This window comes from Alosa alosa, chromosome 1 (genome assembly GCF_017589495.1).
Source record: "Alosa alosa isolate M-15738 ecotype Scorff River chromosome 1, AALO_Geno_1.1, whole genome shotgun sequence".
In the NCBI taxonomy this organism is placed as follows: Eukaryota; Metazoa; Chordata; class Actinopteri; order Clupeiformes; family Clupeidae; genus Alosa; species Alosa alosa.
In genome coordinates, this window is record NC_063189.1 from 31,482,577 (window position 1) to 31,554,665 (window position 72,089).

Sequence of the window (72,089 nt, forward strand, 5' to 3'; positions counted from 1 at the left end):
TGAAGCAATACTTTATTGTCTGTCCTGGTGGTGTGCTGTGACCACACTTTGCATAGAAAGCAGGCTGGAGTGAGTGATTGCACAGATATGGCGGTCAGGAGGAAGCAAGAATACACATTCCGTCACTTCTTTCCTTTTTTACTCCTTTCAAAGAGCCTGTCAAAAAGCTGTGCTTTTTCAAAGATGGCAGGGGCCCATTGTGAATTTAACGTATGCATGAAAGGCAATGAGTCTTATTAATGCTTGTCACACCAGTATTCATGCTCTGTTGAAGCTATGTATTTTGCTTTGCATTCTAGTGGACAAGAAGCCAACTATTTGCAATTCCATCTAACTGCCCCTATCTCTGGTTTTCCACTACTGTGCATCAATTTGTAACTGCGGAGGCCAGATTCTGATTGTCATTTTGACGTGCAGTGGGATTATGCATTGTGTGTTTGACATAATAATCATAATCATTTTTATTCCATTTTTCTTCTTTTGTTGTACTTTTCAATGACTTCTACTTCTCCTTTCAATTCAAGGAATGCAGGGCTAATTTGAGATGGTTTTTTTTTAAGGTCCCCAATTTCTAAGAAATCTTAAGAAGAGCAGTTTCCATGTGAACACGAGTGACTGAGAGGTGATTCAGACAGAGCATGATGTCAGCTATAGGGCAAGGACTCTGTTACCATCCTCTACTACCCCCATCGGTAACCATGGAAAACCCTTTGTGTGTTGAGAGTCCTTTTTGGATTCTCTATGATTCTTCACTATGTGGTGGGCTAAGTATGTGTGTGTGTGTGTGTGTGTGTGTATGTGTTCATATATACTGTGTATGGGAGTGAGGGACTGTGTATGCACGTATGCACATGTGTGTGTGTGTGTGTGTCTGTTATGTGACTGTGTGTGTGTGTTTGTTCATATATACTGTGTATGGGAGTGAGTGACTGTGTGGGTGCACACATGTGTGTGTGTGTATGCACGCATGCACGTGTGTGTGTATGTGTGTGTGGGTGTGCATGGGTGTGCGTGCATGTGTGTGTATGTGCATGTTTGTGTGTGTGTGTGAAGGGGGAGAGGTGTTCTTGTCTTCTGCTCAAGCTTTTTTAATGCTGCTGACCCCACTGTCCATGCTCTCGCTCTCTGTCCTTAAGGCATTTCTCAGTCCAGCTTCCCCGTCAGCCAGCGTCAGTCCGACACTCTGTTCACACCAGTCTATCCCGGTCCCCTGCGTCGGTTACTCCCCTGGTCTCAGATGTTCTTCATTCATCAGCGCTGTCCAATTCCAAATGGTGGGGCTATTATCTGAAGTATCCCTTCTGGCCAGGAAATGTAGAAACTGTGTACTCATGTTATTATATGGGGGTGTTTATAAGACAGATCCATTTAGACAACATGGTGAGACAACCTTGCATAGTTGCCGCCTACACAGACAGTCCATAACGAGCCATAACAGACCATGACCTCACCAGGTCATTACAATAACCAGCAGATGTGTCATCAAGTCCTTCCCATCTCTCCTCCACAAGCCCTCAGAAAAGAGGAGATATCATTATCCTGACCTGTCACATGATCACGGTGTGAGCAGGGAATCTGGAGGTAACCTTTAACTAACAATGCTCAACAAACACTGAGAAAGGTATCTGGATGCTAACTGATTATACTCAACATACACTGAGAAAGGTATCTGGATGCTAACTGATTATACTCAACATACACTGAGAAAGGTATCTGGATGCTAACTAACAATGCTAAACATACACTGAGAAAGGTATCTGGAGGCTAACTAACAATGCTAAACATACACTAAGGAAATATGGTATCCCATGGCTATTTTCACCTTGTAGTAATGGTGAGAGCAGGGAATCTGGGAATACCCATGCTTATAATTTTTGTTTTTCACTGCCAATTAACGGCGTGTGATCCCCTTCACGAAGTGTCCTTCACTTTAGTTTTCCCATCCCGATTGACAGATGGTGTTCGCAACACACAAGAGGTTGCAGCTGGAGTATAGTGTGGCCTGGGTTTTGGCATTTCATAGGGTCAACAAGAAAATTCAATGAGAGAGCTCAAAAGAATGGAATCAGCATCACTGCTAAATCAATGCTGCTCAGCTTGAAGAATTAACCAAATTCACCTTGCTTTCGATTCTTTGATCAAACAACTGCTTGATCTTCTCCCTGTGTCAGGAGATGAGTAGAACAGGCAGTCACTTGTGATGTTGGAAACTGCAGAGGGAGGATGCTATGAAAAACTGCCTCTTAGTCTCACAGTCAAGCACTTCTCCGCCTGTGAAAACCTGCCATGTAACAAACCAAGACACATTTACTTGCTTTGCTGAAAAAATCAATGGCTAACGGCACCACTGGACCTAATTAGCTCATTTGTAAGGACAACTAAAATTAGCAAGAGAGTTTCACCAATCTAATGGTGTCATAGCATGCCATGTACCAAATGTACCAGATATAGTGTTTAATTGGGAAGTCAATTATGGGAGATTACATGTCATGCTTTGGGGTTATCAGCAAAGAAATAAGACTAAGACCTGTCGGAGCACGCCTCCGCTCTCTCTGGTGTTAGAGAGGAGGACAGCTCATCAGATCAGCCGCAGAGCTCTCTCTGGCGTTAGAGAGGAGGACAGCTCATCAGATCAGCCGTAGAGCTGAACTCGGACAGTGGACTGCAGCTTTGTTTGCACATGTGTGATCGCCACATGAGGTGACCAGTCAAACAGTCTTTGTTTGCTCCAGCTGCCGTCATATTCAAATGTACACAGTGCAGTCACACCTTCTAGCTCCATAAATGCCAAACATGTATGTACATCCAGACACATGGAGGAATATTGAGGAACTAAATGAATATAAATGAAGCATACACATACAGGCCCTTTAGGAGTGATGTAAATGTCATGGATGGAATTACATCCAGTGTTTGCATTTGACTTAATTTCATTCTGCAACTAAATCTGCAAACAGCTATCAGTTTTAGAAAGCACTTAGCCTGACATGACAAATCATGGCAGCGCAATTACGGTAATGTCATGGAACACTATGGATTCTGGGGTTTACATGGGCAAAGGGCTCATGTATTCATCATGAAAATATCATTGCACTTAAATCACTATGCACGCTAGAAACCTCTGGCTAATGACATACTAAATGCTTAAAGTTTGCCTTAAGGCTAACTAACGATGCTATGAGATTTTCAACTCATGTAGTATGCTGTATTAAAAACAAGATTCTAACACCTGCTGGGAAGGATTCCCACCATTGTTGGAAACAGAGAACCAGATGTGTTCGGACTGGAGCTCAGTAAAATACAGCGTCTATCCTGTGACTCATTTCCTGTGGACAGACACAGGAACATGCAGCGGTGGCTGTCTTCCTGCTGAACCTGCCAGGTCCTCATCGGAAATCGAAGGAGACGCACCAATTGTTCTCAGGGTAAAATATCAATCATGTTTAACGACTCAAAGATTCACAGGCAAACAATGAACTACACGCACACACACACACACACTGGAGTGCTGCTAGAAAATGTGGGCCCTATGACAGACAATAATTCTGAACCCCCTCATAATAATATTCTATATGCTCCCTGGGGGCCCCCTGTCAGTCCTGGGCCCTTAGAATCGTACTAACCCCCACCCCCCCTCCCCATCGGCACCCCCGAACACACATACATACAGTACACGACAGCCTGATGATGTGCATTGGGCCAGGAGACTTAGCGAGAGGAAATGCATTGGTCAGATTGATTACCAATGTTTGTGAGGTTTCTATAAGGCTCATCATGAAGAGAAAGACCAACAAGACAAAGCAGATGTATAGACAGCACATATTCAATAACTTCATGATAACCAATGAACAGTGAGAAATGTTTTATTGAAATAAATTAAGTGGTTGATGGTTGATTGATGGACAAATGTTACAAATGTAAGACATTGTGTAAAATGTGAATAGAAACAAAATGTAATAATCTGCAAATCTTGTAAACTCATATTTACCTGTAAAAAAAGGCACCGACAACATATCAAATGTTGAAAATTACAAATTTGACTATTTCATCGGAAATATATGTTCATTTTCAATACTAGCAACACATTTAAAAAAAAGTTGGGACGGGGGCAACAAAATGCTGGAAAAGTTGTGTAATGATAAAGACAACAAAAGGAGGAATATTTCACAATTAATTAGGCAACATGATTGGGTATGAAAAAGAGCATCCCAGAGAGGCAGACTTAGATGTAAAGATGCAGGGGTATTCATCACTCTGTGTAAACTTGTGTGGACAAATGATCAAACAATGTAATTTTAATGCGTCTTAACATGAAATTATACAGTATTTAGGGAGTTCATCATCTAGTGTCTACAGTACATAATATCATTCAAATATTCAAAGAATCCATAGAAATATTTGCAAGTGTCTACAGCATGGGCAACTTGCACATCTGGCAAGGCACAATCAATTCTGAATGATGTATACAGGTTTTGAGCAACATATACTGTACTGCCATCCAGGCAATGTCTTTTCCAGGGAAAACCTTCAATATTTCAGGAAAACAATGTCAAAATGAATTCTGCACATATTTAACTAGTATTTCTCCATAATAGAGGAATAGTCCAGGTGCTAAAATGGCCTGTCTGCACTCCAGACCTGTCAAATTAGGTGCATCATGGAAATAAGAATACCCCATACTGTTGAGCAACAGACATCCTATAGGCTTATTTGCAAATACCGCCGTGGCCATATTGTTGATATGACATTCCAGTTCTATAGGCTAGTCTATGTGACAATCGTCTACAGCGCGTAGAATTAAGCTGAGCAGAGCACAGTAGCCTAACGGCTTCATCTCGTCAATGTACAATTAGCAGTGTATACTATTCGTACCCTGGTGCAATTAGAAGTGAATTCTATTAGTACCCCGGTGCACACAGCAATGTGTTCTATTAATACCCCGTCTGGTACAAATATCAGTGTATGCTATTTGCACCCCTGTGCATTTATTCTGGCATATTGATCACACAATGTAATAATAATAATAAAAACAAGCAACATGTTTTTTTGTTGTTACATAACAGGGTGTGAATAGCTCAGCTGTGACACTCTGAATAAAGTATGCTGTTTGCATCAATGTATAGTTAGAAGTGAATGCTATTCGTACCTTGGTGTATATAGTAATGTATGCTATTTACACCCTGGTGCATGAACTAGCTAATTGTTGCAATCAAAACTTCCGCTTGAGAACCGATTTCTTGCACACTCACTCTGCCAAAATGCATCATGCAGGAATTGAACCCCAGTCTCCCACATACTAAACCATGTCTTTGGTGACCACTGCACTATCTTCTTCCACAACTAGATGGTGTTTGCAGGTAAACGTATAGTTTATAGGCCTGAATGTCATATTCACGAAATTACTGTTAACTAACAAACTGACAGTTGTATGTGTTCACTGAACCAAGATTATGAAAATAACACACAACTTTTCAATCTAAAACTTAATTTGAACAGATATTATTACCGAAACCTTTCAGAATTCTTCCCTTTCTGCTGATGAAAAAACGAATGTCCGCCATGTTTTTTGTGCACGTGAGCAACGTCTTTTTGTTATGTCACTGTCAGCCATGTGGCCAAGGCTATTCGTACCAGGGGTGTAAATAGACACTCCGTAAACTTAATCGTTGTAGACCCATATCTAATAGACTCAATAGCATTAAAGGACCTCTAAGCTATGTCATACGTTTTTTTGGCTAAAACATTTTATGTCACTTACTACAAACACCACCTTGCACACCACAACACTTTTTGTTCAAAGTGACTTACAAATAACAATAAACATTACACTAGCATTATAATGAGTTGTTTAAAGTAAAGTCAAATAAATAAAAATAGGCAAATAATAAAAATATCAAGTCTTCATAAAAACAACAGCAATAAACATAGACAATAAAAAGGAAGGGATCACCGAAGTACACAGATGTTTAAGTTGCTTATTTTAGAACGGTGCAGCAAATGACTAACGTTTTGTTGTTACATCTTCATTAGAGCCCCATGATAAAGATGTACATAGACAAACCATAGGTGCGTTCAAATTTGCATAGGTTGCAAAACATAGGTTGAGTTTTTGGTGAACGTTTGCAAATACTCGCAAACAGTCTGAGGAGGTAGTTCTTCGCTAACATACAGTTACTAGAAACATATGAAATGTAGTAACTGTCAGACAGCAAGGTATAGAAACCTGAGCATGTGTAAGCCATGCAGTCTTACGGCAAAAAAGGTTCAAGTAAAATGTTATACTATCTCCTCTAATAACACCTGACAGCAGCCATATCCCACAGTGGCATTTCAAATCTTAATTTCTACCTGACCTACTAGCCACTGGTCTGTGGGAAAGCAACATAACAGGCCATCATCAGTGGTTTGTTTCCGAGCAGTACTCCCATCACAAAGTGAGTTAGCATGACTATTCAGAAGGTTCAGTATGGCTCCCCAGAGGCACCTACCTACCTGCACCTCGGCCAGCGTTTAAAGCAGGAAGCGTTTAAAGCTTATCTGTTCACGCATATTAATGAACTCTCTTTACAGAGTCATGAGATACGTTCAAATTCGGCAAACATTGGTGAACATTTGTGCAACATTGGTGAACATTTGTGGCGAACGTGTTTTCTCTAAACAGTTGAGTTTGAACGATTTGGTGTTGTAACGGTAATTGCATTGTTGCCTTCGTCAAGCTCATGTCCAGCTGCACTTTTGTTTCTGTCACCAAATGGCTATAGCTGATTATTATGACCGCCGCGCAGCGAAGCGGCGGTCATATAGGTTTAGTCAGATTTTTGGCTATAGCTGATTATTTTAATATGACTCAGTTACTGTATATTACTTGACATTGTTCATTGTGAAAGTATACTGGATGTAGACTTGTGTGTTAGGTGTTTTGAATAACTTGATTATACTCAAGGCATTCATATCCAATGGAGTGACATTCTCTGCGTCAGTCTGGACGTCAGTCCAATCTCACTGCATGTTTCAAGGATGGCTATTGTGTTTGACCACTTACTTTTATTCCATCTCAACCTTAAATGTTTGTGGTGGGAGTGAGAGACAGAGAGAGAGAGAGAGAGCATTGACATTGCCTTCATGCTGTCAAAGACAATACCTTTATTTATTTATATATATCCAGGCTGTTTCCATAGCAAAACTGACACAACATGTCCAGATTTTGGAATATGTATTGTTCTGTCACAAATGCCTGACCTTGTCAACGCAGGCTACTCATGGCAGGAAAATGGACAGAAGACACAATTTAGAAAAAAATCAGATTTTCAGGTTAAATGAATTAAATGCTTTGTTAAATGAAAGAAATCTTTCACTGCAATACAACATAATCTTTAAGATAATAATTGTATGCCTTTCTATAAGTGACAGAAGTGTATATCATTAATACACATGGAAAAGTTATATATTTATAATATATTATAGCATTTGGCATACAGACATATAAGGACAAATGGGCAAGAAGGCAAATGTAATGTGTCTGTTATAATAACAGTGGGGCTGAAATAACAAAAGGCTCTTTTATCACCATTTGTCTTCCTCATTTTGTATCTGTTTGATGTACTGTTGGGTCTCTCTCTCTCTCTCTCCCATATCCCAGCGCAAAAGGGCAGCAAGGGCAGCCGTGGCCTACTGGTTAGCGCTTCGGACTTGTAACTGGAGGGTTGCCGGTTCAAACCCCGACCAGTAGGCTTGAGCAAGGCACCTAACCCCTTACTGCTCCCTGAGCGCTGCTGTTGTTGCAGGCAGCTCACTGCGCCGGGATTAGTGTGTGCTTCACCTCACTGTGTGTTCACTGTGTGTTTCACTAGTGTGTTTCACTAATTCACGGATTGGGATAAATGCAGAGACCAAATTTCCCTCACAGGATCAAAAGAGTATATATACTTATATACTTACTTACTTAAGAGAAGCACAACCAGAGAGGAGAAGGGAGAGAATTAAAATGGAGCAATCCCAATAGAGAAGAGAAAATATGAGAAAGAAGGATGTGTAGGGAGCCAGGATTCAGCACTGGAAGCAGCAGAGCATGAAGAAATAACCCATGTGGGCATCAGGTAAATAAGACATAAAATCCTGAGCTGTTCATAAGCAGGAAAAGTCTGTCCACAAGTATTGCTCTAGGGGATGGATTTCATATCCAATAGGCACAGTCTCTATGCCCACAAGATGGAAAAGATAACACATGTAACCCCAACACTATGAAACACTCTCACCGTCACTGTTGAGTAATAACTTGGATACATTTGTGATTGATGTTGCATTAGAAGGAAAAGATGAGGAATCCTTTGAGACACAACTCCACGGAAGGGGGGCGAGCATTATCACTAAATGAGGTCATATATATGTGTGAGCTTGTGCCTTTGGGCTCACTGAAACCTAATCCAGGGTCTCCCTCAGTGTCTGGTCAGCATAGTGGCGGACTGAAGCAATAACTCACTCATCGACAGTAATATATGGACAATCCCTTTCAGGTGCTGAACCGCAATGTTAAATGGAAAATACTAAATGGAAAATAAGACCTAGAGATTTCTTTCTCTTTTTTGTTTGAATAAATCAATTATAGTGCAATCTCCTAGACATGATTGGCAAAGTAAAGGAGGTTTTATCTCCAGGCTTGAGAGGGTGGGGATAGGAGACTAAAATGGGATAAGATAAGAAGCTGTCTTCATGTTTAACAGAGGAACTGGGGGCGGTGAGGCTTTTTTACTTGAGGAACAGCAAGTTGCAGAGCAACATTAAGGTCTTAACTCACATCTGAGGTAATTTAAAAGTTTCAATGGTTCAAAGTTAGTGTAGTCATAACATTGCATGCATCTCTCATGTATGAGGTTTAGTTGCAGCCTCTGCAAAAATGAACCCCCCAGAATTGGGATACATTTATTTATACTGAGAAGTTAATGTTTGTGCTGTATGTCTATTGTTCAACAGCCACTCCTCTAAAGTAAGAGCCCTCATTGCTATATCTGAATTATGCTGAATTATGTTGTTTGTGAACTCAAGGCAGTTAAAGTAGACTGTGCCCCAGATTGCATCCCTTGGTTTCAGACATGACTGGAAACTTGTCCATGGATGCCCCTGCCTAGTGGGCTGCTTGATTACACCGATTTACTGTGTTTTATTGTCTGACATTTACATTCTTTGTTTATGTTCCATTTGTTTTGTGACAAAGCACAGCCAACAAAAGACCATAAACAAAAGTTGTTAAACAGCGTTCTGTTTATTTAAAAAACACTGGCCTTTTTAGTTACTGTTGACAAATGAATGTAAATTATCGACTTCAAATTTAAATTTGCATGTGTTCCGCAGTGACTAAGTCTCAGCACACCCCGAGGAAGCAGGGGACTGTGTGTTCCATATCTAATTTCTCTCAAGCAAGCCAGCCTGTCATGATCCATTCTCCTCAAATCTATCAGGAAGTCATGACTTTAAGACAATCTCACACGAAACGGGGTCATGCCAAGTTGACTGAAAAAGTCATATTGCATGTGTATGGCCACTGTGTGTGTGGGTGATCCTTCCATTATCATCACAAAACACTGCACTGGGTGGTTATATCAAGATATGCCCTCATCCTCATATCAAGCAGGAGAAATGGTTAGTCATCAGACACTCAATATTCTGCATTTAAATGATACAAATATAGAATCACCATGCTTATGTGTACCATGAACATACAGAGGGAATTTTGAATTTGTAATGAGTTATCCACATAGATGATCTCAGCCCACTCTTACTCACTGAAGATGAAAGGATGAGTAATTGACTTTAGTGAACCACATTAGCATCACATGAGAATACAGGGAAAGCTACTGAGTGCAAACAAAACTGCATGTTTTTTGGTCTTTCCCCACCTCTGCAGCAATGTGAAGGCCTTTCTGAGTGTTTCATAGGAACAATGTTTTTATGAGGCCCTTCATTTTCAACAGAACTTTCTTTTTGAACCGTACTGAAATACTGTGGCACCCTTTGGAGCCCTCCTTATGCATATAATAAAAAATAAAGTAAAAAAAAGTCTTCTTGTGTAGCTGAAAGTCAGACATCTGAATAGTCTATTCTTTAGAGGAGCCATGTAAGAGCGGTGACCCTCTTATGTGTCAAATTAAACAACTCTTAGCTGAGAATTGATATGTCTAAATCAGACGGAGACTGTCTCGGGTCCACAGCAGGGTTTCACAGGTGAGTTAGAGAGAAATGAAGATGGAGAGAAACATTACTCTAAAGGATACATCCAACAAACCATTTCATTTTATGTAATGAAATAACAACAAAATCATCACATGCCGAATTCACAGGGGACCAAAGCATTCCAATTTCACCTCCAGGCAATGTCAAGGGCCAGTGCCTAAGCATGCTGCTAGGTATTCCCCCAAAGACAGACAACACTGCTTTGCCCTACACCAGCTCCTGCCTGGTTTGGGTTTTAATTGCTTACGAAAATCATTATTCAATGTCAGAACATAACTTAGCTGAAGAGATATGTATGGAAACATTTTAGATAGAGCTGTTCTAGGTTCTAGGTCTGCTGGTATGCCGCCACCCCCCCCCACACACACACACACACACACACACACACACACACACACACACACACACACTGTGAAATGACATGCATCAAAGCTTTGCATCATTTTATTTACTTTATTTGGGAATGTCCTCAACAGCTTAAAATAGCCACTTTTTTAAGTGGAGGTCAGTAAAATGTAGTAAAATGACATGACTCAACAACGGATCTGGGATCTGGAGTTTGTTCAAAATCACTCCCTGTGGCAGAAAACGCTAGAGGCCTAACTCAGTGCTCTCTGTGTGTAACCACGCAACCACAAATTTGTTTTCAACTCTGCAGTAAACATATGAAGTGATACTGACCCGTTTGACCATTTCTTCTCTTGCTTTTGTTCTGTGTTTGTGTGCTTAGGGGTTGGACAAAGCTGAGCCGAACATGAGCAGATTCTTTCAAAAGCAAAATAAATGAAACTTTAAAGAAATGTACAACATCAGCATGTAAGCAAGTAAGGGTAGAGAAAACATCAAGTCCTCAGGTCAATAATGGTGTCATTATCCACACCAGAACACCAGTAAAATCTGTATAAATATATGTATATACATGAGACAAGAGCCATATGATATATCTTAGAGGCCTGCAGTAGGATAAAAACAATTTTCATCATCGATAGATGAATAAATAATAATAATTCTATATAAATATCATATATATATACTATATATTTAGATTGTTTTACTTATTTCAATGGCATCACACATAAAGACAAAGAGCGAGTCAGAGAGTCAGTGAGAGGATGCTGTTGCAAGACGGATCAGAAACACTGAGCCAAGGATCAGTCTTGGATTCCTGTTTTGTCAGAAATAAAATCCCACAGGAGCATTAAGTGATCCGCTGTCACAGCTGGGAGAAGTCGACAGAATACATTTACCATTTAGGGTCGAAACAAGAGTTTGTGGAGATCATTTTGTTCTCGCTCTCTCTTTCTCAAGGTTACCTGATGTGTCCATTTTGTCTTACTGAGGACAGGAAAGAATATTAAAGTGTCTGCTCTTTTTTTCTCCAGATCTGAATTATCTGTCAGGTCGTTGTAACACAGAGACACAAGGATGACACTAAAGACATATGTGCAAAGTCATCATAAAAACAGTTTCCTGATACTGAACAGTGCCTCGGGACGTCATTAACATGGCAGAGCTGCGTGCTAATGGTGATCGAGTGAAAAAGAGTGGGTGGGCATCTCCTAAAATACCCTGCTAGCTTCCCAGCCCACAGGACTCCTGCTTGCCACCCTGCACCCACCAAGCACAGCACATAAGACACACACACACACACACACACACACATACACACACACACACTGCACATCAGTCACATGGAGATTGTCAAGGCCTACGGAGAGAAGCCAAACACATTAGCTGAACAGGACCCTTCCACCGGACACCGTCTGTCGTGGCCCATATCATCTGATCAAGCACTGTGCACTGGGCATGATCACATTAGAGGCCACGGGCTCCATAAATTCTCTTTTACGACTCAGAACGACCTCTTCCAGGACTTGCACAGAATCTTCTGGAAGGCTCTCCGGAAGTCCTGGTTGAAGATGGTGTAGATCACCGGGTTAAGGGAGCTGTTGCAGTAGCCGATCCAAAAGAAGAACTTGAACAGGGTCTCGGGGATGGCGCAGGGCTCTCGGCAGATGCCGTACAGGCTGTAGCTGAAGAAGAAGGGGAACCAGCAGACCACAAACACACCCATGACCACGGCCAGGACAAAGGTGAAGCGCTTCTCCCTGGCTTGGGAGATTTTCTTCTTGGAGACGGTGCTTCTTCTCTTCCTTCGCGAGGAGAACAGGTCCAGAGATTTGCCGCTGGCCCTGGACTTGCGGCTGGACTGCTTGGAGCTGGAGCTGTCCTTGCGGCTGGCTCTCGCCTCCTTCTTGCAGGACAGCTCAGGGTTTTGTTTGCTGGAGTGGTGGTGGTGGTGTGGCTTTTTGCTTTTCTCGTCAGACGAGCTGCTGTCCTCCAGGTCCAAGTCCAGGTCCTCGTCGGCGGGCTTCGGGGAGGGACAGTGGCCATTCTCCTTGTCCGTGCTGTTGCCCCGACACAGGTTGCGCTGGCCCATGCCATTCTCCCCCTCGGCCTCGTGCCGCTTCTCCGACATGCTCCGGCTCCGTTTCTTGGCCACCTGGTAGATGCGGATGTAGACCAGGATCATGATGACACAGGGCGCAAAGAAGGAGCCGATGCTGGAGTACAGAATGTACCACGTCACGTCGTTCAGCTGGCATGTGGGGGCCAGGGCATCCCCGCTGTTATCATCGCGGTCCATGGAGATAAGAGGCGGGAAAGAGATCACAGCAGAGATAAGCCACACCACCACAATCATAGCCTTGACCCTTTGGGGTGTCCGTTTGTGGTTATACTCCACCGCCTGTGTGACGGACCAATAGCGGTCCAGGCTGATGGCACACAAGTGGACAATTGAGGAGGTGCAGAAGAGGACGTCTAGTGCCAGATAAATGTCACACCAAACTTTCCCGAAAAACCAATAGCCCATAAGTTCGTTGGCTAATGAGAATGGTATGATTAATGTTGCCACCAGAATGTCTGCACTGGCCAGAGACACCAGGAAAAGGTTCTGGGGAGGTTTAAGCGCCCTGCTTGTTAGCACAGCGATTACCACCAAAACGTTGCCGACAATTGTAAACAATATAAGAAAGCCCACTAATCCTGTCAGCCCGTAGATAGTGGCCAAGGAGTACTGGCTTCTTGTGGAATTGGGACTGGTTATGGATGCATTTTCCGCATCATTGGATACATTTAGAAAATCCATCTCGAATGGTATTTAGTTGTGCAAAAAAAAAAATGTCCACAGCGATTAACTGCCAATATTTTCACTTAGCTTGTCTATGAGAGGGGGAAAAAACATATTCTCTGCGAACTGTCTTACCTCTCTTATTCTTATTTCGTCCATGTTCCATCTTTCGTCCATGTTCCATCATGTTCTTTGAATACAAGTGCATTCAATTTGAATTATCGATGTTTTCTCGTATCCTCCAAACGTCCCAATGTTACTGTTAATTGTATCATCCGTAGCAAACGTCCTCTGACTACATTCTCGTGCGCTTCCTGAGTCCCGCGCGCCCTACTATGAAGGACCACTTCTGTACCCTCTCTCTCGCTCTTCCACGCTCTCTCTCACACACTCCCTCTTCCACCCTCTTTCTCTCCTCCCGGTCCTGTACTGAACGTAGAATACACGTGCTGGCCACATCAAACTAAAGAGCACAGCGCCGCCCATACTGAGAACAGGAGAAAGAACGAGAGAGAGAGAAAGAGAGAGAGGGAAAGAGAGAGACAGAGAGAGGGGGGTATACGAACAGCCGCTGATGATGAGGAGTAGGTTAATTGTGACACTAGTGACAGATCAAGTACTTTGGCATAGCAATAAATGTGTTTACACGTTCTCTGTTTTATTGTAACAATATACCCTCTCCTTGAGCGCTATTAACGTCTGTTTTCCAAGGTTGCCTTTCCCATGCGCAAAACGCACCTGGACAGAATCAGGGGTGTTGGCAACTGATATCGTTTATCCCTAGAAGAGCTACATCGCGGCTGGACTTTATTTAATTTGGAGTAGGTTGAAACTCGCTCTCATCCGGCCCCTGTGAAAAATACTACATACATTTTTAAGAGCGTCTGAAATAGGTAGCCGGTATTATATAACCTATATAAGATAGCATGCCATTTCATTAAATCTCCACCACTAAAGAAAAAATATAGTCTTCGAAAGTCATAAAGCATATTTCCACACTCTCTCCAGTCGGCCCCACTGTGATCTTTCCACTCGCTGGATGTCACTGTTGTGACACACTGTATTCGAGATTAAGTGCATGAAAAACCATGTAATTCAGTCGAATTCTAATGAAAAGTAAAACATTTCTTGGTCTAATCAGAAAACAATAAATTAATTAATTTAAGTGTAATAGCGCATTATTTGTATATATTGGCTATAAGTAATCGATAATTGATTGATTATGATTCTTCTCATAGTATATGTTAAATCCAGCATAGCCTATCTTAGCCCACATTTGAAACATGGTCACTGCAAAAAACATAAATCTGAAACTGATATTTGGTCACTGCATGCTCATGGTTAATAGTTTCATTCCAAATGTTCATTCTATTCAAATGTTGGAACTAAGCTTTTGCAAACATGTTCATTTTAAAATCATGTGCAGAGAACAGGTCGATGGCAATGTGTCCGAAACTCTGCTACCTGTTTTTGTTTTCAGTGCTGGCTCTGCTATTTAGCATTTTGTGTGTGATATAAAGAGGAAACTGAAATTATGTCTGAATGTTTTTCAGATACATTAGGTGTGCCACACCAACTGCAGATAGGAGACTTCACAAATTAGAGTTTACAAGACACAATCTGCCACTACGAATCAGTAAAAGGTGACCAAAGTCTGCTGTTGAGATGACCAGCATTGGAGTCCACCACTGAGTTGAGAGACTCTGTCTGGTGAGCAGGTTATGTTGACTCAACAAAGACCATTATGTTTCAGTGCTGGTATTAAGCTAGCGTGGCTCCTGCATACTGAGCATGTCTGTTAAGCATCTCTGTGCAATCAGAGACAAGCACAACCAGACACCCCGAACCTGCTTAGACAATGGTCCTCTGAGGGCAGGAAGATCTGTCTAGAGTCTAAGTGAGGAGACAGATCCTGACTGTGTGTGTGTGTGTGTGTGTGTGTGTGTGTGTGTGTGTGTGTGTGTGTATTTGTGTGTGTGTAAAGTCCAACTAGGTTTGTGAAACTGTTTTTGTTGGAAGCACTGTTCCTCTAAGCTGATTAATATTGAGTCGCTGGAGCCTGTGATCATTAAGTCCCCCCCAGGGGTCAGAGTTGTGTCTGTTTAATTGAGACCTGCATGAATGATCCCCGTCATTAACACAGACTTGCGGCATTGCGCCCTGACCAACCACCCACCTTCTCATTACACCGCCAGGGTCACTGACAGTCCAGGCTTGTCGGAGACAGAATCAGCCATCCCTTTTACGTAAACCACCGGGCTTCTTTATCTTGGGTGTCTCCAGCAGTATATAACACAGAAAAACTAGGACTGAACTTGAAGCCTGTACCTGCCTCAACAGCGTACATTGAGCAGTATATGATGAGCGCAGATCTGACAAACAGGCCAAACTGCAAGTCAGTTTTTGTTACTGTCGCACCATAAGGCATTCACACATGGTTTGCCCTCTAGTGTTCAATGCCAGCCAATGCCTTTCTTTATGGCAGTCACACCCAAAACAGTGGGTAATGAGTAGTGTGTCGCTATTATCTTGAATTAATCAATGAATTACAGTTTTTCTCGATCGTTTTGATACCTGTGTCAACCCTGAAATCACTTTCTCAAAACAGTTAACACCCATGTCTGAACAAAAGCACTCTGGACAAAATTACACATTTTGCTTGCAAAAGGCTGTTACTCTCTCAAAACTCTTTAATCAATCATTACACACTAGACAACAAAATGCAAAATCTAGTTCTCAAAATGAGCATTTTTGCTATGTCTGTTCCATTACTTTCTCATTTTTCTGGTATCAGAAAAAAAACTGTGAAAAGACAAAATGTACTGAATAAAAAAATTATTTATTCATTCCTCTCAAGATGTTACTACCATTGACATGTAAGACATACAGTAAATACCTACTGTAGCAAGATACAGTACATTTCATTGAACTACAACTTGTCATTTTTCATCGAAATAGACCTACAGTAAACACCTTTTGTACTGTTTTGTCCACCAAATAGGCAATACAGTACTAAATGTGCATTAGATCCATACTTGCAAATAGCAACACAGAACAGACATCTCTTATGTATAATGAATGATTGCTGATTGAAGAATTGTGCAAAGGAGTTTCACACAGGTGTATCAGAGATTTAGACTTATGCAAGGAATCTATACCACCTGTGAAAAGATGTTTTCCTTTTGTTTAGCATGGGAAAACCAATAGAGTTTGGGGCTTTTGAATGACACCTGTGCTAACTGTTTTGCAAAAGGGTGTATAAAAAAATGTGTGAACCCAATGAAAATGTGTGAACACATTCGCAAGAGATGACTTCTGCTGTGCAAAGAAAGTAGTCATGAATACCAAGTGGGTTCCAGTTTACTTAAGCAGGTAAAAGCAATCGAGAAAAACTGTAATGCAACATTTTAAGATTTTCATATCAAATTTATTGCTTTAAAGTGATGTGCATCTTATCACACATCAATTACAAATTGACGTCTTGAATATGACTTGCATAATGGTATCATTTATAGAAATGCTGTATGGTAAGTAACCACTCTACATTTGATCTAAGTCTGATTTAGTCTAAGATCATTTCTCAATGTGTGATTAAAAAAAATTGATACACGCACACAAAAAAGAAATGTACGTATGTTGCTTTTTTCAGATGTGCCATTTATAAATCACAAACATACAGTACCCTGCCATTATCACTTGCAGTACCCTGCAGAACCCTACAGTACCCTGCCATTATCACTTGCAGTACCCTGCAGAACCCTACAGTAACCTGCCATTATCACTTGCGGTACCCTGCAGAACCCTACAGTAACCTGCCATTATCACTTGCAGTACCCTGCAGAACCCTACAGTAACCTGCCATTATCACTTGCGGTACCCTGCAGAGCCCTACAGTAACCTGCCATTATCACCAGGGCGAGGAACAACAACAACGGTACACAATTACAGTATACCACTGCAGCTGTGACCACACCATGGGTTGACCTGTCTATTACATTACAGGAGCACACGGCCCCATAATGGTGTGCGATAATGAATTTGCCCAGCACACTAAGCGGTCATATGCACCACTTCTTGGCTGTCTGTTAGCTGAATGGAGGTTGTGGCATGGCCCTTGATGGTCACATAATCTCCGCATGGTCAACCGGGTGCCTGGGCCAGCCCGGGGCTCATGGTGTCAGTCTCACAAGGCCAATTCCTCCCCCAGGCAGGTATGTGGACATGCATCTGATGAGAAAGTAAGGAGCTGTGTATGTGGTGAGTTAAAAATGAAAGGTGTGTGTTTGTCTGTGAGAGAGAGGAAGAGAGAGCATCTGTCTCTCTTTCTCTCTCTCTTTCTCTCTCTCTTTCTCTCTCTGTATGTGTTTGTGTGGATGCAAAACACATATGGATGTACACGTATGTGTGTGTGTGTGTGTGTGTCTGTGTCTGTGTGTATTTGTGTATGTGTGTGTGTGTGTCTGTGTGTGTGTATGAGAGATAGAGAGAGAGAGAGTGTGTGTGTGTGTGTGTGTGTGTGTGTGTGTGTGTGTGTGTGTGTGTGTGTGTCTTTATACGATACATGTACAGTATATGTGCAGACAGACCTTGGGTGTTTTTCCATGACCGTGTGCTCCATCTCTGCTAAGTGTGCATGCTAGTAGACAGATCTGATGTGCTAAGTGTGCATGCTAGTAGACAGGTCTGATGTGCTAAGTGTGCATGCTAGTAGACAGATCTGATGTGCTAAGTGTGCATGCTAGTAGACAGATCTGATGTGCTAAGTGTGCATGCTAGTAGACAGGTCTGATGTGCTAAGTGTGCATGCTAGTAGACAGATCTGATGTGCTAAGTGTGCATGCTAGTAGACAGGTCTGATGTGCTAAGTGTGCATGCTAGTAGACAGATCTGATGTGCTAAGTGTGCATGCTAGTAGACAGGTCTGATGTTTTCTTTTATTATCCTTTTCCAGGTTGTGCGTCCACACTAGTCCCCGAGCGTTCCCTTGGAGACGGACAGAGAAAGGTCAAGTGGGACGAGTGTGTGCATGGTCAAACGTGTGTGTGTGTGTGTGTGTGTGTGTGTGTGTGTGTGTGTGTGTGTGTGTGTGTGTGTGTGTGTGTGTGTGTGTGTGTGTGTGTGTGTGTGTGTGGCGGCAGACATATGCCGTCTGCTGACTCTGGAGGATAATGCTGTTTTGGTCCCCGCTGGGCGCTCTCAAACCATCAAGTCACAGCCACCGAGAATCACAGATGGCAAGCCCAATCACAACGCAAAACAGAACAATAAACATGAGAAAGATGGGGAGGGACAGAGAGAGAGATAGAGAGAAAGAGACAGGCAGACAGACAGACAGACAGACAGACAGACAGACAGACAGACAGGCAATGGTCACATTAGAGAAAGCCTCTCCTTACAGGAGGTAGAACTGACCGAGCTCAAAGAGCAGGTGCTCCCACATGCAACATCCAGCAAAACACACAAAGGAAAATCAATTACAGTTGATTTGCTTGCATCTGTTGCTGCTTACTGTTGATGCCACCATTGCTGGAGAAATGGCAGTAATTTGTTTGCTTTTAATGGGAATAGGGTGTGGCCATTGAGCTCTGGCTAGAGAGGAATACCAGCTGCTGGTCACTGCTTTTCCTTTCTGATATTGGTGTTGCTATGTACTGAAGTAGATGTGGCCGCTGCACACCACAGAAGTGGCTGCCAAGCAGTAGCCTGCCTGGTGCATGATGTTTGTGTGACATCCATAAAGAGGAGGGTGAGAGAGTGTCAGAATGACAGACAGTCAAGTGGCCAAAGAGAGGCCGGGATGGTGGCCGAAGGAGACCCAAGGAGAGAATGATGACAGACAGAGAAACAGAAAGAGGAGAGGAGAGGAGGAAGGAGATTGACAAGGGGAAAAGACTTATATGTTTCCTGGCGTGGCATGAAGGGTCTTGTCAGTCCCCCTGCTACTTTGGATGTATTGCATCCCATTTTTCTCTCTCTTTCTCTCTCTCTCTCTCCCTCTCTCTATCATTCTCTCTATCCTTCTCTCTCTCTCTCCCTCTTTCTCTCTCTCTTCCTCTTCTCAGTGCTGTGGGTGCACTTGAGGGGAGGAGGCCAGAGAATCCCATCCTTATTACCATCCCCATGCATGTGCCCCACCACCACCACCACACCACCACCCTTCAGCTTCTCTCTCACAGTAATGTGCACATTTTTCTCTTTTTCCTCTCACCACAGTGTCCTATCCTATTCCTCAGAGAGGCCATCTAACACACCGTCTCCGGCAACATCAAAGCACTGAGCACAGGCAGAGGGACATGCTCCCCCTTCCCAGGAGAAGAGCAGGGTGGCATTTCCCCACATGGCATGGTGACGGTCTAATCACTAGCATGATCAACAATAGAGCGAAAGTGTGCTAACAATATGCCTATTAGCTGGCCTCTCTTTTGAGTGTCCTTCTACAGTATGTCGATCAATAGTTGCTTAGTGGCAGATATGAGTTTGTATTGATTCTCATGTCAAGTGGTGGCCAATACCCTCCTGTTGCCATCCTTTTATCAATATAGTTGGACTGAGTTTGAATCTTAATATATGATTTGTTTCATGCTTAAATGTATTCTGTATGCATGAGGACTGTCGGTAATGTCTCATCATAATGTCAAGTTTTGTCATGTTTTTTTTTTTTTTTTTCAGATGGCCTTCAAATCACAGGAGTACATCCGATTGTCACCACTCACTCATACAGTAGATGTGCATACTGGCCATTTCAAATTCAAGTGTGAAACATTTGAGTCCATCTGTTCTGGATGTACAAAGTCAGGGCACCAATCACTGTCATTTTCACCTGAGAGTCTGTATGCAGGAGGTGTGTGTGTGTGCATGCGTGTGTGTGCGTGTGTGCGTGTGTGTGCATGTGTGTGCGTGTCTGTGTGTGTGTGTGTGTGATATTGAGCAGGATGAGCAGGAATGGTGTCTCTGTGTGATGGTGATTAGTGTGGTTAGCCTGGTGGGGGCCGCCCTCTCTGTGTGTGAGTGGCACGACAAGACAAGCTCATCATTACACCCACGACATGCTGGGAAGTCTCTGCCGTCCCTGCCGATGACTCCCGCTCCTCATCAAAGAGTGGACGAAGGTGTCGACACCTCTTCATCAAGTCCGTCCGCTCATAGATTTTAGAGCAAAGATTAAATGGACTGTCAGACTCGTAGATAGGTTCTGATCGGGCCGAAATGACAGAGAGAGATAAAGAAAGGTGTATTAAGTGCCTTTTTGTGTTAGACATTGCCTCCCAAGTGGAGCATGTATAACCTTTGGAGGACATAGATTTTGACGATACAGAGCAAGTGTGCACTTGACCTTCTCTACGCTTATGAACACTTTGATTGAATCAGCCTAGAGATATGCTCTTCTGGTGGAGAGCAAAATGTCAGCAAGTGCTTTACTTTTAATCTGCCAGTTTGCAAAAAAGTAATTTCTTCATTCAAGTTCATCTTTGTATTTGGGTTCCTATTATTTACCTATCAATGCTATCAACTATTATCTCATCCACTGGAAATGTGTCTGACTAAACACATTCTTCTTTTCCAACAGGTAAGGCAAAAACCTCCTTTGAAATCCATACAGCACTCAGAAGCAAAGCACTGTAGCAGAGATTAGTTTCCTGTTGCATGCTGGAGGCTACATAGAGTGCGTACCTAATCTGCATTCATTCCTGACAAGGAATGGAGTTGGGAACTCAGAGGGACCACAGAGGAGGATCCAAGCCCTAAGATGTGGCCAAGAGGTACAGGTACAGAAAAGGTGCGCAATGAAAGCAAAGGTAAAACAAGAAATACAATAATGTCTCGCACATCAAAACAGCTCTCAATTATAATTTCACATGTAATGTTTCAAGGAAACTACACTGATATTACCACTAGTTAAGACTAATCCAAATGACTATATCTGCTCAGTGAGGTTTCAAGCAAACCACTCTCTTCAGATTGTTTTTACCAGTAGTTCAGGCTAATTCAGATTCTATTTCCATATGCTGAACACTCCATTTATTGTCCCACTGATTGTCACCTTTCAGGCATTCTATGTGTAGAGTATATTGTTCTTCAACTTGGGGCTGTATATGATTGACACTGAAAATGCCAAATTGTAATCTATAAGCAGACTTGGCTTGGTTGCTTTTAAAATGCATTCCACTACAGAATATATGCAATACAATTACTCATATTTTGTATTTTAATCGAATGGTTTAATTTAGATTTTGTATTTTAATCCTGTTACAAGTATTTTGTTTCTTTCCCAACACTGTCTGTAAGAACCCAGGAGTGAATGTTCTAAAATGGGAACTACAGTATAGATGAGGAAAACAGAGAGGAAAAAAAACCTCCCAGAGAAATGTTAAGGGGACTACTTTGCTTGTGACGCGTGTCACCATGAGCATTGATTGGCGGCTATGTGGGTATGTCTATATTTTTTGCCTATTAACTTACTGATTATGCTATGGCTCACTACCGATTTCATATCATATAATCATACTTTCCTCCAATAGGTTTGTTTATAGTAGCAATGAAATCACTTAAGCAGGAGGTTGTTAGAGAATATACTTACAGTAGTACAGTAGCCGTCGTTATGAACGTGTAGTGTGTATTGGCTATACACATTGTGACAGGTAGAACTGCTTGATTATCTGTCCATGTATTTCTGTATATTGTGAGCATGTTCAAAATTTAGAAACAATTCCCACATCTTCTCCTTCTTGTCTGTCGATCACCCTGTTACCTTTCCTCTGCCTGTCCTGACTAATGAGTGCAGAGAGCCCTCATAAATACACATGCAGACACACACGCACACACACACACACACACACAGACACCGACACACACCGACACACACACACACACACCGACACACACACACACACATACACACACAGAGAGTGAGGAGGGGAGGGTAGCAGGTAGGCTGCCGGCCATTTCAAGAGGACATCCATCTGCACTGAGCACAGGTCCACCATCGCCCTCTGACAGTTACGAGTGCCCTACTGGAGTTATGATCCATGCTTAATACAGTACGTGGCCCTGGAGAAACTAATGGGAGAGAATACAGTGGCCGAAACAATGGATATGCCAGATTCACTTGACCTTATTTTACCTCCCTCCTTCTCTATCGCTTTTCTCTCTCTCTCACTTTCTCTCTCTCTCTCATTCTCCACTCCTCTTCTCGCCCCCTACACATTAGCCCCTTCAACAAATACACTGGTTAGCATTCAGCGTTCAGTCCTCTATTTGTCAGCCCCCCTCTCTCTTCCCACAGCCAGAGAAGACAGACCGGACACCTTCCAGGAAAGGATCCTCTTACAGGGAAGCTACACCAGGCGCCTAACTGAAGCGTTCTGTTCGCATTGCGTCTGCTGCAACAATTAGTTTTTACATGTAGCGAACAGAACGCTTCAGTTACGTGCCTTGTGTAACTTCCCTGTTACCCTGTCTAACAGACCCACGCCTCAGAGGAAGGCGGGGGGGAATCTCGGGGCTCGGGCTGTGGTGAAATCAACACCATTTACGTTCTGTTCAGGCCTTTGATTATCGTCAACACAGGTATTGTTTCCCAGATGTTCAGGTGCTGAAACATTCCATTATCAAGCATGTGGATGTGGGAGTGAAGGGCCAATCAGGATGGCAATCAGAAGCTTAGTGAAGATGCAATACCATAATTAGCTAGTACTGCTTCCTATAACCCTTTAGGGTATTGTGAGAGAGAGAGAGAGAGAGTGTGTGTGTGTGTGTGTCTGCATGCATGCGTGTGCCTGTCTCTCTGTATCTGTTGTTCTAGTTTTGTGTTAACCAAACCCTATAATCAGTTGTGCTGTTTTTGTGTTGCTTTATTTGCTGTTTGGAGGTGGTCTTTGTGTGTGTTTGTGTGTGTGTGTGTGTGTGTGTGTGTGTGTGTGTGTGTGTGTGTGTGTGTGTGTTTGTGTGTGTGTGTGCGTGTGCGTTTGTGTTTGTGTGCTTGTGTGTGTGTGTGTGTGTGCGTGTGCATGTGTATGCTGAGCAAAAGGCTTATGAATAACTGAATTATACTAGTGCAGAATCATACAGTGATGGAGCAGCACATGGTTGCTTCAGAGACACAGGAGGACACCGATGGGTAATAATGTCACAGTACAGTACAGTAAATAACATTTGATCTGATATAGGGTGCAGGGAATCGATAAACAGATTTCTCCCATTGTCGGTTCTTTTACTGTAAGAAGGAAGAGCATATTGCTGTGAACTTAATACTTCCTTACAGACATATAAATTATTCATTGTATATTACTGTAATGTGGTCCACTATAGATGCCTGCCAGAGGCTCCAGCAACCAGACACCAGCTAAGAGGGATGAATAACATACATACATACATACATACATACATACACACATACATACATACATACAGTACATACAATATTTCTATCTTTATAGAAGCTTTAGCATACCAATGGGAAATTCATTGGGGCCTGTGTGGAGTGTAGTCTCTTGATGATCTAATGGGTACTGCAGATAGGGCAGACTTCAAAGCACTAGCTACAATGCGGATCGACCACTTAGTCACCTTGTGTTGAACTTTACACAACAAAAAAGTTTAATGACACACACACAGCAGACTGTCTACTGTCAACCAGGTTTGTGCAAAATTCAGAATTGAATTGAGAATGACTCCTAAATTCCAATTAAACTGAGGTCAAAAACAGGATCTAGAATTGCAATTCAAATTTGAATTAAAGGAAGTAGAATAGCAATTCAATGAAATTGAAAACACAAAACACAACTCAAAACACAACTTACAACTTATAACAGTAACCAATTACATTTCCAAAGTAACCTTACCAAACACTGAATGTATGTGAGATTCAACTCATTATTTATGTTGTGTGACTGTGGAATTACTTTGAATTGCCATGAAGTTAATCCCCTTCGTGTCATTCCCATTCAAATTAAACTTCCTGTGGGGCGGAGCCAATTTCATTAAAATTCCAAAATTCTGAATTTTGCATAAGCCTGCTGTCAAGTAGTCGTGTTCATCAGACAGTGCGAGCATAATCTAGGTCTAATGAAAAAAGAAAACATGAAAAAAAAGACAATGGCATTGTAAATTTTGAGTCTGGTAATGGAAGAAACCAAGAGAAAAAAGGTGAAACTGAGTATTATTCAGTCTTCCAGAGACAAATGCAAGGCTAAGTACCAGGATCGTATCTCCTAAGAGATCTATCTGATGATTACACTGTTTCTAAGCTACAAGTATAGGCAAGCTAAACAGCTAATCAGAGTAACTCTTTTCCAAGTGGTTCCGGCGGCAGATGTAAAGAAGCCGATGAAGGTCTGTCGGTGTTGGCATACCACGGAAACGCCAGACACTCATCAACTGGCCAGACGTTATCACATGTTGGCTAGGTGTGCGCTCGCAATAAGTAAGACTGCCCGTGGCAATGGTGGTGTCTGTGGGCTTCTGAAATCTGCCAAAGACCACTCAGATGCCACACCAGACCAGATCCTCCTCTTCTCCTTCCAGCCTCCAGCACCCTCGTCATAGAACCCTTGTATATCAACCTTCTTTCCTTCACTGAATTCAGCTGTGTTCTGAAGGTACTGTACCAGATAGAGCTACAAACGACTGAAGTCACTGCTCTTCAGTGCTCTGTGATGGTTCGGACATAATATTGCATAGGATGTTACTACTCTTTCTACACAGAAATGACAGTCCCTTCCCTGACATTAACTTATGGTTAACCATCTGGCAACAGTCCTTGGGTGAGATTTTTGATGACTGAGAGCAGCTGCAGGTAAGATCATTTTGACATTCTACCAGGTGGATTTTTCTGCCAAAGATTCCACCTCCTCATCTTAGCTGGTGCCGTGCTAAGTGATCTCATCTCACATAAAATTAACATTCGAAAAGAAATCATGGCTAAGTGACTTCTCCACCACCATCCCAGCTCTTTGAGGTCACACTTTACAGCATCCCTCTCTTCCATACAGCCAGAGAGGTTCTATGAGAGCTTCTATTTTGCTGTGTACAGACCGTGAGTAGAATGTCGCTTTGCTTTCATGCACACCCCCACCCTCCGGCTCATTTCCGACAGCTATTTGCATGTGAAAATGGGAAAGAGCATAAGCGTGATTCACGGGCACTTGCCACCAACTAACGCCAGCTGCCTCTGACAGAAGCCTGTCACACGTATCCCACGGCAGCCATCTACTAAGCTTGGGGAAATGAACAACAAATGGGATGACATGCACAAGCTCGGGACCTTAAAAATGTGTTATTTTGTCACATGACACACAGCAATACACTGCTGAATAATGCATGACTGCTTAAATGTTCTTTGCCTTTCTTTGATTGAAACATTGCAGCTCTGTGCAGACAACATTAGCAGTGCTCTCCGCATTTACATGTAGGAGGCATCTGTTGAAAGGCAGCTGTGTTTGTGAGATCCCTTGTTTTGGCTACATTAGTGGGCGGTATTCTGACTGTGTCCCTAAGGCAATCCCAGAATTTCAATTAAGGTCTATTTTCTTATTATTAAGTGGTGCGTTTCAAGCAAACTCGAACTGTTATGAAATCCCAGATACATCATCAAATACTAAGTAGCTATCAGTGGATGCATTCATGTTTTTAAACAGAGGTTCGTGAGAAGCGTGATGGAATTTGCCAGGTCTACTACAGCATCATTCCTATCAGGTCATATATTCCCAGCCTACTTGATCATGCTGCAGCAACTGGTTTGCTCTCTCGCTTTCAACCCATCACTTCTCCTCATGCCTCCCATCTTCTTAGGTTAGGAATAGCATGGGTGTACGCATGGATCCTGCTAAGGTTAGGAATAGCATATGGGTGTACGCATGGATCCTGCTTGACTGCTGCACGATCCCTGCAAAGCACTCCATGACCCTGGCTAGAGATCTCGCCAAACACGGTTTTTTGCTTGCTTGTCTTTTTTGCAAATTTGGAATGTGAACTCATGAAATGCTATTGTACTTAATAACATATAGCAGGACTATGAGATATGAGACTAACATATACAGTTCTTCTTTCATGTGCCACAGTGACCTGTTTTATTGTGCTGCACAAAAAAATAATAATGGCTAATAAATTATCTTAATTACATGGAACATAATCATTGTAAGTGTAGCAGATAGTTTCTTTTTGTTCATAATATATATGTGGTACACAGCAGGGTTATTTCATTTAATGAGAAGATTAAGATTTGTTTGTTGTTTCCTCCTTGACGTGTACTTCATTAGTAAGAGAGAGAGAGAGAGAGAGAGAGAAATCTAAACTAGATAACAATGAAACTAAAACTAGTCAATTACTCAAATTGAAAATACACTCATGAAACTAAATTAATTGAAGGACTTAATTAAAATAAGGAAATAATGGAAATGTCAAAACTATGATAACTCTGACGCAGTATGAGTATAAATAAACTTAATTATTAAAGTACCGGTTTTCATCATACATGCTTCATACTATTGAATATTAATCAAATATTACCCTCCACTCCAAAACATATAGGCTTGTTTCATGTTCCCAGATATCATTAATGTTTGAAACACAGACTCTTGTAATATGATTTCCCAATGTAAATGACAGAGCAGAGAGAGGCTTATGGGGGGCTCATCCTGGGAGACTGGATGCCTGGCTCCATAGTAAGGGTGAACATGTGGTCAATCGTCTGTTCCAGCCCTTTGACCACACCAGAGTCATGGGCTGTTTCCAGAATCGAGCAATGGCTCGCTGTCGTCATAGTCTCAACCTCCCGACATTTAATTCAGTCAGAGATCTAAGTATGACATAAGGGACAAGGCCATCGTGTCCACCACGACCAACACGAGCACACCCTTAAGCCCCATTCAGACTGCAGACGACTAGCGGCAAGAGACCATGTAATGTAATGCAAATCAGCAATTAGAGACAAAACAACCACTGGCAATGTGAAACATCACATGACAAAGTTAAAATGATTTCAGCTTTTGAGGTGATGAGCTTAAAACCATGCATGTGAACAGGGCTTTAGATTATAGTAGGACACAGACAGCATCTCATCTTATCTTATTCCCACATGATCTGCTTTAGCATAGTTTGCTACATGGGTTAAAAGTATATTTACAGTATATATATATACACGATGTAAATATACAGTGAGGTGAAGCACACACTAATCCCACTAATGCATCAACAGCGGCGCTCGGGGAGCAGTGAGGGGTTAGGTACCTTGCTCAAGGGCACTTCAGACGTGCCTACTGGTCGGAGTTCGAACCGGCAACCCTCTGGTTTCAGGTCCGAAGTGCTAACCAGTAGGCCACGGCTGCCCCAAGCAGGGGTAAAAAGGGTAACAATTAGGGCTTTAGATTAGGAGTTCTGTAATCAATTATGTATCAATTCCCATTGCACAACAGATAAAAATAATTGTACAATGTACATTCAATTGTAGCCAACTACACTTGCCAATTTAATACAATACTACGAAATTGCCTTGTACAACAAGGCTTATAAAGAAAGAGGCATAAATAAAGTGAACCTGCACTGCAATACATCTGCTTCTTTTACGAGCAGAACTGAGCACTGCTGCGTCGTAGTGTTTTATAACATGCCCTCATTTTTAAAAGTTCAAACCACAGCAGAGCCCTTTGAACTCGTATTAAAACGTCTCCGTGGAATAGGGATGGAGACAGAGGGGATCGTACGGGCCATGGGGCCAGAGTCCTGCACTCGGATGTGGGAAATCTGATGTGGCAAAGAGTCTGTGAGGTTCCCCATCGACCATCCTGGACTACCGGTAGAAATAAAATGAAATACTTTTTTGATTTCAATATCCTGTCAAAATGAATGGTGAACATATAGCATATAGCAACACTCCCAAAGAGAGAGAGAGAGAGAGAGAGAGGGAGAGAGAGAGAAAGAGAGAGAGAGAGAGAGAAGGATTAAGAGTGGGGAAAGATGATCTCCCTCATGTTGATAGATATGAATATTGCATTTGTTTAATAAATGCCCTGATTCACTGGGGTAATCCATTATTATAGCTTGGGGGCAAAAGCAGGGGTAAAAAAGTGCTTTAGTGCCTTCACTAGTTTTCCCTATAGGAGATGGAAGAATATTCTTGCAGGTTTCGCAAGAATCTGCAGACTACAGTAATTTAATTGCTGCCCTCACAGAGACTTACGCCAAGCTGTCTTATGGCCAGAAGAAGTTTCTGTAACTAGAGTGGCAAAGAGTTACATCCCTCATTTCCTGACAAACGTATGTGTCATAGTGTTAAATTACGCATGTGTCAGGGTTGGAAATTAGGCTTTGGACTCATTTATTTGGTCTAAAGACATATTTGTAGAAACGACTATTGTTTGTGCATGCATATCTTCTTACATTTGCCATCCTGTATAAAGTGACAGAGACCAATGTTCTTTGTGTAAGACTCCTTTATGTAAATGTTCTATCTTTCTATTTAATTTTGTTTTCCCACAGTAACGCTGTGGTCTACAGCAGCAGGGGTATCTACCTTGGGGCATCTACTTCTTATTAATTTGTTCCACCAGGAGAACAGCAAGCTAACAATAAAAAACCCTTGTCTGCAGGTGAGCTGCTGATAATACAAAAGCAGCACATCTGGTGGCAAATTACAGCACAAGCACAACATATTGAGCTGTTCCCACAAGGCATAAGACAAGCAGAGCCCACAGAGAGAGGATTAGAGTGGAGTGTAAGAAAGGAAAAGCTAAATCAGTGGAGCCAATAAGTAAAAGATGAGTAAAACAGTGTGCAATAAGCCATCAACAATAACAGCATCTTCTATGAAATGCAAAGCTGTAAAATTGAAGATGAAAACGAAACGAAAACAAACAAACAAAAAACAGAAGTGAACCTACTCTCTTTTCTGAATTCATTGAAAGGAAGCGATGGAGACATCCTGTCATTTGAAGTCTGAGTGCAGCTGATTCCAGCCAGACTGGCAGCATATCCAAACGTTCGTCTGAATAAATCTCGGCAAACAGTGGAAAGATATTACAAATCCTTGGAAAGCACAGTCAGACTGCCAAAACCTTTCAAAATCACCCTGTAATTAGAGTCTTTAACAAATGAAGTTGCTGGCCAACTTTTACACTTTTAGAAATTGGCCTATGCAATGATAATTGAAGGTGGCAAGTAAGGATTTGTGACAAATCTCATAGGCCTCTCTAATGGGGATATGTAGTTGTATTTGAAGTTGTCAAAATCTTGATGAATTGTTATAATAAATTGTTGGGACTTATTATATACCATTTGTATCACAAGTTTTGAAATGGTCTCTCTAAATACAATATTATATTGAATTACAATACATACTCAACTTATTGTATAATCATTCAGTAATGCAATTAAGTTTCCTTGGAACATACCATATACCACTTCAGTATGTTCCCTGAAACTGCTGAAAAACGATATATTTTTTTGCCTACTAATAAAACAGGGTTGTGCTATGGGATGCTTGCTTTTCAGCCATAGCACAAATATATTTCAGGTCTGCAGCATTGGACAACCATTTAACCATTCATTTGAACATGCAATCTTGTTTTAATGATCTACTAAATCAAATCTCCAGTGTATTTCCTTCTAATTTATGTTGAACACTGTTTCGACAGTATTGCAGAGCAGAGCGCCCTGAATATCAATGTATCTTTTACTTTCAGTTCACACAAGTGGATCAGGGACAGCACAGCAAAGTGTTTCCCTCAAGGGAAAAAAACAACCAAAAGACGAATCGAATTCATTAGCTTCAAAGGTCACCACAATTAGCGAGCACAAAGTCCATAAGGGCTTTCCACGCTCGAAGGACAGCTTCCTCCTCAGCAGGGAAATGCATGTGCTAAGTGGCTGGGTCCTCCGAAGACACTTCAATGCAGTCTGCTCATGAGCCTGAAAAGAAACTTTTCAAGAGGCACTAGGAAGCACTAGGAAGTTTTATATTGATTTGTGATTTGTGAAAAATCGATATCATCATTCCTCTTCGTACCTATCCTCTTTTTGTCCTGTTTCATAAACAGAAATCCAGTCATACTCAATACTAACTTACTCATTCTCTCTCTCTCACTTGCTCATTCTCTCTCTCACTACTGTATGTGTGTGTGTGTGTCTCTCTCTCCCTCTCTCTCTTTTTTATTTATTTATTCTTTTATTGTTTTTTTATTTGTGGTAGATGGCCTTACTTGAAAGTGTCAACCTCATACTCAGAGTCGTGATTGGATGACACAAAAACCATTATGTGCTAAATTAAAAATCTAACATCTGCTTTGGATGATGGTTCATGTTAATGTGCATTATTTGACTTTGAATCTTCACTCTGCATTATTTAATCAGTACAGTGTCTGAAAATGGAGGTGATGATTACCTTTCACACACAAAGAAAATATCTCAAAGACTCTGACTATGCACCATTCTACTTAAAATGTCAGTCACGTCAGATTTGATAAGAAATGGTTGTGCCTTTGATATGGCCACAGTGGTGTTATATTGCATTGTTTGTCTGTTTGTTGCATTTCAATTATGTGAGTCCTCCTATCCTAAACAACAAAGCCAGAAACTCTGGAGGGGACTTCCATGCAAAAATGGACCATAACATATTTGAATCCCTGAAACGAAAATGATACAATTTTTTGCCTGGTAAATTCTCTGCAGTTGAGATGCTTGCTGTGGCTGTCACAGATTCTGAGAAAACAAGGGACTGTGTTGTCTGCAAACCGTGTCATTGTGTGTAAGTAGTTTTTGCATTGTATGGCAAAGGAATTTTGAAGCCTCCAATGACAAGCTCAGTTGAGAAATATAGTGCCTACAAAATGTATTCATCCCCTGGATATTTTTCCCTTTTATTGCTTTTATAAATATTTTATATTATTGGGCTTTTTTGACAATAATTTACTAATTAAATTATCTCTTTATGTCAAAGTGAAAACAGAGTAATGTACTGTATTGTAGAATAAGTGGTTGCATGGTTATGGTTATGGTATAAATACCCCCACACACCACCACCACCCTTCCCCAAAGTGACTGACCTACAGTAATTCAACAGCGGTTCAGCCCACTGGTCCTAGTATAGTCTCACAATTAGTAATGTAGTAATGGAGATGGCCTGAGTGCAGTGAATGTGTATAATATATAGTATAGTAATATACTGTAGAGACACCTGTGTCTGGAAGGTTCAGTCACTGGGTCACTGGTTAATCAGTATTCCTGCCAGCAATGGCACCATGAGGACACTCCCAGCAACTCCAAGGAAAGGTTATTGAAAGTCAGGGGATGGATACAAAAATCATTAAGGAATTTAAGGAATATGACCAGTGGGCGGAAGCCACCAAGGCATGTATGAGATATGACAACTTTGAAGAATTTAAAAGCTTAGGCAACTGAGATGGGAGAGATTCTGCATACAAATGTACCACTACTGCCCAGGTTCTTCACCAGAAAAAGCTTTATGAATTTCTTGAATTTCCCCTTGAGGATCAATAAAGGATCTATCTATATATCTATCTATTTATCTATCTATCTATCTATCTATCTTATGAAAGAGCTCATTAAAAAAACGTATATTACATTTCAGCCAAAAACATGTGGGAGACTCCAAGGTCAAATGGAAGAAGCTTCTTTGTTCTGATGAGACCAAAATTGAGCTTTTTGGCCATCAGACTAGATGCTATATTGCTCATCATCACTACAAACACACCACCCCTACTGTGAAGCATGATGGTGGTAGCATGCTGGTGGTAGGATGCTTCTCGGCAGCAGGCCCTGAGGCTTGTAGAGGGTGAAATGAATGCAGCAAAATATTTGGACATTCTGAAGGACAATCTGATTGAGTCTGCAAGAGAACTACGACTTGGGAGAAGATTTATTTTCCAGCAAGACAATGACCCAAAGCATTCAGCTAAAGCTACACAGAAATGGTTTAAAGGAGAATTCCGGTGTGATATTGACCTAAAGTGTATTGAAACATGATACCGAGTGTGAACGTATGTCTCATAGCCCATCTCGGCTTGTCCCCTGCACTCCAAAATCTGGCGCTAGTTAGCCGATGCTACCGGCTTTTTCAATGGTGGTGCTTCGGCATCGGGCTAGCCATGCAAATAAATCACTGTTTTACACCATTTACGAGGCTCAATGTATCTCCACACTTCATTGGTAGACTTCCGAGGGCCCTGACATTTAAAACGAGACATTGAGAACTTTGAAAAAGCACTGGTAGTTTACTTACAAGACGATTTATACAGACAGTATCTTCACAAAGTTTAGTGTTTGCAGCCATCTTGAATTTAGTCCGCGATAAATTCGAAATGAATTTAGTAAGAATGAACAGGTATGATAAGGGATCAGATTCCAAAAATAATTTAGTGGAAATGCATGGATTCCAGTTGCTGCTCCAGTTGGTATCATGTTTCAATACACTTTAGGTCAATATCACACCGGAATTCTCCTTTAAAGACAACAGGTGCGCCTGCAGGTGTACGTCCGTACGCACTGTGCGTACCATCAAGCTACTCAACAACAGAAAATTTCCCTTTTGTGTGTGTGTATTCACACCAAATTGGCCTACCATACCTTCCCAACTATGCACAGTATCCCTTTAGCTGCATGCCATTAGGCTATTTACCATTTTCTATTACGTAAAGTTAGTGAACACGTTATCAAAATTAACGTGCACACATTTTGTTTGAGCAGGAGAGAGAATACGCACGCAGACACGCAATAGGCTACTTGTTGTTTTCTTTTACTCGGCTATCTATATATGGTTATCAGCACACAATGTTGAGCTAATTCACTAACTCAATACTCATCATGGATATCACAAGTTTAAACAACGAAAACAGAAAGGATGGAGGCAGCAAAACTAGGAGTTATTCCAGATGGGCAAGAACAAGGTAGGCAATTGGTGTGCTTGTCAGAACATTAGACTGCACTAAAGCCAGACGTCACGTTACGCTAGAACAAAACTAAAGGTAACTTTAGCCTGTATAGGGCTGTATCAAGTTGTCCAAATGAATAGGTCATTGTAGACATTGTCGTTGTATTATTGCATGTGAATGTTGTTATGCTATGTAGGCTACTTTTTTTGCTGACCAATGCACGGACCTAAAACGGACAAATATTGTTCACGAGTAATTTTTTTTTGGGGGGGGGGTGATGGGTGTGCGTACCATAGCATTAATTCCTGCAGGCGCCCCTGAAAGACAACATGTTGAATGTTCTTGAGTGCCCAAGACCTCAATCTAAAAGAGAATTTGTGGACACCCAATCCCAGTACAACCTGACAGAGCTTAAGCAGTTTTGCAAAGAAAAATGGATTAAAATCTCAGTATCCAGATGTACAAGCCGAATTGAGACCTCGCAGACTCCGTGCTGTGTTCGTAGCCAAAGGTGCATCTACTAAATACTGACTTGAAAGGGTTGAATATGTACGCATTGCTTATTTTGCATTATATATTTTTATTAACATTACAAATATGTTTTCACTTTGACATTAAAGAGCTGTTTTTTAAAAATAATAATAGACATAGACTGACATGACTATGGGGCGTGTTTCAACCAATACAGGGGGAAAATGCCTCTGCACGTAATTGGGTAGACCTAACCAATCAGACAAACGAAATAGCCTACTGTGAATCCTAACACATCCACATCCTTCTCCTCAACAAATGCCTTAATCAGGTTTTTCTGTTTGTTTGTTTTTTTTTTTTTTAAGTTATTACGCTGTCAAGATCTTGTACTACAACAACCACGACATAAACGTCTAGCAACAAGCTTTTTGGTGTAAACAAAATCAGCCAAATCGCCCTCAGCCCGCCAGCCCGGACAATTCTGAAGTTTTCATAGAGGCTTGTCTATGGAGCAAGTCCAGACCAAACTTGCCAACCTCAAATTTTGTGGGTGGGGTTAAATTCTTGCTACCTTCCAGGCTACAAATTACATTGACCACACTGCAAAAAAATTAATTTAACCTAGTGTTATTAATTTACAATATTATAATCAAACATTTTGAAGAGACTTACTTAGTGCTCTCGAAAGATCATTTTGATTTAATTTAAGAAGACTTTGACTTATTTTAAGGAGTCTTATCAAGACAAATTTACTCAACGCATTCGCAGACCTTTTGCTTGTTTTGAGACGTCTTAAAAGAAGTCAAGAAAACAATACCAACTAGATTTTTTGATATAAGATTAATAACTTGGTTAGATTTTATTGCATAGGCAGTTTTTGCAGTGCATGATTCCATTTATAAAAACAACAAAAGAAGAAAATACTAGTGCTGTCAGTTAAACGCGTTATTAACGGCGTTAACGGAAGCCTATTTTAACGGCGTCAATTTTTTTATCGCGAGATTAACGTTCACTTTGGTGTAAAAAACTTTGTAGTTTTTTCACATGCTGTTGCAACAACTAGTAACGTTAGAACAACTACAACACCACACCGATCTAGCCAGACCGGAAACTAAACAATACGCACTGACGAATGGAATAGAACTGAATGTTGTATACCTGCATACATGCCCCCTATTAGGGGGAAGATGACTGATATAATGGAAATCTATGCTGCATTAAAGTGGAGAGCGAAACGTGCTTATAGTAAACTTACTAAATCTTGAAACAAACATGTAATCACTTGTAATATGAACGTAACCTATTTCCTACAACTAGGTGAGATAATTGGCTATGTTATACTGAAGTTCCACAGTTAGCTAGCTAGCAAGCTAACCGTTTTGCATGGGATATTATGGTAAGTGTACATGCTAAATGTGTATAATACATGGGGTATTGCAAATGAATAAGGTTGGTAATGTACATTGTTTCGACATGAGTAAGTTACATAAACACAATTCTTCATAACTGCCGTGTTAGTAAAATGATTGAATGTCCTGTGAATTAATAACTAGATGTAACGTCAACGTGTGATTACTAGCTGTCTTTCAATGGTTATGTGTTAATGTGTTAATGTGTTTTCCGCTAAAATGGGGCGTGATGCAGATCAAATGTATCTTTATGATGATGCGCCGTTAGTAGGCTACGTAAAGGCATGCTGCACACACTTGGTTGGGCTAACGAGCCGGCCAAAGAGTAGTAGCCTAGGCTGACGCATTAGTTGTGTGCCGCCAAAGATTTTTTCACCGTCACTTGTTCTGTTATCAACATTCCTCTTTGGCTGCTACTATTTGCGAAGCACTCTGCTTTCGACATTCATTTACATTAGATTCCATTCTTTTCAATCCAACTCCGCACACCAGCATCGCACTTTGCAGCCGTGTAAATCACGATTCAGTTATATTTGGTCGCTGCTCCATAAAATCTATTGTTCATCCAGTGTTTGCCTGTTAAAAACTTCGGTGTTGATGTGTGTGGCAAGTGACAGTGCACCATAGACTGTAGGCCTATAAAATGGCAATGCACTCATGTTGTAATTTTCAACTGAACTCAAAGATAATGAATATAGTATGAATATAATATTTTCAGTTTCTTATGCCCTTTATAATGTGTGTAGGCCTACATTTTGTGCATGCACTTCTGCAGTAGCATTTATTTCAGTTTATATCAGCTATATTTCTGAAGAATATATTGTGTTGCCTCAGGTCTGCTGCACATCTTTTGAAATTTGATTTGAAATAATCAAATAGACCTATGTCTTAAAGTTCAGTTAATAAAGTAACTTGCTTTGCTTTCATTTGAATCCCAATCAAGATAAACAATAATTGCTCTATTGTTAATATGGACTCCTGGAAAGTTCAGAAATGCAAAATAATAGAATTTTAATCATATGATAAAATATGTGATTAACCGTGATTAACTATAGGAATTCAGCGATTAATCGTGATTAACAATTTTAATCGTTTGACAGCACTAGAAAATACCCAAGAGAGTGAATACTTTTTATAGGCACTGTATGTGCAGTATCCTGGGTATATAAGGGGTTGACTGGAACGCCAGTGTAATGAAGCACACTGAGGACCGGACAAAAGTGCGAGACACCACACTTTAATGTGCATCAAAGGTCCACTGGCAGGAGTGCAATCAGGCAACAAACACATAGAGAGTTTGAAAGGATATACATTCACAGGGCACTAACAAGAAACTTAATCAGTTCACAAAATGTTGCTCACACAGAGCTTGTGGCGTGGAACACCGTGTAGTGTAGCCTGTAGACTTTGCACTGTGCTGAGAAACAGAGTGGCACTTGAAGGGAGTTTAAACAATCAAGTAGATGCGGAGGGTTAGTGCCAGTGCTCTTGATTACTAGAAAGAGAGGAAGGGAGAGAGGGAGAGACGGAGAGAGAGAGAGAAAGACAGGGGTGGATGGCAGAGAGTCATGAATGGACATGAAGTGAACTGACATGATGGAAATGACTCCATGGTGTGTGGTGACCATGCTGTTGACTGATGTTTTGGTGTGGGCTGAACAGATGTGTTTGCTTTTGTCAGCCCTATTTACTGTAATGTGGAGGCTGTTGGCTTTTCCATGAAAGCTCCCACTGAAATAATTTGGTTGGGTGACCAACTGTTTAAATTAATTTGAATTCAATGTGAAATAAACTTCTTTCAAATTCTGTGTGGACTGTTTGACAGCATGTGCACGTGTGAACTCTTAGCAGGGTAAAGAACAACTGTGCAATACCCTCGTAAAAGTCCAAAAGGCAGCCCCTTTTCATGCTAAATCATGCACATGGTGCTTATTCTACAGCTAGAACTGACCTCCGTGTTGGAATAGAGTTATTTTTCAAGCTAACAATTCATCTCATTCTGAACACAAGCTTACAATGTACTCTCACACACACACACACACACACACATACTGTACACACACACACACACACACAGCATATGGCTGCCAGAAAATGTCCCCATCCCCTAGGCATGAGACCTGTGCAGGGAGAGACCCCTCCAGAAAGCAGTGACACTTGGGGCCTGTTGCGTCAAGAAAAAAATCAATGGCTGATCTGAATTCACAACAGCAGCCCTGTGGTCCCACTCCCTCTGCTCTGGACGGCACTCCACGGTGAGGGGCAGGAGGGAGGCCGAGAAAGGGAAAGGGCAGAAGCATGAGGCGGGGGGAGATCTTGTTCTCAATCTTGCTGCTTCTTGTTCTCAATCTGATTGGTGCTGTGACTTTTCTTTCTTTATGTTGTTGATGCACTCTCTCTCTCTGTGTGTGTGTGCTGTATTTCTCCTCCTGGCATGCATTTGCAGTCATATTTTTTCTATATAGCGCATTTCATACACATTGGTCATTCAATGTGCTTTGCATATTTTGCAATTTTGAATTTCCCCTTGGGGATCAATAAAGTATCTATCTATCTATCTATCTATCTATCTATCTATCTATCATCATAAACAAAAGCAAACAGTAATAGCATATAAAAGCATAGATGGGCAATAGTCAAAGAATAATTTAAAAGGTAAAGATCATAATGAAAAAAGAAAACATAAATGCTCAAGGTAAAAGCATTTAAAAATAAAGAATGATTAAAAAAGACAAAATAAAACACAAAAGGTAGAATAATTTACATAGATTCAGAATGTGTAACTCAGTTCAGTTAGCAAAAGGCATCTGAGAACAGGTCTTAAGGTTTGGTCTTAAGTCTAGATTTAAAACTGGCTACAGTTGGGCCCTTTTTGGTGTCTTCCGAAAGATGGTTCCAGAGCTAAACCGCATAGCAGCTAAAAGCTGCTTCACGCATGTTTACTTCTGACAGCAGGTTTTACTAATAAGTATTTCCTCTGAGACCCGAGAGGTCAAGAAGGTGTGTACTGAGTGCTGAAGCATGTCTGGTAGGTATTTAGGTCCTGCTCCATTTACTGATTTATAAACAAGCAGTAGTGTTTAAGTCAATTCTGTGACTTACTGGAAGCCAGTGCAGGGACTTAAGAATTGAGGTAAAGTGGTCTGTTCTTTTTTGTGAGAACTCACAAAAATGTTGCTGCATTTTCTATCACCTGAAGCTGTTTGATAATCTTTTAGGAAGACAAAAGCCCATTGCAGTAATCAACCCTGCTGGAGATTAAAGCATGAATGAGTTTGTTGTGTTTTGACATCAGCCCCCTAAGTTTGGTAATAACTTTGAGGGGGTAAAAAGCTGATTTAGTTATTACATCAAGATTTTTAACAGTATCCTTTGCCTTAGGAGAGTGGCAACCCTAACTCTTTCCTCCTTTTAACCAAATATAATTACTTCAGTTTTGTCTTTGTTCAGCTGAAAAAAAATGACATCCAGTTGATGATTTGTTCAATACACAGACAAAGATATTCTAGGGGATCATAGTGCTTTGGGTTTCATGGTATTTTATGCCCCCAACGTTGTCTTCAAGGCAGCGCTGCCTGGAAGGCGCTAGGGTTAGGCATGGGTTAAGGTTAGGGTTGGGGTTAGGTTTAGGATTAGGTGCCTTTAAGTCAGCGGTGGCAGCACTGCCTGGAAGACGACACTGGGGGCATAAAACACCATCGAGCAGTCATTTGGCGACAGAGCTAAGTAAAATTTTTTTGATGATTTGATCAAGTGGGAGCATATAGAGGTTGAATAATAGTGGCCCCAAGATCGAACCCAATTTTTCAAATTTTCAATTATTTTGCCAATAAAAGGTAGATTGGATATGGGCCTGATCAAGAAATATTCCAAATGTGTGTGTGTGCACACATACACATATTAAACAAACTAGGCATCGATTTGCACAGTGTTTTTCCTCTCTCTTTTTGTGTGTGCGTCACTCTGTGTTTGTCATTGTCCTCAGACAGTGAGGTAGAGCACATGGAGGAGCTGTGTGTGGATATGGGCCTGTAATTGTTTAGAATGGGGGCATCCAGAGGAGTGACTTTACAACAGCTGTTTTCAGTGACATAGGAAAAGTGCCAGACAGCAGTGATGCATTTACAATGTGAAGGACATCTGCCACTATAAGGTGAAAAACAGTTTTGAAGAAATTGGTAGGCAGAGTGTCTCTGTCTCAGCCACATGAGAGAGCTGAGATTCTGTACTGTTTTTTAAAGTATTTCATAGTCTATCAAGCTGAACTTTGACATGAAGTTAAGTTTCCCTTCCTTTGTAGCTTGAAGTTCCTGATGATGAATTAGTGATTAAGCAGATATATTGAGTCTAATTTTGTCAATTTTACCTTTGAAAAAAAAAGATTCAAAGTCATTGTAGTTGAGTGAAGTTCAGGCGCTAATTGTTAGGGGGGATTTGTTAACTTTTCGACACACAATAGTATAAGGCGGGGATCACATTAGCCAGCGGCAAGTGGCAGGTTTCCTATTGTTCTCTATGGTTCGGCAGCGGAACGGTAGCAACGCTGGAGTAACGCTAGCATTGAACAAGCTGAGCGTTGAACTTGGTTCAACTTTCAAAGCGCAACACGAGCGTACTCAATTGACAAACCGTTTGTGTTGCTTAGGAACGAGATAAAACTTATCATGGTCTGAGCGTTGCGTTGCGTTACGTTTGCCGCTGCCGCTGGCAGATGTGATCCCCGTGTGTGAAGTGTTATTTGAAATTCTATTGATGATATTACAGAAGAAAGCCTGTCTTGCCTTGCATATTTCAGAGTTATATGTGTGGAGCTCTTTATGGATTACATAGTGGATCTGAAGTTTTTATTTATGCCATTTTTTGGTCTTCCTACACTCTTTTTTTAGTGGATTTTGCTTACATGGTGCTTTCTGTTTGTCCTTAAACTATATCACTTTCTGCTAAGAGGTAAGACATAATTTCATTCATGTCTGTTCGATCCATGTGATTCAAGCCTGCATCATGACGGTAATAGTCAGAGTAATACAGCACTCCATAAAGTCTTTGCTGGAGTACTAGTATGTCTCTTCTCAGTCATTTGTGCCCCTTTTTCTGTTATGGCCATACACATAAACGTCAGTCTCTGCTGTGCACCTACCTTCCACAAATTGACATCTGACAGGTTCAGTGCAGCACAAAGAATTGTTTCAAAGCTGGGTGTTTTTGAACACTTTTACAAACTGTGAATACAAATTGTACAAAATGTACAGATTCACACACATTTCAACACACACACACACACACACACACACACACACACACACACACATACACACACACACACACACATACACACACACACACACACACACACACACACACACACACACATATACAAACAAACACACATACACACACACAACACATACTCTCTCACATACATACACACACACACACACACACACACACACACACACACACGCGCTTCATCAGTGCATATCAGTTAATGTGGATGAGCAGATAACACCTACAGTATGGCATCTTCACCTGTCTACTGCCTGCTAATGCTGCACTCTGCGTGTGATTTTACCACCTCTGTCTTTCTCACATCCTGTCAGCCAATATTACAGAAATAACTTCAATAAATAAGTGTGAAGTCTATCATATACTGTAACACACACACACACACACACACACACACACACACAATCTAAACATATTTCGTCTTAATCTATGTGCAGCTCAGGTACACATTGATGTGTGCATACAATTAATGTGAGTCCAAAACCCAAAGCTTAAGCTTTGCAGTTTGCACAGGATTCCTATATGGAGATGCTCCACTGGAGCACATGATAGGCTACGAATGAGTCACATAGGGAAAGAGAACGTGAAGGACAAGGTTGGAGAAGCCTCCCTGTCTGGACTTCAGATGGGACTAGACGGACTAGCCATGGCTGAGCGGTACGGAGGCACAAATGAGACACATTAGGCCACAGAAAGTATGTAAGTACACAAAAATGTAAATGATACACTGTAAATTATATTAGTGTTGTAGGAAATAACTCTTTTCTGGTTTAGAGTTTAAAGTTGAACATTTGTTTTACCCTAAAAGACATTTAGGTCAATATGGTTGTACTCTGAGCTGCCCTGTCCTCAATGCCAGATACTTGGTCAGAACTTGGATGGGAGACCTCCTGAGAAAACTAAGTAGCTGTTGGCAGTAGCGTTGGCTTATTGGTGGCCATGTTCCCTCTGGCCAAAAAAGTCAAATCCCAATGTCTCTGTGCAGTGACGGGGACACTGTGATGTAGGAGATGCTGTCGGATGATATGTTAAACTGAGGTCCTGACTCACTGTGGTCATTACAGCACTTATTGAAAAGAGTAGGTGGCAGTGTTGTAGTCAAGTCACTATGCCTCGAGTCCGAGTCCAGGTTCGAGTCCCCAGTGTTCAAGTCCGAGTCAAGTCCAAGTCATTAAAAAAAAATTCCAAGTCACGTCCGAGTCGAGTCCACTACTCATCCGAATCAAGTCCGAGTCGAGTCACTATTGATTGGATTGCGAGGGGGTGGCTTCAGGGGCTCAAGCCCCGAATCTCTTTTCAAAAGCCCCGAATCTTCTTTTGTATGTGTTTTCAATTTCCAACGATTCTTATTTCTAATTTAACTTCCCCTCGGTTTCTCTATAAATGTTACAAAATGTAGCCTACTATTACTGAGCAAATATCCCTTACTTTCAAAGCCCAATATTGACAGATAATTTGATTTCCCACACGATGAGTTTAGGCAATGCCAGAGCCGAGATGTAGCAGTTTACATTATAAACCTGGCAGGAAAGTTCAGAGCGGCGCAGTCAGTTTAAACAGCAAGCCGGTAAGAAAAACGATTGTCAAGACATTAGGCAATTAGGCTACTGTACCCCGATATACAAAAATAAACTTCAGAAAGACAGAAAGTTTGTTGTACTTTATTCTGTAGTCTGTATTCTGTAGTCTCAATGACCGAATCAGTAGATATAGGCCTACCTGTTGTCAGTTGAGTTCGTTCAATTAATTTATTGTAGGCTAGTAGCCAGGCAAATATGAAACAGAGATGTAACGTGGCTACCGGCGGGATTTTGAACTTGCATGTTTCATGCATTTTAGGGCAAAAAATACCATGGGATTGATGTGTTCTCCATTTGAGGAACGTAATCAATTGCGGACGTGCACAGACAGCTCAGACACAGAGCGCATATAGGCCTAGGTTAGGCTACTTTCACTTTCTAGAGCGCATTCATTAGGCTACGTAAAAGATGCTTCATACCAAAACAACGATCAAACATTATCAAATGTATCATGACGTGTTGTCACAAAGACTTACTCCAATTAGAAAATCATGTAAGTGTAAGTGTTCTCTCATTGACGCCTGTAGGAGACAATATCGTTGATCCAATTTTGTAAATTTGCACGTCGTAAAGTTCAATATGAGAGTTAAAATAAAGCCAGTCATACAGCAGAACATTTTATTCAATATTTTACACCTACTAAATCATCAAAGTAAATTTCAAAACTTTTACTAACTCGTCTTGACTGGGGCAACCTATAAGCCTAATACGTCCCACTCTGAATGAAAATGATTGAAAAGAAACCGTTTGCATGATCTTAGCTCCTCCGGCCTTGTGCCGTGGGAGAGGCCCGTCCCACCTTACGTGGAGGGGGGGGGGGCGCCCTCGCACCGTGCCGCACCCCCTCAAGCTCCGCCCCTGAGTAGGCCTATTTTGTAAGAGGTAGTGTGGATCATAAAAGGGTCTCCCCCAGCCATTTTTTTACAATTCTGGCTGTTAAATAGACTACACAATTTTAGTGCAGTTTGGGAGGGACAGAAACAGAGCAGGGCCCGTCTTGGTAGCTTCTTTCTGACTCCCGTGACGTGAACACTGGCTACCTGCAACTGCATAATGTTATCACTTCACTGACAATATGGAGACATATTTCACGCCAACAATGGAGATGAAAACTAGCTTTCGGTTAACGGAGATGCAGATCATCAGCCTAATTAATTTCTTTGTGCAACAGGCCACATTCTACGTTCATTTCAGCGAGATGAGTGAAATAAATGTTTTTTTAAGCTGCCATCGCCATAGGCTACCATTTGCTATGATATTCATCTGTTAGAAATAAAACAAGTTGCTATTTCCTTTTTTTTCGTGCAGTGGATTAGGCTATCAAATAGCTCGCACAGTAACAGTAATCCACTTCATTCGTGGTTTTAAATCTAGTTGTTTCTGGCCTACCCACGAGAAGTTCAGTTTTTCAGTTTCACTGGCGCAGACACGTAGGCCTACACTGACGCTATTTGTCACGTTAATCTATCTTCTCTTAAAGTTGGCTACACACATTCGCATTCTATGTCTAACACCGCAGCCTCATCATGGGTTGTTCTCCCCTCCCAAGAAAAGTTAACTGGTTGGGTTAGGAAAAAAAGACAAAAAGTATTGGAAGAAACTGCTGCCAAATGTGCCAAACTTTTTTTGAAGAGGACAGACATAAGTGGCAACTGGTAAAGAGTACGACGGAGTTTTAGGGCCACACATGAAGAAAAAAATATTTTTTGCCTTGACGGGATTAAACTTGACATGTCGACTTTAAAGTCGCCATGTCGACATTAAACTCGACATTTTGAGAATAAAGTTGAAATGTCATGTCGACTTTAATATCGACGTGTCAACATTAAACTCAACATTTTGAGAATAAAGTTAGTTTGGAGAGAGAACGACCGCTCTGGACGATTGAAAGGGAGGACGAATTAAACATTCCCGTTTTCTTCGACTGCAACAATGATTAGACATAGGCCTATATCATGTGAACAAAACATAAAACATTAACCTCCGTTGCTCAGCCAAATACTTTCCTGTAGGTCCTTATCACGGAGTTACAGGCGATAAATGCAATGGTCAAAAGTAGCCTAAACGTCATTAGCGGTTTATTTATTTATTTATTGTAGGCCTATTATTAAAGAGTGTTTTTCATCTAAAGGTTCAACTTCATGCTTATGCACTAGACTAGGCATACTAGGCGCTCTCCCCAATCCTAGAATTTCACATTGCTTGTTTGTAATGGATGCAAAACAGCCTATTGCTGAATGTCTAGGGACGAATGAAGCTGTCCTCCTCCCGACCACCCCATGTACTAGTAGCCTACATGCGCACATATGCACACAGTGCATAAATAAAGTATACATGCACACGTATTCCCTCACGGGATCAAAATAGTATATATGCTTAGGCTATACCTGTGTTTATAGCCTCCTATATTTATTGCAGGTGAGACATGGAAAAGCAGTTTTAGAGAAATTAGTTAACCTATGGAGAGTGACGGCCTATGGTTCATGAAGGGCAGTTATTTGAATGTGCGGTGGCCTTACCCACGTAAAACAGAGTGAAATAGCATTTTGTATAGAAACATTATATCATTGGATACATGTATTATTCTAGCTATATAGCCTAAACGGCATGGTATTTCCAACCGCGAGATACAGCACTTCTCGATGACGGCAATGAGTAGTTAACAGACAATCTATCTGAATTAGTGCTGTCAAACTATTAAAATTTTTAATCACGATTAATCGCTGAATTCCTATAGTTAATCACGATTAATCACATATTTTATGATATGATTAAAATTCTATTAATTTGCATTTCTGAACTTTCCAGGAGTCCATATTAACAATAAAGCAATTATTGTTTATCTTGATTGGGATTCAAATGAAAGCAAAGCAAGTTACTTTATTAACTGAACTTTAAGACATAGGTCTATTTGATTATTTCAAATCAAATTTCAAAAGATGTGCAGCAGACCTGAGGCAACACAATATATTCTTCAGAAATATAGCTGATATAAACTGAAATAAATGCTACTGCAGAAGTGCATGCACAAAATGAAGGCCTACACACATTATAAAGGGCATAACAAACAGAAAATATTATATTCATACTATATTCATTATCTTTGAGTTCAGTTGAAAATAAGGAACTTTTCAACATGAGTGCATTGCCATTTTATAGGCCTACAGTCTATGGTGCACTGTCACTTGCCACACACATCAACGGCGAAGTTTTTAACAGGCAAACACTGGATGAACAATGGATTTTATGGAGCAGCAGAGACCAAATATAACTGAATCGTGATTACACGGCTACAAAGTGCGATGCTGGTGAGCGGAGTTGTATTGAAAAGAATGGAATCTAATGTAAATGAATGTCGAAAGCAGAGTGCTTCGCAAATAGTAGCAGCCAAAGAGGAATGTTGATAACAGAACAAGTGACGGTGAAAAAATCTTTGGCGGCACACAACTAATGCGTCAGCCTAGGCTACTACTCTTTGGCCGGCTCGTTAGCCCAACCAAGTGTGTGCAGCATGCCTTTACGTAGCCTACTAACGGCGCATCATCATAAAGATACATTTGATCTGCATCACGCCCCATTTTAGCGGAAAACACATTAACACATAACCATTGAAAGACAGCTAGTAATCACACGTTGACGTTACATCTAGTTATTAATTCACAGGACATTCAATCATTTTACTAACACGGCAGTTATGAAGAATTGTGTTTATGTAACTTACTCATGTCGAAACGATGTACATTACCAACCTTATTCGTTTGCAATACCCCATGTATTATACAAATTTAGCATGTACACTTACCATAATATCCCATGCAAAACGGTTAGCTTGCTAGCTAGCTAACTGTGGAACTTCAGTATAACATAGCCAACGTTCATATTACAAGTGATAGAATGAATGTGTGACTTATGTTTAGTTGATGTTATGACATGTAAAGTTAAGCTTGCTGAACTTAATTAGTCAGCCACGGGCAGTTTGACTGTGCCTATCGATACATTCGTGACACTCCTGAGAGCAAAACATAGGAACATGGTCACATTAATCCCATAAACACACAGATAACACTCTCCACTTTGATGCAGCATAGATTTCCATTATATCAGTCATCTTCCCCCTAAAAGGGGACGTGTATGCAGCACATACAACGTTCTGTTCCATTCCATTCATCAGTGCTTATTGTTTAGTTTCCGGTCTGGCTAGATCGGTGTGGTGTTGTAGTTGTTCTAACGTTACTAGTTGTTGCAACAGCATGTGAAAAAACTACAAAGTTTGTTACACCAAAATGAACGTTAATCTCGCGATAAATTCATTGACACCGTTAAAATAGGTTTCCGTTAACGCCGTTAATAACGCGTTTAACTGACAGCACTAATCTGAATATCTGCAATCTAGCAATCTATCTGAAATAACACCTATTTGATTTGAAGCCCATTATTCATGTAACATATTATGTGTTAGTGTAGGCTAGCTTAAACTGTATATGCTATGTTTAAACTATTGCGAGTTTAATGTCAGCATGTCGACTTTAAAGTCGACACGTCGAGATTAAAGTCGACATGACATCTCAACTTTTTTCTCGAAATGTCGAGTTTAATGTCGACATGGCGACTTTAAAGTCAACATGTCGAGTTTAATCTCGCCATGGCAAAAATATTTTTTTTTCTTCATGTGTGGCCCTAATACTCCGTCGTATAAAAGAGAGATAGCCATGATTATAACGGCGTAATTGGGCTCATAACCTACTGGACGTTGTAGCGTTGTCAACCTATTCGCAACAACATAAATTAATTAAAATATTAGCCTTTTTGTATCATCCAATATGGCGATTCATAGACTTTGCAAATATTATGCAAATATTGATAACACAACTCAAGCTTGATCTGTGTATAGCCTAGGCATAAAAACAAAAGTAGCCTCTGAGCAGCAGATCAGCCAGTCCCCCGCTGAAAATGATGAGCCCGAAATTAGCTATGACTACAGGGACAAGTAGAAAGGATAATAGAGTTAACCATATGAATTTAAGTTATTTTATGTAAGACAGAGCAGTAGGCTATATGACAGCAGTAGGCTACATGATCAACGTATATGGCTTGTTTGCTCAGAAGTGGGTGTAGTAAAGGAGCAAATCACCAAACAACAACATGTTAGCTGACCCATGCAGAAAAAAACATGTAAACAATACAGTAGTTCAATATGCCTCTTAGTGGAATTGTGGGATACATTTCAAATGCGTTATTTCTTCCTGTTTTTTATCAACCTATCCTTGTGGAATAGTGGAACATTGGTAGCCTATAATAAAAACTACAGGATAAGAGCTGAAATGTTGCCTTATTTATCCAATTTTCTACCACCACTAAAAAAGTGGGCCGGTCTTGGCCCTGAAATTCCCGGGCTGAAAAGTGGCCCCACTCCGGCCCTGTACATTGACATGGGGGCGGCCATGTCTCCAGGCATTTTGGTGTTAAAGTTAACGTTAGTTTGCTTTGCATGTGAACACGACGTGACTTGCGATGTATGACACGAAGCAGTAGCCTAACATTCCCTTGCACTAAAATTAGCATTACACATAATTTAGATATTAAAATCATATACTGTAGCAAATTATAGCCTAATGACATACTACAATTATAGCCTTATGATATATTACAAAAAAAAGTCGAGTCCTCGACGAGTCATTGCGAGTGCGAATGCACGAGTCCAAGTTCGAGTCATTCAGTGCTCAAGTCCAAGTCAAGTCACGAGTCTCTAAATTTAGCTAATGACTCGGACTCGAGTACTACAACACTGGTAGGTGGTCCATCTGTATCCTGGCTTAATTCCCAACCTGGCTCATTCAATATGGCCCCTGATCATCCCCAGTGTAACTGGCTCATTCAATATGGCCCCTGATCATCCCCAGTGTAACTGGCTCATTCAATATGGCCCCTGATCATCCTCCAGTGTAACTGGCTCATTCATTCATTCCCTCACTGTCCACCTCCACCTGATGTATGGTGAGCGTTCTGGTGCATAATGGCTGCCATGCATTACCAAACTGGGTGCTACACATTGGTGGTGGTCAGTGAGATTCCCGCTTGACTGTAAAGTACTTTGAGTGCCTTGAAAAGCACTATGTAAATGTATATTGTTGCACTGTTGTTGTTGAATGTTACTATGCTCTATATTCCAATGAACAATTGTTCGGCCTCTGATCAAGAAATATTCCAAATGTGTGTGTGTGTGCGCCTATACACATATTATACAAACTAGGCATTGATTTGCAGTGTTTTTCCTCTCTCTTTTTGTGTGTGCGTCACTCTGTGTTTGTCATTGTCCTCAGACAGTGAGGTGGAGCACATGGAGGAGCTGTGTGTGGTGCTCACTGGTGTTGGCGTGCTTTCACACATTATTCATGATAATGGACTCACCCTGGACTGACCTGCTGGCGTAGGCTGTGTAGGATGAACCATCAACAATGACTCATAGAAGTGTTTAAAGAGAGATCTCACTCTTTTATTTATGTATTTATTTTCATTTTAATTCTCTCTCTAGCTCTCTCTTTCTGTCTGTCTGTCTCTGTCTCTTTCAGACACACACACACACACACACACACACACACACACACACACACACACACAATCTCTCTCTCTCTCTCTCTCTCTCTCTCTGTTGGTCTGTTGACCACATGCGTTGGAGTACACTGTCCCTGTTCCATCTTTTCAGTGAAGTTTGTGAAGTCCTGTGGTGATCGAGAGATAAACTTTGAGTTTAATCGTGTGTCGCTTGGGCTTTAATGAGCTGTGGGGCTGCCGAGACATTGTTTGTGTACCACAATTGTCTGCAGCAGACTGCTAGAGACAGAAAAGCAGGAATGGAATGGAAGAAAAATGATTGTGAATAGCATTTCTCTTCACATCTGTTTCATATCTGGCAGTTTGTTTGTTTGTGCAACAGACTTGACATTTAGATGGGAGTTCAGCCCACAAGGAGGCTGTGCTGTAAAGAAATCTCAGAAATAAAGAGGTAAAGAAATCTCCTCATTTAGTCTAATAGATATCAAATGTAATACCTCAATTATGCACTGGAGCACATTGGATTTTATTTCATCTCAAATTCAATCCTATCATCTACATTAAAAAGAAAATCTTTAAAATACAGTGGGTTGGATAAGTTTACACCCCCATGCTAAAGTTGATTAAATCTTTTCATCTTTTGGAAATTGATCTTAATGTCTAATTAAAAATGAGGAAAAATCCAACCTTTAAGGACACCAATTTCTTTGTGAATGAATAATGTATCATAAATAAATAAATAAATTACTTCATTACAATGCAGGGGGCATAAGTTTACACCCCCCTATGTTTTTTTAAGGCCAGTAATTTTTGGATCCAGGATACTATGCATCCTGATAAAGTTCCCTTGACCTTTGGAATTAAAATAGACCCGCATCATCACATACCCCTCACCATACCTAGAGATTGGCAGGTTAGGTTAGCCTAATAGCTGATTTGATTTGCATTGAGAGATGCTCTTAATGGAAAGTACCCCATGCCAATTTCTAGGTACGGTATAGTGAAGGGTATGTGATGATGTGGGGCTATTTTAATTTCATGAATATTTAGAAACCTTGTGTTTTAATTCCTCCATAAAGTAGATAAAGCCCTTAATAAGCCCTAACTCTAAGTACAACACTGCAGGTCTTCCCCTTAGATTAAGGATTTCCAAGATAAAATATTAAGTGGTTCTGTTTCATGGTTGATGAACCATAGATTTCCCCAGAGGTTAATTTCCTCTTGCAATATTTATATCTAATAGAATTGTTTGAAGGAGAGGTGTAATGAGGATACTTTATCAGTTTAGAAGATCAAAAGAAAGCCTAAGGCCATTTTAGCAAAAATCACGTTCTAAATGGTCGATTTGGATGTGTTTCTGAATCTGGGGAAGGCCCCATAGTAGATGTAATACACTGGGCATCAAATTGTGTGGATGTGCTGCATGAGAACTCTTTGCTTGAGGCCACAGTGAAAATATTTACAGGCTCTATGAATCTGACCACAGCCTCCAAACCAACAAAACCTGCGGTAGCTAATAACTCCATTAGTGTCATGACAATAAACTAGTAACAGCCTCTCTTGGTCACCAACCAGAAAAGCCATAATTGTCTCACATCAAAACCTAATAGGAGCCGTAAATCCTTACTGTGGCCAGGCACAGCTGCACCAGCCTATAGTAGCACACTGGAGTCCTGGCGTGTCTGGCTGTGTGGCGAAGCCTTTGTGTACTGGCACGAGGCAGGGTGGTGACGTGAGGTCCATTTATTAGGCAGCTGTGAGGATGAAAGGGATCTGACGGCCACAGTGGGGCTATGCCCACAGGAACGAAAAGAGTATTTTTTGTTTTGTTTTTTTGCTGTTTTTCATGATGAAGAAAGCTGCCAACTTGAGATGCTGCTCAGACTATAGGTTACTGGGATTATTCTCCCCTCTCTCTCTCTCTCTCTCTCTCTCTCTCTCTCTCTCTATCTATCTCTAAAGCCACTCCACTTCCACCGCTATTTATCTCTCCAACAGCTTTTCAGTCCTTGAGTGAAACTACTTAAATGTAAGTCATTAGAGTGTGACTGAGCTGCCACTGCTGGGAGGTCTCCTTCCCTGGCTGTTTTGTTCATGTAGCAGGAGAGACAAACCTCTAACTGAAACCAGTCTGGTAGCTGTTAGTGAAGAGAACTTACATAAGTTGACCTGACTTACAGTGAGGAGACAAGCTGCAGTCAGGGTGAGCATCGGACAATATAGGCTTGGACGAACCATTTGACTGACTGTGACCACTGCTGAAGAAGATGCTATCATAACTTCACCCCCCATTACATTCATTTGTGGAGTAATTCTACTAAGAGCCCTATTATAGGCACTGATTATCCCATTTAGCACATAGAATATTTCAAAGATATACTAAATAGGCTTACTTACTAATAAGTTGCATGGACAGCATATTTTCAACTTCAGATGTTAACTATTATTAGTAGCCTAGCAGCTATAGGAACCTTGTACTGCATCATTGGGGTGTGATAATAGTTTCAACCGATACACAAAAATGCCTCTGCACACAATTTTACAACTCAGAGCAGTGAAATATTTGAATCCTGTAAAGAGAGCAGATACACAAATCCTTCTTCTCAACAAATAAAATGCCTTTATCACTCTTTTCTGATTTTTTTTTTAGTTGTGCTATCAATATCTTGCACAACAGATGTAATAGCCTTTTTGTTATAAACAAAATCAGCCAAAGCATGCTCAGCTGACTGACTAGGCACCGCTGCTCATCTGTCCGTCATCGTATAAAGCCCGCCCAGGTGATTCGATTGGTGCGTACAGCTCTCATACGGGCTAGGCTTTTCAATGGAGCAAGTCCAGACCAAAATTCTCAACCTCATTTCCCAAAATTCCCAACCTCATTTCCCAATGGGCAGGGTCAATTCAGTCCAGGCTAAACTATTAACCTTTTTTGGAATGAATACAAATTTGCCACTAGGTCCTCCTGTCTTATCCCTGTGTAGTATATTGTGTAGTGCATTCTTATACTCTTTGCCAGCTCGCACAGAAATGTGTTTTTATACTGTTAATGATCAAAGTACAGTTTATTTCCCCCTTAGAAATGGTATTATTAGTTATTGCTTGGCTGCTGGTTGTTGCTCCAGCAGGTCTCTTTGAGTATTTTAAAAGGATTGATGGTAATAATAAAAAGCTGAAAGCGCTTCTAAGCTCTCAATGAATTCCCATTTTCTTGCAGTCTATTTGTGCAGCTGTAGAGATTTGAGCTGCAGGACATTAAGATCTTAAATCTGCGAATGTGTTTGTGTGTACGTATGTGTGTTTGTGTAAAAGAAGATATAACGAGAGAGAGACAGAGACAGAGAGGGTAAATGTGAATAAAAGAAAGGCTCTACTATCATGAGAAAAACATTTGGTTTACACATGGTTACCCATGTCCATATATGACTCAGACTAAAGACAGACACACACACATACTCGCTCACCAATATCATTTTGGCAGGTTAATTGGAAACTGTCTTATGTAAATGTACTGTAACATGACTGAACCAGATGTTAGAATGAGCCCTTTCATCTTGCATTGTGATCTCCGCCCAATCTGAAAATAGATTGTACACAATTGTACATAGATTGTACACATGTCAAAATGATACAAAATTCCCTGGGTGATGTCTCCAGACAGAGAGTAAGATGACAGCCTCTCTTCATAGGTAGCACTGATTTGACAGAAATCAGAAAACCAAATTTGGATGCGGTTAATTCTTTCATTCCATCAATGCCCCTCAATCAAGCTAAAAAAACTCTGCATTTCAAGGATAATGCTTTACAGGCAGGCACCAACTGCTGCCTCAGATATCTTCTACCTCTCATCTCTCCTGTTTAGAATGCACATTTTACAACACACACACACAACACACGTGAAACACAAGAAAACAGTAATTATCTACGAATGAGCAGTTCAGTTCCTCTAATTGACATTTGCTTTCAGTGTTTTCTTCCAGACGACACCCCATTATTCATTCATCACAGAAATTCTGACGTAATGAAAGTCACAATATCTGTCTCTACATACTATGCTTTTAAACAAGCCTGTTTTCAAATGCTTGGCCCATCAGAAGGTGGTAATGAGCATTTCATAAGAGTGGTTTATCTTCCACACTGCTCATTTAATATCCATGTTAGTGGTCAGAGGTGCGTTGCTATAAAAGGATGCTTACATGGTTGGAAATAAATAAGTAAACAAATGCAACTTCAGTGAACTCAATTTGCTAGCTCACGCTAGTTACAAGGATACAAGGATACAAGAATCTTCTCCAACACACATCCTCTACAATACAGCACATTGTCTCATGAGGAAGCTTCTCCAACACACATATTGCACACTGCCCTCTCCCCACATGCATGGCAGTTGGGTTAGCCCCTTGAGCCGTGGATCTGCCCAAGGTTTCTTCCTTGGTAAGGGAGTTTTTCCTTGCCCCTGTTGCTCTTGGGTGGTCCTTGTTGGTGCCCCCCCCCCCTCCCAATCCCAATCCTCCCCCACCTTTCTTATGCACCTTTCTTTTGCCAACTTAAAAAAAAGCTTAGCTCGAATCGCAATTCAAAGACCACTGTTCACCAGCAGCATCCATTTTCTTCATTTTCAAGTAGCAGGGAATACACGCGGAACCATCGCAACTCTGCTGTCATTATGTTAAGCTCGTCCACCGACTCTATACACAATGTGATTGGACTGACCGAAGTTTGGTTTTTCCAGCTCGCAAACCAACAGAGAATTGCTAGACTACCCTGGCTGCAAATTACATTTGCTGCCGCTAGGGTGCGTCTAGATTTCTAGGCTAGTAGTTCTAATGAGTGTTCACAAACGGTTTGAACTAGGGGTTGGAGCATACAGTAGTTCTGATCTTACATGTCTAAGACCACAATGATGTTAGTTAATTGTTTTCAAATGAATAATTATCCATGCATTCACGTTGTTAGGGTTAGGGTTAACAATTTAACATTGCTAACCACTATACAAATTATTTAAAATCGCCTAAGGCAGCAAACACATTCTTTAAATGTCCACTTGCAAAAATGTGTACGACTTCATACAGCTCCAGATAATGATATGAGATGTGTACTTCCGCTTAATCCGTCAATAATACCATGCGGGTGATACTTTGGAATAACATATGGTAGCAAAGCATTTATAATACATTAGTTTATAATGAATTGTGAGCAAAACCTTTATATGATATTCATGTGTTATGGGTGGTTATGATATGATGTGTTATGATATTCATGTGTTATTATGTGGTATATAGTGGTTTACACATTTAAAATACCTGTAGGATAAAGGTGGTGATAATTTGCAGACTAAAACTTACATCAAGTTGAATTTACTGCAACCATGCAATCACTATGGAGGCAAAGGGGATATCCTGCACCCTATAGCCATAAAGCTGACAGTGCCTGAGAATGAGTAGGATAATAAAATAATAAAGAGGTAATAAAACAACTTTTATCTACACATGTGAATGACAAATATATGACTAGAAATGTCATAGAAAATGTCAGCCTATGTGCACAAATAAAAAAACCTGTTGATTCTTTAAAAAATTACTTGACCTGGAATTAAAAAAGAGGCTAATTCACAGATTAAACTATATCTGTGATATGTGCCATTCCACGTGCAACCATATGTTATCAACCACATTAGTTCAAACTTTGGAAACTATCTCTGTTCAAATTTACATAGTACGAATAGCCCAACAGTTTTGGAAATCTGTGGTTAGTTAGACATTAGTTAAACGACGCACCGTAGCATGTTAGCTCAAAGCTAACCTCCGTAGTTATATGTGTTGTGTGAGAAAGTGGCATATGAAGGGCTTGTGTAGAGCTGAGGAAGAAAGAAATGTGATATGCATGACAAGTCATTCAGACAAAGTAGTAATTAGTCTCTGAGCTCAGGAGTTAAACATCCCTCTTGTACTAGGTATCGAGTACTTCAGAAAATCATTTTGATGCTCACAGCATCCATGTACTCGTTTGTTTTTCCCACCATGAGGCTGATCTGTGCATCTGCTGCTGGAGCTCACAAAGGCTCAGTGTCAAGTGCCAGTGAAGCAGTTCACAGCTCTTCTGTGCTGTGTGGTGTGGACTGCTTGGGTGCATTGCACTGCCATGCTTGCAGTAATATGTTCAGTTCCTTGAGAGGTGTTGAGTATATTTGGATATGATATGATATGATATGATATACTGACCACTCTGAAATAAGGCACCTGACCACTGCCACCACAGGACTGATGATATCACTTACCTTTGGTTGTCATGGAAACTCTTATTGATTGCTTTTTTGTTCCCTGTGATTGTTCCCTCCAGTGTTTTTCTATTTAAAAACGTCAATGACCAAAGTATCTTGATGATATTAACTCAATGTTTACGCAGTTGGTCAATAAATAGATAGTCCAAATGTGCTATTGCTGCTATCTCATGTGATATGCAAGACTATCATTACTGATGCATTTTTTATGAGAATGGCATAGGATGTCTCAATTACACATGAAAACAGCGGTGATATGTTCTTAAGTGAGATGAGGATGCTGCAACATGAAGCAGGATTGTCCATGCAATGTGAGTCTAACAGGATTAGTGTGTTATCCCCCTCTATCTCCCAGCCTTCCTCTGCCCCTACAGACCTCATTGAGCAGTAATCACCCTCCTTCAGCGACATCGCGTTAAAAAATTAATGACAATTCAGTGCACATCCCAAAGTGCCAGCGATTACACATGCTGGTAATTCAGGAATTAATTTGGCCCAGAGGACTGAGCAGCAGAGATGGACATCAGCAGCACAGGCTTCGCTCCTCCTTGCCGCCTGATTAGTTCACCTTCAGATGCTTTCCTCGTCTCCGTTTTTTTATCACAATCCTTTTATTAAATCTGTTCCTGTCTCAGGGTTTGTCTCACTTTTGCTTTCTTCTCACCCTTTCTCTCACCCTCCCTTTCTCTCACGTTCCCTTTCTCTCACTCTCCCTTTTTCTCTCCCTTTCTCTCAATCTGCCGTCCCTGTTCCCATGGCTATTGATGACACCTTGACGATACCACTGGCGGTGCGGCAGCATCCCTTGGGACTGTTATAATTAGTCACACACACATACTGTAGCAGTTGTTTACAACTTAACTCAACGTCCTATTTTGTTGGATCTTGGGGTCCTGAGCCAGAAGCTCTGCATTTGCAGATTTATATGCATCACACAAACTCAGTTTAGATTATGTCTTTAAAAAGCCTGTCTTCGTCGTACATTGGTTTGTTTGTGGTGTGAAACATACTGGACGCTCACCCAAAGCAGGGACGGATTTACTGGTGGATATAGGTGTCCCTAAAGCTGACCCAGGAGGTGTGCTGGAACAACCTTCATCTTCGCTGGCAAGTCGAAGGCCACTTCTGCAGGTTTTTCCCTAAAGCCCCTGGACAGATTGAGACACTCCAGCGCCATGCTGCCTCCCACTCAAAGTAATAGCTGACTTTCCCTTTTTTTTCCACAGCATTTGTCCAGTAGGTCCTTGGCTCTCTTTATAGGATAGCCCAGCTGGCCGTGAGTCCAGTAAAAAACATGTTCATCTCACATCGCCACGTGTGCTCCTCTGTGCAATGAACATTTTAAATGGCCATTTTGACAATGATAAGCCACTGCTCCAAGGCAATACAGTAAACCCAGTCAGTTCAAAAGTGAAAATATATGAGGAAGACTATTGTCTCAAACCATTAAATTTATCAATTCAATCAATTTAAGCATGAATAATTATTTGATTTTGGTACAAGCAAACTGTTAAGTTAACTTTAGGTCAACCATTCAATTTAGTTCATTGACCTCACAACATAACAATTAAAAGCTTGTTAGTACACTATATTTATTCAGTAAAATAACTAATAATTTGCATGTATCAACATTATAAACATTTAACCACTTTGCTTTCTTTTGTTGAGATGAATTGAAAGAAAGTATAAAATAACAGTGTATTGAACAGGAGCTGTTAGCAAGGAAGACAAAATGGACACCAGTTACGCATGGAGATCTCATCTGTGTGAGATGTGTATGTGTAGGAATATCCGTTTATCACAAAATTGTATGTATAGGCCTTGGCGGCCATGTTGCTACAGTATGTTGAAGCAAATTGCTCCTGTAAACCACAGACTAAGTTCGAAATATCATTAGACCTCTATCCAATGGAGAGTCTCTGCATTTCAATATTTTAGCTTTGTTATGGTAATGGTTATAGGATTTAACAGACTCTTTTGTCCTAAGCGACATACAAATAACAACAATACAATAGTTAAATTGAACAGTAAACAATTTAAAAATATGGTAAGACTACATTAACTCATTGAGTGCCATTCCTTCCCATGCGTTGAGTGCCAAAAACGTAATATTTTTAAATTACGAAACTAGACACTCTAACACACTTTATATGTGATTTTGGGAACTCTGTGATGAATGGAAATGAAATATATGACGATCGTGAAACTCATGAAAACGCACAATCTGGACATTTTATCATAACTCGGTTGCCGCTTTGGGTCGAATCAGTGACGCATGCACGTCAGGTCAAAACCAGGCCATTTTCGTGGGTCTATCACTAGGTGGCAGTCTCGCCAGGTCTCGCTGATCACTTCCCGGAAAGTTTACACAAGTAAGTAACAGGCAACACTTCATATTTCATGAAAGACGTTATATCTCCATTTCTAGAAAAAAACAGCGATTTTGATGAAGACTAGCCACTGTTTAGCTTGGGATTTCTCAGGAACAGAGGCGTGTAAAAATACACGGTTTGCACCCACCGAGAGCTTAAAGTCTCACCTTTTAATCGAGCTATTGTATGTGTTCATAGCTATAACACAGAATATGCTGTGGCTGTACAAAAATCATCAACAATGGTCTAGATTGCTGGCACTCTAGGACAAAGCTCCCGAAAACAGCTTGACATTCAGTGAGTTAAGGAGAATATCAATAATAAACGACAACGTCAATTCAATCAATAACCTAATGAAAATAAAAAATACTATAATATACAAACCATAATGCATAAGAAATGCTTAACGCTTTTGTAAGTGTGATGGATTTGTATTAAAAGGACTGTTTGGTGCAATCAGCGCATTACCATATTCTTCTGGTTGTTGCCATCTTGTGAGGAGAAAGTCATTGCAAGTCTGGCTGTCATTAGGGTCTGATTGCCCTCAGTTCAAAGTGGCAAAGCTTTTGCACACCTCTTTTTGGGGATAGGTGTGTCGGAGATGACCATGGGTCAGTAGTGTAACGCGCTACTACTGAAAATTTGGTAACGTAACGTAGTCCCTTTTTCAAATTGGCGCAACGTTACTTTTCCCAGGGACAGATTTGACAGCGATGCTGCTTTCTCAGCTGCATGCTTGCGCATGGCACAAGCTCCACACTGCAGCCAACGTGACAGAGGCTGGTACCATGAACTGCAATCTAGGGAGTCGTTTCTAGAAAAGTTCGCAACAACGTTGCTCAACCACCTTGGTACGACGCAACTTGCGACCAAACAACGACATTGTTACACCAGTTGGAAAGCATCGTACCTCTATCGCAATTTGCTACCTCCGGCGTTCTTACACCGTAGTTCCAACAACGTTGTTGATGATGCAGCGATACATATCATTGGTGGAAACCGTGGCAACGTGTAATACCCCACCCCCTAGAAATTTTCGGTCACGGCTTAGGGTTTAGGTTTTTGCTGATGGCAATGACAATGCCAATGCCAGCATTAATCACTCGGTTTAAATTAGAAAAATGTCGACATAGGCCATGACCGAGAATTTCGCTAACTTTTCTAGAAACGACCCCCAGGGGCAGTCCTTGTCTGCGATTGAGAGTTCGAACTCCCTTTTCTAGAAACACCAAATCCAAGAACGACAGAGCGAACTACCAAGGTTGCGACGCAAGTTAGCAAACAATGCTTTCTAGAAACGAGCCCCAGAAGCGGTAGCGGTAGATTTTCTTTGGCTCTGGTGCAATCATAGCTCCACACGATACGTGACAGAGGCTGGTGGCAATGAAGAGCAATCATAGCAAGCGAGATGCAGCCATCGCTAACTTCTGAGGGATGGAGGTAATCACATTACTTCGAACCCATTGAAACTAAGGGGAGGAATGTGAGTGTAAGGTGTAACCTACACTGTGCCCTCACTCAACTGTCAGCCTATTGATACGATTTGCACTAGCTTTGCACCAAATTTTGGAGGAGCGCCTGTTTAATGAAAGAGTATAAGGCTGTAAAATAAGCCCTCATGTATTTTGTGTTCACCTACAGTATATGCCCTTGTATGAAGATGTATTGAAGCTATGCTATTTGATATTGTTTCATAGGGCCTTAGTGGTGGTGTTGAAGCCTATAATAGCCCAATGTTTTCTTGTCAAGTGCTCTGTTTATGTCTGTGTCTAGTTTTCTTAAAAAAGAGCACAAAATAAATACCTGTTATGTCCTCCATAGTAGAACTTTATGTAGGCCTTTAGGAACAGATGTTGGGTTCTGCCCAAAGTCAGCAACATAAAAGTAATGTAAAAGTAATGAGTAACATAAAACATTACTTTCCATAGAGGGTAACTAAGTAAAGTAACAGGTTACTTTTTTAAGTAACAAGTAACGAGCAAACACTGCTTTTTAAAGTAACTTCCCCAACACTGGTCGTGAATCAGTGGTTTTAGAAGAGATCCCACACACTGTCCATTCGTTGTGTTATAATCAAATACATTTTTGCATGTGGAATGGACAGTGTGCTCTGATTGCCCTAACAAAAAGTTAGTGCATACTGCTCTTCTGCAGCTATATTCAAACAATCTGATAGTCTATGTCACTGCACAGCAAGGAATTTGTTTCACACATGCAGTATAAGTAAACTAAATTCTAAGTGTAGTCATACACTGCAACAACAAAAAGTTTGTGATTGCTGTTAGATTGCACATTTAATAAATTGCCTTCACAGAATCGGATGTTCATTAATGTGCAATGCAGCGTATTTCAAGACCAGAAAGTTAGCTTGGCACACATGCATAACACGCACCCCTACTATTAGGTCTAAAAAATACAGGGGGAAAAGTATATAAGTATACTCTTTTGATCAGTGAGAGAAATTTGGTCTCTGCATTTATCCCAATTCGCCAAGTAAAATCTGCTCTCAGAGCTCGGGATTGTGCGTTTGCCTCTAGAAACAAAGAGCTGGAGAAAAAATCCAGATATGATCTGTGGAAAACAATCAAAGCAGCAAAAAGAGAATATAGGCACAAGATTGAGGAACAGCTGGAAGGGAATGATTCAAGGAATATGTGGCAGGGACTGCACATGATTTCAGATCTGCTTTCAGAAATGATTCCACCTACGCTTGACCGTCACCAGTTTGCCTACAGACAGAATAGATCTACTGATGATGCCATCACCAGCGCACTGCATACCTCCCTGACACACCTGGAGAAAAAAGACACTTATGTAAGTATGCTGTTTGTAGACTACAGCTCGGCCTTTAACACCATTGTCCCCAGTATACTCGACGGCAAGCTCAGGAGTCTAGGAATGCACAGCGGCCTATGTAGCTGGATACTGGACTTCCTCTCTGGACGAAAACAGGTGGTGAGAATGGGCTCCATCACATCCTCCTCCTTGACCATCAGCACGGGAGCTCCGCAAGGTTGTGTTCTGAGCCCTCTCCTCTACTCCTTGTATACGCATGACTGTGTGGCTATACACAACACCAACACCATCATCAAGTAATCGGTTTAATCACAAACAATGCCGAAACAGCCTACAGAAACGAAATCAACAACCTTATGAATTGGTGTAAAGGAAACAACTTGTCTCTGAATGTGTCCAAGACGAAGGAATTGATAGTTAACTTCAGGCGGAAAGAACAACAGTTTGAAGCCATTAACATCAATGGTGAGACAGTGGAGAGGGTGAGAGACTTTAAGTTCCTGGGCGTTACCATCTCAGAAGACCTCACCTGGGACAGTCACACTCAGAACACTGTAAAAAAAGGCCAACAACGTCTGTACCACCTCAGACGATTGAGGAAGTTTGGTATGCGACCCAAGATCCTAAGGTCTTTTTACAGAGGCACCATTGAGAGCATCTTGACTGGGACCATAACTGCATGGTATGGGAACTGCTCTCAATACAATAGAGAAAGCACTTCAGAGAGTTGTGCGTACAGCACAGACCATATGCGGCTGTGACCTACCCTCCATACTGGAGTTATTTGAGGGAAGATGCATTAGGAAGGCAAAAAAAATCTTAGTCATCCCAACCATGAACTATTTGAGCTATTACCATCTGGCAAACAATATAGAAGCTTGAAAGCTCGTACCACCAGACTCCAAAGTAGTTTCTTTCACCAAGCAATTAGATTGCTGAACTCATGCTGAAGACAACAAGGCACTTTTTTTTCTTTTTTTTTTCCCTACACACACACACACACCCTTTCATTTATTTATTTTTTGAGGAGAAAAAAAACACAACGAATTTTACTCTATTATAAACCTATAATGAGATGTAATAAAATAAATCTTGAATCTTGAATCAGTGAAACACACTGCACACAGTGAACACACAGTGAGGTGAAGCACACACTAATCCCGGCGCAGTGAGCTGCCTGCATCAACAGCAGCGCTCGAGGAGCAGTGAGGGGTTAGGTGCCTTGCTCAAGGGCACTTCAGCCGTGCCTACTGGTTAGGGTTCGAACCAGCAACCCTCCGGTTACAGGTCCGAAGTGCTAACCAGTAGGTCACGGCTGCCTCGTAAAGAGTATTATATTATAGTTAATATGGTACATCTATCTCCTTTTTTAGAAAATGCATGATTTAATATTTAATTACTTTGCTCAGTTTAGAATGCTGCACCTGTGCTCCAGTCATCCACCTTCAGTTTATTTAGCATCATGAACAGAATTGGCCGTTTTAATTCTGTATGGGTCAACCTTACGAAAACCGTGTGTTCCAGTTGTACCGTCATATTTTCTCGGTTACAAGTAGTAAACCGAGAAAGTAGTTACAGTACAAGCGTGGTGTCCTGTCCAGTTATCGGTTGTTCATATTTTTCTTTCAATGTTTAACTGTGTTTTGCTAAGTCAGCTGTTTAGAAATGCATAAATATGCTATAAATCACATTGGTTCATTTAAAAATGATGTCTCTACTCCTCCACTTTCCTTTATCCACAACACAACATCTCGCCTCATTGCTCATCTCTCTGTCTTCCTCTCTCTTATTCCTGTCTTTTCTTCAATCAAGGAACTCTCATTAAACATATCAAGCATATCAAAACTGGCAAGGCTTTAGAAGGAGAAGAAGCCTTTTTTTAAAAAAAAATAGAAGAAAAGAGAATTATGAGAAACAATAATCTTTCCAAGCAGTGTGAAGTAGAGAAGTGCGTCCCTCCAGCAGTTCAAACTCATATTAAAGTGAAGCTAATCAGACCAGCCAGCATGTGCTCTCGCTCTCGCTCGCTCTCTCTCTCTCTCCCTCAGCTATTCAGCAGGGAGCACTACTGGGGCTTGCTAGAGCTGAGACCAACGGCTTGGAAGTTGTGTTCACTGGAACAGCCCCAAGATTGCTATTACCCAATATTGCCAGAACAGGAAGAGAAAGAGAGAGAGAAGGTGCAGAATGTGGTGTGGGAGGATTTGCCAGTGTACCCACACAAAAGTGTGTGTGTGTGTGTGTGTGTGCTACAATCTGCTTTACCAACTTTTCCATTCCATTACCTAATAAATTAGAACATTCACATCTATTTGCATGGTGGCAATAGGCCAGCAGTTAGTGATATTGCACACTAAAGCATCTATGTGGAATCCAGAGCTCTAACTACTCAAGACTAGCTGCATTCAGTCACTGCAATTAAATAGTTATTTTATTTCAAGAAGCCATTTTTGTCCAAGACATTGTAACACAACAAGTGATTCAGTTTGCAGGGATCAGTTGAATAAGCCTTGAAGCTACGGCTGTCATGAGCTCTCTCTCTGCCTGGTAACACACGCTGATTGAAGTCTGACTTCCACCTGTTCCTGCTCTGCTCTGCTCTGCCTCACCCTCGTTACCTACCAGCTGCACTGCATTCACCACTCATCATGCCCTGTATATAAAGCCTTGCTTTTCAGTCCACACTTGTCAGATCGTCTGCAACCAGCACCAGTTACCTGCCTGTTTTGGAAAACGCCTCTGACTCTGACTGTGATCCCGGACCCGCTCGACTACTTCTGTGTTCTCCAGCCCCGGTAATCTTGACCTGCCTTCCGTCCCTCTTCTACGAATACCGCCTAGTCCTTGACTGTACTGCTGCTTCGTTTCAATTGCTGTTGTGTGTGTTTCCCCAGGACTTCCCGGATCATCCAGCTCCTGCCATCGCTGTTCGGCTACTGGGGAACACACACACGCAGACTCTTGAACTCCTGTACCCCGGAACCCTGAAACCCCTTAACCCCCAACCCTTAAATAAACTTTTGAACGTGACGCTTTTGTGGTCCTCGTCCTGTTTGGTGTCTGACAACGGCAGCCTTTTCAAAGAAGCCATGAGCATGTGTGCCTTTTCATGTGAGCCCTTGGCTACTCCTGAATAGATTGTTCTTGAGTTATTTGTGTAAGCATGTGGAAATATGCTAGATAGTGTCAAGGTGAGTATCTGTGTGTGTGTGTGTCAATGAGTGTGGGTGCAAGCATGCGTGCGTCCGTGTGGGTGCTGCTTGTCTCTGCACATATTACAGTGCTGGAGGGAAGCGTGCAGCCTGCTGTTTGGTTTCTCATTGGAGCTGTCGAGTGAGATCTGGTATTTCACAGCGACTGGTGAGAACTACCTGGACATCTCCCCTGTAAGGCCTGTCCACTCCAATCTCATCAGTGGTCACACTGACTGACCAGACTGATCTGCAGCGAGCCAGAGAATTAAGGAGAGAAAGGTAATAAAAGTAACATCTTTTACACACAGTAGTCACAGAAGCCTTTCAAAACGTGATTTGCTTTTGGCAGATTCAACGTACAACTTTCGGAGGGGATTCATTTATCAGATAGGGTTTGTACATCCTTGCCAGAATTAACCTTAGGCTTTTAAATCAATACAGCCATAACAATTTATGTAAAACTACTTATCAGATGTTTACTATAGCTCACTTACCAATGATATCATCATTTATGGTTCATATGTGCTATTTACCAATGTGAGATCACATTTCTTTTTACATTTTATTAAAATTAGGAAATGCAATTATAAACAAGTTACAAAAAAACACGATTATTGATCATTATTGATGCGTATTTCTTATTTTCTTATATAGAACTTAATCAGAATAGGTGCAAGTGATTGAAATGTAACAATTTTGTAACGTTGTGTGGGAATAGCAGGTGCAGAAAGACAACATTCCCACACACAGACACCTACTCAGACACAAACACACACACACACACACACAGACACCTACTCAGACACAAACACACACACACACACAACAGGCCCAGTTAGGCGAAGGACACAGTTAAAGTACATACTGTAGCACCTACAATTATTACACTCCTTCTATGTAATAGTTATGTGAAGGGGTGTTCTTCACAGAAAATGAGCCAAGGCCAATGAGTCTGAGTTTGAAGAAATAATAAATAGCATATTTTTTTCCTCAAACATTGGAAACGGCTCCCACAGACCTGAACACCTTACAAGGGTATACAGTGCGGAAAGTATTCACGACGCTTCACTTTTTAAACATTTTTTTCTCTCAAAATTCTACACACAATACCTAATGTTCTCTAATACCTTTATAATATCCTTACCCTCTAATAGTGTTCCTACAGTACAGTACTTCTGTAGTATGTCCCAAAAATACTGTAAGATTGCTATAACATCCATACTACTCCTATAAGACATCTATAATATTTTGTTCCACAATACTTTAAGACTCCTATAGGTCTTTTTTGGTAAGGTGATCTTCCCTGCCATCCTTCCTGCTGCACTTCCCTGGCTTAGTGAGCAAGTCTGGGGAATGAATCTTTCATCATGCGACAGACGCCATCAGGCAGCATGGTGACTTATACAACAACACCACTCTTCAATAATTTAGACCAATTATGTGTAGTCTCTCTTTTAGTCTATATGGAGGTCCAGGCATACGCACCATCCACACTTTACAGCATGCAAAGTACTACTGCAGGGAATGCCACAGCATTTTAGTCATGGCATTATTGTACATGCGGATAAACAGGTTTTCTTGGCAGACTTCTTCCTGATTACAGTCATGCATAAGGGAAACCTGCTCTGGGGTGCCAATTACATTAAAAGGCAAATATTGTGTGTGTGTGTGTGTGTGAGAGTGTGTGTTTGTGCAAATGTGTGTGTGTGAGAGAGAGTGTGTGTTTGTGCAAGTGTGTGTGTGTGTGTGTGTGTGTTTTTGCAAATGTGTGTGTGTTTGTGTGCATGTTGTCCATCTATCCGTTACACCCATCCCAGTGAGCCTTATTTCAGCACCATGGACAAGGCCAGCTCAGGCTGTGAGTGATGATTCAGCAGTGCATACAGCATTCATCTCACTCCCTCCCACGTCTCTCTCTTTCACAACACAAGAAAGTAGCACTTGATCCCATAAGTTTGCACCCACAATAGATGCCTTGCAAGCCTGAATACAAACATTTCACACTTGTATATTTCATGTTTTTCCTCTTCTGTTTTTCTCTTCTTTACAAGAGCATTTTAACTGACAAAGCCAAGTAATTTGTTTCACAATTCAATGAGGACAGCAAAACAAAAAATGAAGGCTTGTTTGATGAAACAGAATAAGTTATTACTTTGGAGTATTGTTGTGGTCGATAATCACAAAGCAACAAATCAGACAAATTAGTGAGATTCATCATCAGTCTAGCCTCTGCTCACTCTGTCCCTGGGTAATTTCTCTCTCAACTCTATATTGCTTATGGCCCATTCATTCATTTTTCTCTGCCATCTTACCAGCTTTCTAGTGTTGCCTTCTTTTTTGCCCAATTCAATCAGTATGTGAATCGACCGCATAGACTGTCTGCGAGACTCGGGTTTCGCCAGTCCCAGCATATCGCACAGACACCCTTAACGACCCTCACTCAGTAGAATAATTAAATGCATCATTGCATTCCAAATAGACTTCAAAGCTTACAGATGATCATTAAGACTCCGGCTCACTGGGAAAAGCCAGGCTGGTTGTGTGCTTGGATCTACATGTGATAGCCTCTTCCTCTTTTGTGTTGGCATTTGACTGATATATAACTATAGATTACTGTAACTATAATGATATTAGTGTCGTTATCATTATGGTTTATGTGTGGACGTCAGCATTCACGTTAGCAAGAGGAATACTTTTTTTGCTGTTGATCATTATAGTCAATGTTTTTGGTGACTGGCTAATTGCCTCAACTAGATGTGTGTTAGCATGCCTGCACTATGGGGAAAGATGCGAGAGGAACTATTATGTATTATTGGCCTGTCCACTCCAATCTCATCTGCGGTCACACTGACCAGACTGATCTGCAGGGAGCCAAAGAATTAAGGAGGAGGGAGATAATGGGAGTAAAGCTTTAAAGACATCCTATGCAAGATGTTTACCTCAATATAACAGCTTTATAACAGATTTTGATTTGATGGTAAACTAACTGAGGAGAATGCCGTGTCAAGGGGGAAGGGCACAAGCCATGAGTGGTATTTACGACAGTTGTGTACAATATAAATACTCCGTAACTATAGGGGGAGCCCCCAGTAGCAAAAAAAAAAAAACTGCACTGGATTGTTTTAACATACAGTAATCCCAAAACCATTTCAAAATGTGATTTGCCTTAGGCAGATCAATTTCCAACTTATCACACAAGTATGCACAATTCCTCGGAGGACAAAGGAGGGTTCTCCGCGCTTCTGTCAAACAATCCGGTGCAACCAGGCCAGGACAGATATTTCAGAGAGAAGGAGGGACGCCGGTGCAGCTCCATGCACAATTCCTCATTTGTGTAGGAGGGGATCACCTTATTAGACAGGGTTTGGACCCCCACCATGACTTACCTACACCTAAATGACATACTGCAGATATGAGCTAGAGAGCTTTCCAGGTCTTAAAATGTTAATTCAAATGTAGTTGCTGTAAGGGTTGAGAGAAGAGAGAGAGAGAGAAAATGTAAGCAGAATTCTAACCAAAGTTTGCAAAATCACACAGCACTCATGTCCACCTCCTGTCTTGTGAGTCAGACTCTGACAGCTGCCTCACTCTCCGCCTTTGACACACACTTTCACTCTCCCGTCACATTTGTCCTTCTCCTCTTTTCCCTCATCCTCCTCCTCCTCGTTCTCTTCTTCCTCATCCTCCTCACCCTCTTTGTTCTCCTCTTTCTCCTCCTCCTTCTCCTCTTCCTCATTCTCCTCCTCTTCTTCCTCCTCCTCCTGTTCTTCCTCATTTCTCTCTCTCAGGCCTCCCTCGTTCTGGAGTGAGAACACTGTGAAACATCTAAAGCAAGGAGCTTGATGAGGGTGCATAATAACATTTGGGATTCACCCGCGGTCATTTGTTGATCTGACCAGGAAAATGTTTCTCTCACAGACAGCTTCATCAATACGCGCTGCCTCAGGGCGTTTCATCTGCCTGGCACACCGCGGAGTCCGCCCCTTAGCGACAGCCATCAAATGTATTCGTTTATTTTCTCTCTCCTGCCCTTTTTAATGAGGATTTCAGAGGAGACTCAGCGGTGATCAGAATGAGAAATGGCTTGAGCGAACAAGGCCGACTCTACGGCTCTCTGATGTGTTAGTTAGTGGGCTGGGTTGTGAAATTCTTTCTCTCCACTGAGGACTGGCCTCTCCATGAATCTCTTTTTATTGCCGTAACCATCTCAGACACTGAACACAACAGCAGTAGGATAAAAACAATACATCTCACACAAGCTAAACCATATAACAATAAACTCTATATTGTTATAAGACATCCAAATAGTCCTTTTGATTAAGGCTAATATGCTGGATAATGGAAAGAGTAAAAAATAATTTTAAATAATAATAATAAAAAATTCCCGACAGTTCACATTATCTGGTGCCAGCCCGCTGATGTGAGATGTTAGTGGTGTTTGAACAAACCCAGACAGGATGTGCTTTCATATCGTTGGGGCTCTGTGTTTTCATGGCGATTGCTCTGATGTGCTGGGCATGAGGCAGAATACTATTTCCACAGACAGTAATGGTCACAGCCAGGCTGTCTGCACACTGCCAACCGTATAATGAGCCTCGGAGAAGACAGCACTCTCATGTAGAGCGCTACAAAGTCGGTCAGATGTGGGTTCACTGAGCGCAGAGGAACCACAAGAAAAGTGTTCCCGTCTGGTGTTCTCCTCAGTGAGACATTATTGGACCAAGCCTGGGTTCGTGCCATGCCATTCAGACTCATCTCATGGCCAGCCATCCAGGTGAGAATGGTGTCTCTGTGCTCTGCAAACACTGCATTAGATTAGTCTATAGTTCTGCTCATGCTGAACAGGCCCATCAAGTGGCAGGTCCCCGTGACTGAAAGCTCAACTGACATCATCAAATGAATGACTCAATCTAGCCATTCGGTCTTTGCTGAGGTTGTAGCCAGGCTGCGATCTAAAGAGACTTCTTAATAATAGCAGCTCAAATGAGCAAAGTCATGGGTTTCACTGAGCAAAAGGCCATAAACTAAGGCTTCAGTTCTGCACTTTAATTATGTGCAGATTATGACTACAAAAAGCTCTCTCTCTTTCTCTCTCTGTGTGTGTGTGTGCATATGTGTCATGTGAGTCATTTAATAAGACGTAATTATCTCTATCAGCATATCAAATCCTCATGATGGCCGATTTGCTTCTCTCCTCTCCTTCTCTCTTCTTCATCAGATTGTGTCTTGTATGAAAGCTGAGCACTCTGAGCAAGCTGAGCTGAGCACTGACATGAGACTCGTAAGATTTTTTTGCGGATACAAGGAAGTTTATTGTCACATGCATATACTGTAGTTACTGGAAGTAAGAAATGCAGTGAAATTATGTCTGGTGTCAGCCTATTTGTGCATTTATGGGGTAAAAAGTGCAGTAGAAGAGGGGTTTAGAAGATTAAGTGGCAAGGGCTGCATAAGAAAGGTGGGGGGAGGATTGGGATTGGGGGGGGCACCAACAAGGAGCACCCAAGAGCAACAGGGGCAAGGAAAAACTCCCTTACCAAGAACCTTGGGCAGATCCACGGCTCAAGGGGCTAACCCAACTGCCAGGGGTCTTGGTGTGTGTGTTGGGGGGATGACAGGGGAGATGGGATAGTGTGCTGTGTATGTGGGGAGAGGGCAGTGTGCAATATGTGTGTTGGAGAAGCTTCCTCATGAGACAATGTGCTGTGTATTGGGGGGGGCAGTGTGCTGTAAGTATGTTGGGGATGTGTGTTGGAGAAGCTTCCTGATGAAATAATGTGCTGTGTAGGTAGGGGAGAGGGGGGGGCAGTGTACTGCAAGTATGGTGAAGGGACTTACTATTGCAAGCAGAGTACTGTATGTATGATGTACAGTATGTGAGTGATGACAGTGAAGATGTGTGTGTGGGCGGGAGGGGAGTGGAGCAGTGACTGTGTGTAGTGTGTGTGTGGGTAGGTGGGGGCAGTGTGCTGTAAGTATGTAGAGGATGTGTGTTGGAGAAGATCCTGAAGACAATGTGCTGTGTATGTAGGGAGGGGGGGCAGTGTGCAGCAAGTATGTAGAGGAGGCTTACTGTAGCAAGCAGTGTGCTGTATGTATGTGAGGTGATGACAGTGATGATGTAAGTGTGTGTGTTTTGTTGGGGATGGGGGGCAGAAAGGCTAGGCAATCAAGGACATGGGTAGATAGATGGAGGAGAAATCAAAAATAATAAATAAAAAGTTCCATGGAGATGTGCAAAAGTTGGAGAAAGTCAGATGTCAGTGTGTGTGTGTGTGTGTGTGTGTGTGTGTGTGTGTGTGAGTGTGTGTTTTGACGTGTGATGAAATAAGAAAATAAACAAAAGGTCTGTAGCATAGGGAGAGGGATGTAAAAGTGCTAAAAGTCATGTAGGTGTGTGTGTGTGTGTGGGGGGGTCATGAGTGCTGAGGAGTGAATGAGTGCAAAGTCAGTATAGTGTGAATTCAGAGTTGGGAAATGTTTGAGAGTGCTGAGGAGTGAATGTGTGCAAAGTCAGTATAGTGTGATGTCAGTATAGTGTTCGGATGGCCTGGGGATAAAAACTTCTCCTGAGTCTCTCAGTTCTGGCTTTGTGACTACATAGGCGTCTTCTTGATTTCAGTGGTAGGAATAATCCATTGTTAGGATGAGAAGAGTCCTTCAGAATCTTTTGGGCTCTTAGGAGTACAGTACTCTTCTGGAATAGATATCTTGTAGAGCAGGGAGTTGAGTTCTTATAGTACGTTCAGCTGAGCGCACTACTCTCTGCAGAGTACTACAATCTCTAACTGTGGAGTTCCCATACCAGGTGATGATGCTACCAGTTAGAACACTCTCAACCGCTGAAGTGTAGAAGGCCTTCATGATGGATGTAGAAACTTTGAATTTCCTTAGCTGACGAAGGAAGTAGAGTCGTTGTCTGGACTTCTTCAGAACATATTGAGTGTTAACAGTCCATGTTAAGTCTTCAGTAATGTGGACACCAAGGTATTTAAAACTTGGACTTCTACAGGTTGCCGCTGATCATTAGTGTGGTGTAACTGTAGTTCTACTGCTTCCTTCTGTAATCCACTACCATTTCCTTGGTTTTATTGATATTCAGTGTCAAGCTGTTAGATTGACGCCACTGTGCCACCTCATCAACCTGATCCAAGTAGAGCTGTTCATTGTTGTTACTAATCAGGCCCAAGATCACTGTGTCATCTGCAAACTTGATGATGGAGGTATGACTACTGTTGGCTTTGCAGTCATGTGTGTAGATGTTGTACAGCAGTGGACTCAAAACACAGCCTTGGGGAGCACCAGTGCTGATGGTTAATGAGTCAGATGTCAGACCCCCCACTCTAACCACTTGTGAGCGGTTGGTGAGGAAGTCAAATATCCAGTGACACAGGGTGGTGTTCAGTCCTAAGGCCTTCATCTTTGTGACCAAGGTGAGAGGTACTATCGTGTTGAATGCTGAACTAAAGTCAATGAACAGCATCCTCATATAATTCCCATTCCCCTCCTCCAGGTGAGTTAAGGTGGTGTGCATGAGGTTTGAGATGGCATCCTCTGTAGAATTGTTGGCTCTGTAAGCAAATTGGAGGGGGTCGAAAAAGGCAGTGAGGGATGAGCAGATAATGTTTTTCACAAGCTTCTCAAAACACTTCATCACTGTAGACATCAGGGCTACTGGGTGGTAGTCATTCAGACATGATGGACTTTTGTTTTTCGGTACTGGAACAATAACAGACTGCTTGAGGCAAATATGAACTGTTTCTTGAGCCAATGATGTGTTAAATATATAAGTGAACACAGGAGCTGAGCAGCGCAGGATTTCAAAACTCTGTTAGAAATTCCATCCGGTCCAGCAGCTTTTCTACAATTAACCCTCCTAAAGGCATTGCTCACATCGACCTCAGAGACACAGAAAGGTGCATCCTCATTTGCTTCACATGCTGCAGCTAGTGCAAGATAGTCTGTGTTTTTCATGTCAAAGCGAGCATAAAAAGCATTAAGTTCATCAGGGAGGGCTTTACTCACATTCATCATAGGAGGGGACTTTCTTTCAAAGCCAGTGATGGTTCAGAGTCCTTTCCACACTCGTGCTGGATCACCCTCCAAGAAATCAGCTTCAACTTTGTCTCTATAGCGCCGCTTAGCATCTTAATAGCTCTACGTAAACTATAAGATGCTGCTTTGTAATCCGTCATATCCCCTGAAATAAGCCCAGCATTATAAGTCATGGTGCGTGTCTTTAATGCCGTTCTCACTTCTCTATCCACCCATGGCTTTTGGTTAGGGAAGCTTCGGATCTTTACAGTTGGGATGATGGAATCCGTTAGCATATTGATGTAACTCAATGATACTTCCGTAAACTCATTTATGTCAGCAGAGTTCGTCTTGAACATCTCCCAGTCAACGTTGCTAAGGGCGTCCTGCTAAGGGCGTCTCCCAGTCAACTAAGGGCGTCCTGTTCCGATTGGTCAGTCCAGCGCTTGACCTCCTTCGTCACTGGGGGGTCCGTCTGACTTCTCTGTTTGTACATAGGCAGTAGGAAAACAGCGGCATGATCTGATTTTCCGAAAGCTGGTAGAGACTTAGCTTTGTAACTGTTCTTGAACTGTGTGTAGCAGTGATCCAGTGTGTTGTCACCACGTGTAGGGAAGTGAATGTGTTGAATAAATTCAGGCATGGACGGTTCAGATGTACTTTGATTGAAATCACCGCCACTATAAGCGCAGATTCAGGGTGCGTGTGTTGTTGTCTATTTAACTTCTTGCAATTCTGAAACCGCAGCATCTGTGTTGGTTTGTGGAGGAATGTAGACAGCGTGAATATTACGAAGCAAACTCACGGGGCAGGTAGAAGGGTCGGATTGCAGATGATCGCTAGATGTTCTAGATGAGGCGAGCAGGACTTTGAGAGAA

At 41.4% G+C, this 72,089-nt stretch overlaps 1 protein-coding gene across 1 annotated transcript; it reads right to left on the reverse strand.

The window, feature by feature from the left end:
- Positions 1-10,666: 10,666 nt before the first annotated feature.
- adra2c (adrenoceptor alpha 2C) lies at positions 10,667-13,773 on the reverse strand. Its single transcript, XM_048229893.1, has one exon. The coding sequence runs from the start codon at positions 13,376-13,378 to the stop codon at positions 12,080-12,082; it is 1,299 nt and encodes a 432-aa protein (XP_048085850.1). The 5' UTR covers positions 13,379-13,773; the 3' UTR covers positions 10,667-12,079.
- Positions 13,774-72,089: the final 58,316 nt, after the last annotated feature.

Excerpts from the sequence above, each read along its gene's own strand:
- adra2c (XM_048229893.1), bottom strand. The coding sequence starts at position 13,378 with ATGGATTTTCTAAATGTATCCAATGATGCGGAAAATGCATCCATAACC.